Genomic DNA, 72,089 nt, shown 5'->3' on the forward strand with positions numbered 1-72,089 from the left:
TTCTAAAAAGCCATTGCTCCAAAGTTTTACTATACGCTGTTAGCAAATATTTATTGTCAGCATGGCGCACACGCAACTTTTATATCAGCAATGGATTTTAAGAATGTTTAAATGAGATTTTTAGACGGGCCCGGGAAGTGTTTTTCTTATTTGGTATTATGATTTTAAAATGAAACTGTATTTTATATTTTTATGACAATATTTATTGTGTATTGCTTTGATGATCGGTTGATCGAATAGAGCTTGTGTTTGACTGACTGATAACACATGGAGCCTCACCGCCATTGATGGCGGTGAGGGCTGCCATGCGCCATGCTGGCGGTGGGTGGCGGGGTGGATGCTGCTCCACTTTCACTGCCATGTCAGTCCAGACATCGCCACGCCTATAATGAGGCATTCATAGGCGTGGTGGTGTATGGAGAGGCGGCGATGGTGGCAGTGCAACATCCAGGGAGTCCGTTCCCTCCCGGAGCCGTGCGACGGAGGAGGTAAGTGCTGTCTGAGAGGGAAGGGGGAGGGGTGTGTGTCTGTGCGAGTGCATGGGGGAAGGCGTGAGTGTATATGTGGGGGGAATGTGTGTCTGAGTGTAAGTATGCCTGTGTGCATGTAGGAGAATGGGTGCATGAGGATGTGGGAGGTTGGGGTTTGGGGAGGACCTGTATGTAGGGGTGGGGATGGGGGATGGTGAGGGTCGAACTGGGGGGCCTACATGGGGTTTTGGGGTGGAGGGTTGGGGGGTCAGTTTTGGGGTTCTGGGGTGGGGCGGATCTAAGGGCTTGGGGGGTGGGCTTGTGTAGTGGCAAGGAGGGGCCTGATCTGTGACAAACAGGTGACAGGAATGAGTATTCCTGTCACCCTTATGCTTTCCGCCAGGGATTACCTGGCGGGGTGTCCTGCCAGGAAATCCCTGGTGGAAATGGGATCATAATCCCACCGCCAGTCCGGTCTCCTCCACCGGGTCGAATGTGCCTACAGTCGGCCCGACAGTCGATTCTGGCCTGGCGGTGGGTGGTAGTGAACTAGCTGGTTTGCAGCCAGTTCACTGCTATTTTCAGAATATGGCAGTCTGGACCGCCATGACGTTGGCGGTAACAACCGCCACCACCAGCGTGACGGTCCAGACCGCCATGTTCATAATGACCGCCTAGGTGTTTAGGTAAATTGAAGGACATGGCTACCACCTCCCCTTGTAATCCCTCGCTCAAAAAGATCTGGAGCTGTTTTTGTGTCATGCTTTTATCATTGTTCATTAGTCACCATTTACTATCTGTCCTCTAGTTCTGTAGCACACCTCAAGAATAGGTAAATATTGTCATAAGGGAATAGCACCTACAATTTATCAACTCTAGCCAACATAATCACTGTAAATGTCAAAGAGATTATGAAAATGACATGTTCTTGTGTTCTTCCTGTGGCCATTCTGAGCACATCAGAAGCACCAGAATGGTCTCAAGCTTGTACATCGGTAGATTTAGGCTTATTTTCTTTATTTATCAGTAGTTTGTATAGCACACACAAGACCCAATGGGTGGCCGTACACTTTATATAATAGCAGCCGCACACAAGTAAGAAATGATACAATCAAAAATATAATAATATGTAGTAATATAATACCATAAAAACATACAACAACATAAGAAGTTACAAAAGGTGTCTAACGTATGAAGGAAGGATAGCATACCTGAAGGCAAAACATAGGGCTTTATTTAAGTTTGGCTGATGAAGTACTCCATTAAAACATGGAGGCCTCCTCTCCACCAAGTGCCATTTAGTATATTGCTCTTGTAATACATCCTTCATGTTTGTTAAGGAGTGTGCCATCCGCCAAACTCTAAACAAGGCCCATAGTTTGATATACTTGCCCATCAGGGACTTACAGGGATGATAACTTTTTTTTTCTCACAAACATGACTTCGAAACAGCTCTTTTTTAAAGCATCCTAAGACTGGGGTTTCCTCCTGCTTGGCGGGATGGAATTCCAAACCCTCGGTGCCTTTGCTGAGAGGGATTGTTTCAGGTTTTTTGTTTGCTAATCCGAGACATTTTAAGGAGCAAGTTATCCTAGTGATTTGGTCATGATTAGAGGTACAAATGGCTGTATTCTAAATTGATCTTAAACTTTTGAATCATACAGTGATGAGGTTAAGCAATTCTGACTGCTTTATGCCTAGCAAAGGGAGGCATGGAAAAAGAGAAAGCGTGTTACTTTTGCAAGGCTGCTGTGCAGTACCAGCTAGAGACAGATGCACACCTTTAGAGGTTAACATACTTTCTACACCATCGCAGTCATTAAAGACAATGTATTCTACCGCATGGGACCTAATGAATAAGTGGTAGGTTATTAGTGCTTTGCAAATTAAGGTTAGTTCCATTCATTAGTCTGCCCCACCATGGATGAGCATTCTTTTTTTTAAGTAAATTCACCGAAAACAGACAGTTTACAATTTATGCTTGTAATGATTGCTACGTGGTCCATTAAGACCACCTCTAAGTGAGCTTAATTTGCACCAGACAAATGTGCGTGTCTCCGTATTTTTCAACATACTTTATGATGCATCCAGCACAGCTGTGCCCGACTGATTAAATCCTCGCAAAATTTAAATAGGAAACCCATTATGTCGACAGTATTATATCCATTCATCATACACACATTTCAAGTTAACTCTCTGCGCTTTGTGCTGCAGTGTTCTCGGTGATTCATTAATTCTGCCGGGCCACGTGGCTCCACACAGACTGCTCGATTCTTCCCTCATCTTGCCCTTGTTTCACGCCTTTGCTTCTTTGTTGTATCATGTTGTCTTTTTTCACCACAGTCTAAATCAGTAAAATTCTGCCGTCCTAATTTAATTTGCTCGTAGTGTAATTTAGACAAGCAATTTCCCCGGCAAGCTACATCACAGGGAAATAACCACGGGAGCACAATTTTGCAGGTTACTTGCTTGCCCCCTGCTTGACGTCATCTATCAGAAACATGTACAGTGGCTAGATGCAAGTGAATTGTATTGCTATAAAGACGATGATGGCGGTAATCTCATGTATGACAAGCACTCTGCGTCGAGAACATATGGATGTTTATCAACAGCGATTTTCATTGTTCTTCGGCATTCTCCCGACTCCTCTTCTCATATGAGTAAGTATGTACAATTTACAGCAGCACAAATAATATTGTATTAATACACACGATGTTTCTGTGCCGTGCAGTTGATCGTGTACAACTTGATTTTCATGGATGTGTCGTTTGTTGATTGTGAAACCATTTTGGGAACATAGCTATCAACATTATTTACATTTTTGAGAAAGGCCCCGATCCTGGTCAGCAGCATGAGTTGCTGGGAGAAGGATGGGGACAGGTGCAGCTCTGCGTCTGCGCTTCAGGGGATTCAGAACAGCATATTTTATTGTTGTCGCCCCCACCCCCCCCCCCACCAACCCCTCCCCTGGTGGAGTAAAACAGAATTGTGAGTACAATTGAGAGCAAAGGGTGGTGGGTTTTCTTTTCAAGTTACACTGCCTAATGTCCCCTTAAACCACATCTCCTCCCTGCAGCACCGACAAGAAAGACAGGTTAAGGGGGGTCTACTTGTAATTACTGCTGTTTCCATGAAAAAATGTTTTGTTATGGGCGCATGGGCAACTACTTTCCATGTTCCCATAATTTCAATAAACATTTTAAATGCAATTGACAACGAATAAAAGAAGCTAATTTGTGTAGCAAGTCAGTAAGGTCCCATAAATGTGAGTTATTCAGATCCGAGTATTGTGCTGGTTTTTATAGCATGGTTTAGCGCTATAAAAAGGCGCTGCTATTAATTATACATACGTGCACACCAGCCCTTGCTACGGATGCCAGAGCACTTTGCTAGCAAAAACCAACAAGGAGATATATGGAACGCTAAAATTAATCTCAGGCTCTGACATTAGTGCTTTTTTCACCCACCATGCCACTCTAGCCAGAGGCCCACCTTCTGAAAACCAGCACTGGCCCTTCTCCTCATGGGAACAGTCTATCTTAAACTGCTAGATGAGGCTCTCTTCAGAAGGAAACACAAGCAACAGCAGGTTGGTTTTTGGATATTTGGCCTGTCATTAGAGTGAAGCTTGTTTCCAGTGGCACAGTGAGCACAGGGCCAATGTCAGGGCATGCCTGTCAGACGTAGGGCATCAATTGCAATAAACAAGAATGTGCTTATGGAAGGCTTGGTGTCACTTGTGTTCGTTTGAGGCCAAATTCAAGTCCATTGTTTATTCCCCACCATTCCACTTTAGACAGAGTCCTACCTTATGCAAATCTCCCTCCATTTCTTTATTTTTGAGTCACATTGCCAAGCAATACATAGAGATACTTGTAGCATCTCACATTTTTACGTTATTATGAAGAAGACATAAAACCAAGTACATACAATAATATGTCAATAAAATGCAGAGGCCGCATCTTATGAAATGGAAATGCTTAATCAATGACTTATGGGTCATTCATACACAGTCTTGGGGTTCGTAACTTGCAGCAAAAATAATATGATATACAATCTGAATAAAGTATAGTTTTGTGTCTTTTGCAAACAGCCTACAAATTACTATTAGTGCAGAACAGTTGACAAAAGTGTCATGCATCTAGTATAAATATTAATGTACAATCTCCCAATTCAGTTTTTACCTCTATCCCAAGTCTACTTGGTTTTATGTCTAAGCGCATTTTGCTTATATGCCAGTTTCCTCAATTGCATTATCGATCTCTTCTTTGTAAGCCATGAAGAGTTGATAGCTCACCCCTGGTTACTCCATCACTGGGCTATTAACGATTTGGACACCGAGGAACAAAACAAATACAATAAATGCATGCATAACAGGGGGCATCTTCCTGCCCCCCCACACACATATGGACAACCCATCGCTGTTACCCAGTCCCCAGAGAGCAGTTTAATGATTGAGATGGAACTAAGCTCTCCAAAACTGAGACTCAAAAACAAGTTCTCAGTCCTGTATATGTCTCAGGTTATTCTGATTACTGATTTATGGCTTAATGCAGGAAGCAGTTGAGACTCTTCTAGTAAGATGTCCTGACCACCATTTCTCCACATGTACTCATAATATTATAATGCCCCTTCAAATGCCCAGTGTTTAGCAATTTCAAGTTTTTTTAAAAGAAACCATCATTTTCCAGATGCCAGGCATTCTCAGTCCCGACCCATAGTCTCCCCCAATCTTTACAGACTGAGCTCCAGAAATTTCAAACTTACATTTAAAGTGGTCCATCATGTTGGAAATAAAACTCCTGTTATAACTTTGAAAGTAACTTGAATTTTACTTCCTTAACTTTTTGCGGAAACAAACAATGCTGTTTCTAAGCCCATTGAGCAACGTAATCTTGAGTGATTCCCCTCTGCTTTTTTCTGGGTCATTCCATTGGGTGCTACAGAATACATTTTCCAGATTTCCTAAAAATGTATTGTACCAGTCATAAATCAACTGCAGTCTTGAACTTTATTTTTTAAGAGTTTTGAGGGCTACAAAATCTAAAAAGAAAAGTCTTTAAATCATAAATCTCAACCATGTGTACTAATTTTGACCTCATTACGACCCTGGCGGCTGGCGGTAAGCTAGCGGTAACACCGGCAACAGGCTGGCGGTGTTCCGTCAGCTATTATGACTGTGGCGCAATAGCCACAGCCATACCGCCGGCCCCTCCACTATACGGTGTAAGCACCGCTGCCCTGGGGATTATGAGTCCACGACCGCCAGCCTGGCCATGGTGGTAAACACCGCCTTGGAAAGGCTGGTGGTAAGGAGGACTTGGGGTCCCCCTGGGGGCCCCTGCACTGCCTATGCACTTGGCATGGGCAGTGCAGGGGCTCCCAGGCATAGCCCCGTCGCACATTTCTCTGCCCGAATTTCGGGCAGTGAAATGTGCGACAGGTGCTACTGCACCCGCTGCACATCAGCATTGCCGCCGGCTCTATTACGAGCTGGCAGCAATGTTGATGTGAGTTTTCAGCTGGGCCAGCGGACGGTAACACTGTTACCATCCGCTGGCCCAGAGGAAAAGTCATAATAGGGAGCCAGAAATACCACCGGCACTGGTGGTATTCTGGCTACCGCAGCCTCAGCGGTCTTTTTAAAAGACCGCTGAGGTTGTAATTAGGACCGTAATATTCAGATTCCAGCATAGCACAGCCCTTATCTTCCAGTCTTTCATAGATCTGTTTAATGTCTTCTGCTACTCTGGAGGACAGAGGGAATGTGCACTAGGCAAATTGGTAAAATCAAAGAACAAAGTGCATAATTTGTTTACCAAAGGAAACACTGGATAGCTTGGAATTAAAAATGAGAAATCAAATAAGGAGCAACATTTTGATAATGGTATCCTCCAAACAACAGACAAAGGGAATATACTCCATGTCTCCAACTGTTATTTAATCTTCTCAGCTAACACAATATAATTCTATAGCTACTCCTGTCATATGTTAGATGAAACTCAAAACCCAAGTATTTAATGGGCTGAGCAGTTTCTCCAATCCCAAAGGATGGGGTATAATACTACTGTCAACCCGAATTAAGAGCATAGCTGTCTTGAAAGCGTTAGTACAATATCACAACCAAGATATTGCTTAAATAGGGCAAATGCAACTGCTAGAATGACCTCAGAATTAGGGAAACAGGGATCTAATTCGAGGACTACATCATCTTCAGAAAGTCACATTTTAAACATGTCCAAGAGACCATGATATCCACATCGTATATTGACAATCCCTCATCATCACTGGATAAGGCTCAATAAAAAAATAAACATAAGTGATGCCAGGAGTAACCCTTCCTGGGTGCCCTCACACATTATGAATTAGACAAATATTAGACCTATTAACATTAAGCTGACCATTCGCTCCCTCATAGATCCCTCCAATAAATCTAATGAGGAAGTAATAGAAGTCAAGTGTATCTAAGACAAACCATAACACCTCCCAGTTTGCCAGATCGAACGGTATCTCTTCAACAGCTTGGAGGACCTTATCATGCACTGCTGAATCAAGAGATTCTATCAAGTATTGTATGACTGCAATTAAGAATGTTTACAAGCAAATCCTTACCTTATCAGGCCCGACCAACTGGCAAGACAATTTACATACATTTTCAAAAACAGTTGGTTATCCCCATTTAGGAGAATCATCAGGCGATAGATTATTCAAGACATTATCTTTCTAAAAAACAAATCTATCATAATAATAGAGTTGTTCCCTCTATTTAACTGTAGGGAATAGAGGTTTGATATAAAATAAAAATCTGTTTACCTTCTGTAATTTTTGTAGAGTCTCCCTATGGTGCTCTTGACAGTTTTTAAACACATCCCCAATGGCTCGGATCTCATCATTGCCTGAGGGGTCCCGGGGCCTCTCACACTAGAAATAGTGATAGATGCCAATATCTTTTTGCTCTTCCACATACAAAGCTTTCAATGTTTTACTACCTTCAAAGTATCTGTATTTATAAATCTGTTGCTAGGTGCAATAGATACACAATATCAAAGGTTCTCAAGTCACGTTTCTTACTCTGCTTTCAGCTCATGAAAGTGGGCCTTAGTCTTTGACTTAAATGCAGATTTTGTCTAGCTTTTTGGCAGCTTTGCTTTTGTGGCATAAACTGTGCTTCCGGCATGCTTATGGCAGCAGGAGAAATGTCAATTTAATTTTTTCTCAATTAAATTTCACACATAAGTAACTACTGTAGTTCGAAGAAAACTGTGAACAAACGTTATACTTTTATTAATGATATTTCTTGCAAAGGCAATATTAAGGAATAAATGTTTCTATTGAAAAACAACATTGGTAACTCAGTAGAAGATGCCCTTTGCATTGCATTCGAACAATCATATAGAAAATATGTAATCAGTATAGTAATGCTCACCCACAACCTCCTCCGTGTTAGATGATTGCACAAAAGGTTCAAAAAGCAACATGAAGATTATGCAGTGGTCGTAGGTAACCGCTATTCATCAAGCTTAGAATGGAAAGAAGGCTCTTTTATTATTCGTACACTTTGAATTGTAGCGCGTCATCCTGTTTGCAGTAAAAGAAAAAAACAACGCAAGAAGAGGGAGGGCGACACTGGAGGAAAACCTACAGTTCCGTGCTTTAAAAAATGTTTATTGTTCTAACACTGCACAATACATGAAAGCTGAATACTAGATTGTCACGGAAGTATATTTTATACAACATATTACGTTAATGCAAATCCTAAAGGGAGGAAAAGATCTGTTGTTTCTAACTACCACTTTTACATCAGAAATTATTCTGAAATACATTTGAGTAGCAACGAAGCCAAATAAGCCTTTTTAGTGTCAGTTAGCTGTATAGCATGTGGTGGAAGTTGTGTTTTATCTGATGGCTAACAGAACCTCCTCCCGAGTTCCACGTAATCTCCAACAGTTCTTGTAATACTTTAGAAATCTGGAACCCCAGTGCCCATATACCTCTCCAAGGAAGTATTTAACCAGAATTACAATACATGTGCCCAGACAAAAATGAAAGATATAATTCATAATATACACAAATATCTTTTTACTCACAGACCTAATTTCATTATGTTCTGCAATGCTGAAATGTTCAATGATAGGAAATTATTGTGATTATACATCGCCTGAGGTGTACTTGCTACATACAAACCAGTTCCTACAATAAGAGAATATTGAGATCTAAATCAATGATAACATCTGGAGAATTTAAAAAAGTATTTTTCAGCAGGGTTCTATGTGGGTTCCAGCCAGTATAAGACTTCTGTATGTGTTTCTAGAGATGAAAACTGATGTCTATGCAAGAAAGCCCTTTTATGAGGGAAAACCATGCAGCCTTGTGAATGCTCGTTAATACAGCGAGGCTCAAAAAAGTGCTTTTACTGAAGCTGATTAGCAACCCTCAATTCAAGCCTGAATTCTCAAAGTGATCATTGGACAATGGAAAACTGCCATTATTCCCCTCTCACCCATTAGTGTTTTTTTGCTAGCTTATAATAGAGGAAGAACGGGTGTCTGTCGTGAGTCACAAGAGCTCTACTGACAGAAAAAGGGTTATTTATCATATCTCTTAGCCGTTTATGAAGTCTCAGGTGCTCATTCCGAGTTTGGAGGTAACTGAACCACCACGCCGATGGCGGTCTTGTGACTGCCGGCAGGGTGGCAGCGCACACCGCTAAATAACGAGTAACGTGGTGAATCCAACGCAATACAGACAACTCACCGCCAGCCCCGCCACCGCTGACGAGCCACATCTGCCAGCGGAAGACAACTTCAGGCAAGAGGCAGCCAACGTCCCGCCCTCCATATTCCGAGTACCCACTCTGCCAGGATATCCGGTGGGGCCATCCTGCTATGAAAAAGTTGGCTGAAACAGAAAGTATAAAAGGAAACACCCACCTCCAGCACAGAGATTACGACACGGCAGCCATTGCAAATGAATTGCTAGTCTTCCCAGCGTTGTATCTCGCCATACACCTTCAAGACCACCAATGACGACGAAGACAACAACCGTAAGTATACCTAGCACAAAGGGGAGGGAAGTGGCAGTGATACACTCCCACACAGAACACACATACCCCACACTCACAGTGAAGGCCACACACACACACAACGTACCTCAATGCCAAATAACCAATACACACACAAAGCCAAGCAGATACGTGCCAAACATACAGCACAAAGCACAACACCACCAACACACCCCATAACCACACAACGACAACTACCCCACAAACATCCAAACTATGGCATAGACCGGCACGTTGTGCAACACCACTCATACCCACACACCATAAACTCCTTGTAGCAATGACACACAATCAAAAGCTTTGAACACACATCCTAACAATCATACAGGTGACACAACACATACAACCAACAATCAAGAAATTACACACATCCAGTACTAGACACACGGATGCACACAACACCCTATACAAACACACAAGCAAGCAGACACATACATCACAACATTCCCGTGGCCAAAACCATCTACCAAGCGCATGCAACAACATAGCCACAATCCACACATAGACACCACACAGCTATGTATACAGATGTCACACCACAATGTTGAAGGAAACCAGGAGAAGCATCTCATCTTGCCAACCACAGCAATGTGGGCAGTTGTATTGTAACAATAAACTATATACAAAGGTGCCAATGGCAAGTTCAAATGTCCAATTTTGCAGGACACATTGTCCATCATGAAAGGCCCAACCTGACTCCTGACTGAAGCTAGGACTCTATTTCATAGGGGCAGCAATGTGACAGGCAGGCACCTCAGGGGTGTTGGGGTGGTGGGGGAGGCTTGGAAGTGGAAGGGGCACGTTTTGTCTGGGGCTTGGGAGGGGTGACCTTGACACTGGGAGTGGTGGATTTTTTGCTGGGTGGAGGAGCAGGGGAAACACCAGAGGGGTGACCCAAGGAATGGGAGGTGGAAGGGCCTGAGACGGGCAGGGGGACACGCTGTGTACGGGGAAGACAGGGTGGGATAGGAGTAGGGAAGATGTCAAGGGTGGCAAGGAAAACTTTCTTAGGTACACAGGGCAGTCACATGATTGAGGGAGAGGAGGGGAGGTAGAGGAAGTGCTCGCCTGACATGTCTGTGTGCTGTACGTGAATGCTGGTGTGTGCAGTCTCTGGATGTGTGTGGTGGCTGAATGTTGCGTGGGCGAGTGGGTATGTATGCATTTCTTGGGAGGGGGGCAGAGAAGCAGGGAGAGGGAATGGGTGATGTGTGAGTGAATGTTGACTTGGTGTGTGCAAGTGAGGTGGATGTGCTGCAGGTGGTAGATACAGTAGTCATGGTAAGTGCGGATGTGGTATGTGGAGTGTGCGACTGTGAGTCTGCTGTCATAGTGATTGTGGGGATGACAGGAATGACAGCAGGACCAGTTTAAGATGATGTTGTGTTGGCAGGTATGAGTGGAGATGTGACTGTACAGGAGGAGGTGGTGGGAGAAGTGTGTGTTGTGTGTGTGCATGTCTATGTGAACGTCTGTGATGCCCATGTCTGTCTCTGTGCACCTTTTCTGTTGTACTGGGTGTATGCGTGTGTGTTGGTGTGCCAAGGACGGATGTAGGGAGAGGGCTTGTGGATTGGGAACAGGTAGTTGGAGGGGGGACGGAAGATGAAGGGACACTGGCTGCTGTCAATGAGGAGGCCAGAGCCTGAAACAATCTCTGGAGGCCAGACAAGGCACCTTAAATGCCTTCCACGAAAGCATTGTTCTGCTGCATCTTGGATGCCAGTCGCTGGATGGCATTCACAATCGTCTGCCTCACAGAGATGGACCTCAGGAGGTCAATAGCCTCCTCATTGAGGGCAGCAGGGCTCACTGGGGCAGGGGCAGAGGTGCCTGTGACGAAGGAGACACCCATCCTCCTGGGTAAACGGGCAAGGGCAACTGGGTGGGGTGCTACAGGGAGGGTGGTGCTGGAAAGGGGGGCGGCAGACAACGATGGTGTTGGTGTGGTACCAGAAGGGTCCTCCATTGTCAGGGAGCCACCATTGGAGGAGGATTCTGAGTCAGATGTTGTGGTAGCTCCAGTCTCCTCCGAGGTCCTCCCCTCACCCTCTGTCCCACTGGTCCCTTTGGCTTCACTGCTGGTCGCCTCCTGGATTCAGTGGGCTGCAGCATACCCACTTGCTGGTGCCCTTCCTCCCTTGCCAGATGATGCAAATGCGCACAGAGACAGAGGTGGAGAGAGAAAAGGAGGGAGGCAGAAACAGAAAGGGAGGAAAATATTAGAACCCACACATCCACTTCACATACAAACAATGCAGATAACAGTCCCTGCCTGCCAAACATTGGACATTATAGCAGTCTGTAACAAAAATACTCATGCAAGCTATTTCCAAACCCATTACAACCCTGCAGACCAAACCCATGCATGGAGACACCTACATGCCCATCATTGCCAAAATGACTACTCCTAGAATCAAGCCCTGGACTATAACCAGTCACATGTCATCCACTTCATGATGATATAAATCTAAGCAGAGAGGGACTCGGACACTAACTAACTGACAGGAATGTGAGGAGTACATGTGGTACAGAGGATCCATTGATGTAGGAAGTGATGCAATTGCAACCCTCACATAACATGCCTGTCATTACCCATATACAGTGCCATCATGACCACCTCAAACTACTACAGTACACGCAGAGATGGAGGATGCAGCCATTGACATGATAGCAGACTAGAGAGACCCATACCTACAGCTGAACATGTGTCACTGTACCACCACTACTCATCCTACATGGCTCAACATAGCATCCATCACACACTCCTACCTGATGGGTGTGGCAACCAGGACTTTACATTCCCTATATCACATCTGACTACATTCATTCCAAGTCCAAGGAGGGTGACAGTGCATAACCGTGCATTAGTGACCTGACAGTCAACACTTACCCTCTTGCGGATGCTTTGCTGCCTTCAAGCACCCATCCAAATCAGGGCATGTCAGCATGCAGGACATTAGGGGGTCAGGGTCCGACGTGCACCCCTCTCACGTTGGGATGCCATGTCCAGCTGGGCCTCTGCAGTCTTCTGGGCCCAGCGACGCAGATCCTCTCACTGCTTACTGCAGTGGGTGTTCTGACGGCAATGGACCCACAGGGTCTTCCTTGGCGATAGCTCACCACAACCCTTTCTTCTGGTAGGTGCTGCCCTTATTGGGAAACAATGAGAAAAGGGGGGACATGACGGAAATAATAACAATCCAGCAGTGAGCGTAGGCGGCACACAACGAACACTGCTCATGCACACTGGCAATGTCCCACACATATCATATGTATGCTACACACCTGGTCCGATATGACATGTGAATGAGCACACACATACATCATCAAACAACACACAACTTGTGGAACCATGGACGTTGTACTGAGCTGTTGTCCTGGAGCGCCGTACAACCACCCATTCAGGGTTAGAACCCCTTCCACCACTTTTTCCAGCTCCTCTGTTGAGAAGGCTGGGGCCCTTTCCCCTGCAGCGTGTGCCATCATTGCTCCAAGAGACAGTAAAAAGCAGCACACAATATGGAGGTCTGTATCAGCCGAATGGCAGGAGTCAAGTGAGCTGTCTCACACAAAATGGGGGTTACAACCACAGCGATGATGACCGTCACCACCGGCGGTGATCATAAGTGGTTCCAGTCTTCCATTGACATCAATGTTAACCAATGAGGAGTTGCACGGCGGTTCTGACCGCACTCCACCATGACGACTTCCGCCAGCGGAACAAGGTCACTTCCAGCTGTCCAATGCATGCTGGACACGCAGATGCCATTTTAGTTTGTGACATTACTGTCCTGAGTTTACATCTTCACTACCTGCCTGTCAATACTAATACATACTTCAGGTCTGACATGGTGAATATGGACACATGTAGTGTGTGTCTTGTGAAATATACAGACTTGACACAACAATTGTCAGCATCTTTGACCAGTAAGGCAATACACTGGAAAGGTGTAGGTGTTCATGTCCTGTATACGTCCATCCACACAGTAATCATGTGCCATCGTCTAGTTAGGTATGGACGGTAAAGTAATGTGTATTGACACATTACAGGCAACTTGCATGAGTATTGCATAATGACTGCCATGTGTCATACTGTATAGCCTACATTGTAACAGACATCCTGATTGTTGTTTGTATCCCCGCACAGATTTGGCCAGAATAGAGTGAGGAAGAATGCACCAATTTTCCAGCTACTCATTGATCTGGAAACCATGGAAGAGCGCCACATCATCCTGACCTATCAACTGAACCGTTTGTGCATCAGGGAACTGGTCGCCCAGTTGAAGGCAGACCTCCTGCTGGGTTTGAGGAATCCCCATGCCATCCCTCCAACAGTCCATGTGTTGTCAGTTCTGCATTTCCAGGCGAGTGGATTATTTCTGAGAATAGTGGGACTGGCTGCAAGCTTTTCGCAGCCCCAGTTCTGTATGGTGTTGCAGGATGTGCTGGATGCCCTACTCAAGCATGTGCACAAGTACATTAGGTTCTCAATACCTCCAGATTTTCCCATTGTGAAAGCAGCCTTCTACAACATCTCAAATGTCCCATGTGTAATTGGGGCCATTGATGGGACTCACATTCCCCTGGTACCTCCAAGGATCAATTAACAGGTTTAAAGGATCAGGAAGGGTACATATTTACTCAATGTACAAGTGGTGTGTCTTGCAGACCAATACATAACACATGTGAACGCTAAATTCCCTGGATCAGTACATGACTCCTACAATCCTGAGGAACAGCAGTGTCCCTGCAATAATGTCCCAGCTACAGGGAGAAAGGGCCTGGCTCATAGGTATGTGTACTGCTCTCCATGTCAGACGTCTATACCCCTCATGACCCAGTCAGCACTCCGCCTAGCAATGTTACCCATGGCCATGTTTCGTTTCCCACACAGGTGACTCCAGATACCCCAACCTGCACTGGCTCCTGACACCTGTGAGATATCCAGTTACATTAGGGGAGAACAGGTACAATGAGGCACATGGCAGGACGAGGCATGTGATTGAACGTACTTTCGGTCTCTTGAAAGCCAGATTTCGTTTTCTCCATGTGTCTGGTGGTGCACTACAGCACAATCCAGGGAAAGTCTGCAAGATTATTGTTGCATGCTGCATGCTCCAAAATCTGGCCCTCAGAAGGCACACCCCACTGTTGGAGGAGGGGGACGTTAATGCAGGAGCTCTGTTTGTGGCCAGTGACTCTGATGCTGAGGGGGAGGCAGACAAAGATGAGGCACATGACAACAGGACTGACATGATTTGTCACTACTTTCCTTGATGTACAGGTATGTCTGCATTACAAATCATCTGTGCATGATAGATGTATTGTTGAAGGCAGTCTGTAGGCAGTATTTGCATGCATCAATGTATGTGTGGGGACTGGAGCATTACATATTGGTTGACGACTTTGAAGAGAAGGTGACTCACCAAGATAGGTAGTGGAAATGCAAAGCTGCTAACTTCATTTTCGGTAAGATGGTGCTATTGCGGTACAGCCTTAAAGTTGTTGTGAAGGTTTAGGGTTCTCTGACTGTGGCCAGCTTGGTACAAGATTGCAATGTAGATTGTGTCCAATCAGCTAAAATCCCGTGGTTTACCTATGTTCAAAATTCCTTTCGGACTTTAGGGTTAGAGAATATGTTTACTAATCCAGGGTCTTTACCTACTAATGCCAAGGAAGTGCTTAAATTACAAAATATAGAGTATGCCGCAAATTGCAGATATCAAGAGTCAGCAAAATTGAAAACGATCCAATCCTACGTTCAAATTTCTACCTCCACAGCGCTAGAACCATATTTAACTTGGTTTTTGAGCTCCGTATCATATTCTCACCTTGTTTTACTCAGATTAAATTTGATACATTTTAGATTGGCCTTTCCAAAGAAATGTACTTGGCATAATAAACTCCCAAACTGCTCCTGTGACAACTGTGCAAAGCAAAGCACGTGTCACTTTTTCTTATTCTGTCCCCTTTACTCTGCACCCAGGCAAATTTTTATTTTGCCAATTTTACGCAAATTGCAAACTATGGGCCTAATTCTGAGTCTGACGGGCGGCGGAGGCCGCCCGCCAGACTTCCCCCCTCCGAAATACCGCTCCGCGGTCGAAAGACCGCGGAGGGTATTCCGAGTTTTCCCCTGGGCTGGCGGGCGGTCTTCGCAAGACCGCCCGCCAGCCCAGGGGAAAACTCCCTTCCCACGATGACGCCGGCTCGTAATAGAGCCGGCGGAGTGGGAAGGTGCGACGGGTGCAGTTGCACCCGTCGCGTATTTCAGTGTCTGCTTTGCAGACACTGAAATACTTTTAGGGGCCCTCTTACGGGGGCCCCTGCCGTGCCCATGCCATAGGCATGGGCACGGCAGGGGCCCCCAGGGGCCCCGTGACTCCCCCTCCCGCCATCCGGTTCCCGGCGGGAGAACCGCCAGGAACTGGATGGCGGGAGGGGGAGTCGGAATCCTCCATGGCTGCGGAGCGCGCTCCGCAGCCATGGAGGATTCCTACGAGCGGCGGAAAGTCAGCGGGAGACCGCTGGCTTTCCGCGTCTGACCGCGGCTAAACCGCCGCGGTCAGAATGCTCGTAGGAGCACCGCCAGCCTGTCGGCGGTGCTCCCGTGGTCGGTGGCCCTGGCGGCCACCGACCGCCAGGGTCGGAATGACCCGCTATATCTTATCAGGAGGCACGGATTAATATTCAAAAACTCTCCTCAATACAATTGTGCCATCCCGTTTTAAGCCTCATTAAATCGGCTATGGCCATTAGGAAGCAATATGAATTGATTGAAGTAGACATACATTAGTATAACTTGGCAATGTATGATTTTATGTTGATGCTGGGCTTTTATCTTTGTATTGCACATGTTTGTATTTTATAGGGTTGTAGGGTTGACTGATTATGGCTATGTATAGAATTTTGTGATCAAGTTGATTGAGGATGTTTTTTGTACTTGCTTTTAATATTCGTACTGTATTTTAACTATTTCAATTCTTTGTCTGAAATGCATTGTACTTTTATGGCACTTGCCGAATAAAGATTCTTTGACTGACTGACTACCTAATTGGGGTTATGTTTGGGGGACCTCTCACTCTTTTCCTGCTGCGCAGGCATATCATGCTTTGACATCTGCTGGGTGTCAGGTACCTGTTCATGACTATTCAGGAAGTTGTACAATTGAGGATGTGACCTATGTATCATCCTTCCTGTACCACACGTGTGTGAATGCCAATGCAGTCCCTCATTTATGGTGCAACATAGCTCCTGGGACATTCATCCTGCATTTGTGCTCAACTGCTATTGATGTGTGACTGTAGTTTACATTCCTACCAACTTGTACCTCATTCCATTTATTTATCCCTCTTCAGGTGACATGTCTGTTTGCAGTCTGCTTGCTGTATTAGCCTGTCTTTTGTAGACCTGTGTATTATGTTTTTGTTCTTCAACATATTTGGCAATACTAAAAATAAAGAGACATTCACCATGACTTGTGGTTATAGGTGTTTATTTAGTCTAGCATTTCACAGTCCAGAGGAGTAGGGTAGTGGTCTAGGTGATGGTCAGATTGAGTGGTCCAGCTGTTATAGGCCCTGTGACCATTAGCCTTGGAATTATGTGACCTTGGTGTTGGACAGCCAACATGGTGTTACAGTGGCACACCAGGGTGACATGTCAGAAGAGAGATCACTTCCTGGTGGGGGGATTGGTCTTGGCTTCCGGTCCAGCAGGACGTCTGGATGGATGACCTCTTTTACGGGGGTTCCTGAGCTGCAGGGATAGGGGTGCTGTTGTCCTGTGGGTCCCCCTGCTGTGCCTCCATTCCAGTAGCAGGTGCTCATGTTGAGGGCAGTGGTTTTGACTGACTACTGAATGGGGCCTGCTGTTGGGTGGAGAATGTCCGCAGGACGCTGTTGAGTTCCTTGAACTTCCCTTTTATGGAGGCCATGGTGGCATTGTGTGCCTCCCACTGCTGCCTGGCCTGCTGGTGGTATTCCTCCTGCAGCCTCTGTGTGTCCTGCAAGGTGGTGAGTATCTGGCCCAACTGGTCCTGGGTTTGCTGGTAGGCTCCCAGAACCCTGGAGTCAGCCGCCTGGCGAATCTTGTCCTGGAACTGCCTTGTCCCTTGTCCCAAGATTGTCCTCCCACTGGCCCTTGCCCCCTGTGCCTGTGCCCCTGGTGCAGTGTTCCCCCCTCCGACTGACATCAGGAGAGTCATTGTCTTGGGTTTGCACCAATGACTTCTTGTAGGAAAGTAACCATCTTGCCTGGCATGTTACTCCCATATTTCACTGTATATGTGTTGTTTTAGTCTATAGTGGTTATTACAATCCTGGCGGATGATGATAAAGCGGCGGTAAGACCGCCAACAGGCCGTTGGAATTTTTTTTGCTATTACGACCGTGGTGGAAACCGCCAACAAAGACAGCCACTTTAACACTCCGACCGCCACGGCGGTACAAACAAACAACGCGGCGGTCACTGCCGACAGACAGGCGGAGGACAATGTACCGCCCACACTATTATGACAGGCCAATCCGCCACCTTTTCCAGGGCGGATTCACCGTGGATAAAAACACGGCGGAAACAGGAATTCCGAAGGGAAAACGCTCACCTCTACAAACCCCACGAGGAACGAGGATACCATGGACCCGGAACTTCAAATTCTACCTGCGATAGTCTTCCTGCTCCTCTACCAGGAGCACGAACGCCGGCCTCAAAAACCACGGTGAGTACTGCACCTACGACACAGGGGAGGGGAGAGGGAAAAAACAGGGACACACACACGCAACACCCCCACCCCCACCTTCACCCACTAAACACACACACTAATACATATTTAAACCTGATAGTTACACCCCTCAACCCCCCTGGAAGAATGCAAAGACAAAAGAAAATGAGTGTAACCATTGTAATATATTAAAAGCAAGTAGGTAGAAATATATATATACACCATGTACAAAATATATACCAAGCATAGTAGTCCAGGTAGTGCTCTAATAAAGTCTGTGGAACACTGGGACCACAAGGTATGGGCGAGGCCCACACAAGATCCCCGACCATGACGGAGAGAACACTGCAGGGGCATCAGAGAGCAACTAAACATGCACCTCAGGGGGAGGGAAAAGGGGGTCACCTCAGCCGCTTGAGTGCACGACGCCAAATCCACGAGGGAGCCAAATGCCCACTGTTCCATCCTGGGGAGTGCAAAGCCACAGTCTCTCAAGTCTCTACAGTGGGTGGTTTGCCCACTGTTCAATCCTGGGGAGTGCAAAGCAACAGTCTCTCAAGTCTCTACAGTGGGTGGTTTGCCCACTGTTCAATCCTGGGGAGTGCAAAGCCATAGTCTCTCAAGTCTCTACAGTGGGTGGTTTGCCCACTGTTCAATCCTGGGGAGTGCAAAGCCACAGTCTCACAAGTCTCTACAGTGGGTGGTTTGCCCACTGTTCAATCCTGGGGAGTGCAAAGCCACAGTCTCACAAGTCTCTACAGTGGGTGGTTTGCCCACTGTTCAATCCTGGGAAGTGCAAAGCCACAGTCTCTCAAGTGGATGACAGTCTTCACTGGTTCTGGATGGGGCATGGTGCCCAGAGTGCTTCACCCTGCTAAGGACAGAGGTAGTGGATGGATCTCTCCACTGGTTCTGGGGGGGGAGGCATGGTGCCCAGAGTGCTTCATCCTGCTAAGGACAGAGGTAGTGGATGGATCTCTCCACTGGTTCTGAAGGGGGCATGGTACCCAGAGTGCTTCATCCTGCTAAGGACAGGGGTAGTGGATGGATCGCTCCACTGGTTCTAGAGGGGACATGGTGCCCAGAGTGCTTCATCCTGCTAAGGACAGAGGTAGTGGATGGATCTCTCCACTGGTTCTGGAGGGGGTATGGTGCCCAGAGTGCTTCATCCTGCTAAGGAAAGAGGTAGTATATGGATCTCTCCACTGGTTCTGGAGGGGGCCTTGTGCCCAGAGTGCATAATTCATCCCGTGACGGACTCAGTTGCGTCAGTGCCCTTGCCGCTCATGGGCCAGCAGTGCTTGAGACAGCGGTGCCCTGTTCAGCGGTGTTTGAGATGGCGGTGCCCTGTTCAGCGGTGTTTGAGATGGCGGTGCCCTGTGCAGCGGTGCTTGAGACGGCGGTGCCCTGTTCAGCGGTGCTTGAGATGGAGGTACCCTGTGCAGCGGTGCTTGAGACTGCGGTGCCCTGTTCAGCGGTGCTTGAGATGGCGGTGCCCTGTTCAGCGGTGCTTGAGGCGGCAGTCTCCATTGCAGGGACTCAGCTGCTAGTGGACATTCATGGCCCAGCGGGGCTTTTGCTGGCGGTCCTTCATGGCCCAGCGGGTCTTTTGCTGGTGGTCCTTCATGGCCCAGCGGGGCTTTTGCTGGCGGTCCTTCATGGCCCAGCGGGGCTTTTGCTGGCGGTCCTTCATGGCCCAGCGGGGCTTGTGCTGGTGGTGGCCTCCTGGGCAGGTGGGCTGGTGCTGGCGGGCCCCTTCTGGGCAGGTGGGCTTGTGCTGGCGGTCCTGTCCTGGGAAGCTGTGCTTGGGCTGTCGGTCCTGTCCTGGGCAGGTGGGCTGGTGCTGGTGGGCCCCTCCTGGGCAGGTGGGCTTGTGCTGGCGGTCCTGTCCTGGGCAGCTGGTCTTGTGCTGGCGGTCCTATCCTGGGCAGGTGGGCTTGTGCTGGTGGGCCCCTCCTGAACAGGTGGGCTTGTGCTGGCGGTACTGTCCTGGGCAGGCAGGCTTGTGCTGGCGGTCCTGTCCTGGGCAGCTAGGCTTGTTCTGGAGGGCCTGTCCTGGGCAGCTGGGCTGGTGCTGGAGGTGGCCTCCTGGGCAGCGGGGATGATGGCGGACTTCTCCGCCGTGCTGCTCTTCTCAGACTTGCTGGGTTTCTTGTGGCCCTTCCCCACATTGGAAGGTGTCACAGCTGATGCCACACTCCCACCGGGGCCCCTGGGAGCGGCTTTGGTGGCTGGAGTCTTCCCCCTCTTACGCCGGGCACTGGCCAACTTCTGATGCTTCACAGGTGGGGGACTGTCTGTGCTGTGGCTCCGTGCCACACTGGCTGCCCTGGTGGCTGGTGTACTCCAGATTCCGGTGACTACAGGCACCACTGGTCCCGGAGATGTTGTGGCTGAGGTGCTAGTTCGGGACCTAGGAGATGGACGGGGTGGGGGAGGTGTGGGAAAGAGGTGAAGGTTGGACAGGAAACGTTTTTGGGACACACTGGAACGGGTAGCTGAAGGGGGTTTGGGAGTGGAGGAAGAGGAGGTGGTTGTAGGAGGTGTTCGTTTGCTGACTTTGGGTGAAGGTGCATAGGCTGGAGGCTGTCGTGAGGTGGATGGCTGTTGGGTGGGTGTGTGCCTGCGTTTGTGTATCTTGGGAGGGGGCGTCACAGACACACTGGGAGAGGACACAGGGGACGTGTGAATGGTAGTGGGGGTGGTGACTGCACGTGAGCGGGGTGTGGTGGTGGGTGTGCTGGAGAGGGCCGTAGTGGCTGTAGAGTTAGTGTATGCAGGTGTGAGTGTAGACGAGACTGGGAGGGAGGACGTAGACGAGGAGGAGTGGGACACAGTGGAGGCAGGGGATGTTGGTGTGTCTGCATGTGTGTGATGCTTGCGTGAGTGCCTGTGGGATGTGTGCTGCTTATGTTTGCCTGAGCTTCCCTTGTGTGTTGACGTGTGTGCATGCTGGTCTGTAGGTGTGCTTGGGATAGGCTGAGGTACAGGGGATTGGGTCTGGGTGGAGGAAGTTGGAGGGGGGAGGTTAGAGACAGGGACAATGGCTGCCATCAGTGCTGAGTCTGAAAAGCTCGCTAAAGGGCCGCCTGACCAGAATGAATGCCCTCCAGGAATGCATTTGTCTGTTGTAACTGCCTTTCTACACCCTGAATGGCATTCAAAATGGTAGACTGCCCAACAGTGAGGGACCTGAGGAGGTCAATGGCCTCCTCACTGAAGGCAGCAGGGGTGACTGGAGCAGGGTCTGAGGTGCCTGGGGCGAAGGTGATGCACACCCTCCTGGGTGAGCGGGCACGGGGCGAAGGCTGAGGGTCTGCTGGGAGGGTGGTGCTGGAAGGGGGGGTGGTGGCTGTACCTGTAGATGGGGGTGGCACAGATGTTGCCGCCACCACAAGGGAGCTCCCATCAGAGGACGAGTCCGTGCCACTGGTGTCAGCTCCTGTCCCTGCCGCGGAGCTCCCCTCACCCTCCGTCCCACTGGTGAAGTCCGAGTCTGTAGTGTGGCCCTCCATGGCCATGTGTGGTGCAGCCCCCTGGAGCTCCGGTGCCACTGCTCCTCCGCCTGATGATGCTAATGCACACAAGAACAGAGAAACCACAAAAAGGGGGGGGCGACAGAAGAAAGACATGTTGAGTGCATGCATTACCGCTACCGTTGGCGGACACGACAGACACAGAAGCCCCCTGCACTACGCCACGCTCTTGGGCTCCACTGTTCAATTCCTGGGAAATGGCCTACAAGGCTATGGACGACATCTGCACACATAGATGACACAGGGGCATGACTAGGTGTACTTGGCACTCTACAGAGGTGGGGTGGGGTGCCACATGGCCTGCCTTGCGGAGGGACCTTGCCTACGGAACTGGCCCTTGCCTAGGGAAACCCACAGCCCACCTCTCCCACCCAGACACCTCCACTGCGCGCAAAGTCAGCAGAATGAAAGTGTACTCACCCCCTTGTGGCTGCTGTGATGCCCTCAAGCGCCCATCCAACTCTGGGTAGGCCACCGGCAGGATCCTGAACATCAGGGGGGGTCATGGTGCGACGGGCACCCCTTCAATGTTGGGAGGCCATCCCCAGCTGAGCCTCCGCCGTCTTCTTGCTCCAGCCACGAATGTCCTCCCATCTTTTCCGGCAGTGGGTGCTCCGTCTGTGGTAGACCCCCAGGGTCCAGACGTCCTTGGCGATGGCACGCCAAATATGTTTTTTTCTGGTGGGCGCTGACCTACATGAAATGTACAGGGGGAAGTGTAAGTAATTACCAACTGCACCGTCAAAGTGATTGGCCCCCATCCCTACCCTTGCCATGTGGCACATGCATTCACCGTCTTTCATGCACGCCACACTCTCCCCCCTTCCTTCTTACATCCACACCTCTCCACACAGGCATAGCCCATACAACATTCTCCCTGTGTACTTACCTGTTTGTCTGGAGGACCGTAGAGTAGCGTGTACTGGGGGAGGACCTCATTCACGAGTTTCTCCACCTCCTCCGATGTGAAGGCAGGGGCCCTTTCCCCAGATACTCGAGCCATTGTCTCTTCCAGACCAAGGTCACAGCACCACTTGCAGTGTAGGTCCTCTCCTGTCATAGATCAGGTATCGAGTGATTGAACAGATAGAAAATGGAGGTCACGTCCGCGGCGGTGCGTACCATCACCGCCGGCTCCTGGGACCCATAGGGTCCAATGTTACCCAATGCAGCATTGCGCCACGGTCTTCGACAGCAGGTACAACGCCAGCGCAGTTACCTCACATCCCATTGTCCCACTTTAGAGGTCAGGCAGCCGCCATTTCAGGGGCCCACATGGCTTCATTTTCAACTGCGCCACACATACCTAGGCCTAGACTCAACACACATACAGGCCACCTTTTGTGTATGAATGGTGTTCTGTGTAAACTCTGGGTACGTACCTCTGAGTTATTTGACTATGTGCTCAATGTTGTCCTTCATAGGCACCGTCCGCTGGGACATGTGAGGAGATGGCGGCATCCTCCGGTGTACAGACCGTTGGTGGACCTGTCGACAATGGAGGAGCGACATGTGATTATCACATACAGGCTTGACCGTGCCACAATCCAGGAACTGTGTACCCAGTTGGAGCCAGACCTGATGTCAGCAATCCGCCATCCCACAGGAATCCCCCCTCAAGTGCAGGTGCGGTCAGTGCTCCATTTCCTTGCAAGTGGGTCATTTCAAACAACAATTGCCAATACATCAGGGATGTCCCAGCCTATGTTTTCCAATGTAATGTCCAGAGTGTTGTCTGCCCTTCTGAAACACATGCAGAGCTACATCGTTTTTCCTCAGGTGTAGGATTTGCCTACAGTGAAAGGTGATTTCTATGCCCTGGGACAAATCCCCAACATCATAGGTGCCATTGATGGGACACATGTGGCTTTGGTTCCCCCCCACAGGAGTGAACAGGTGTACATAAACCGGAAGAGTTATCATTCAATGAATGTACAAATGGTATGTTTGGCAGACCAGTACATCTCCCATGTGAATGCCATGTTCCCTGGCTCAGTGCATGACGCCTACATCCTGCGGAATAGCAGCATCCCTTATGTGATGGGTCAATACCAGAGGTACCGTGTGTGGCTATTAGGTGAGCACCTGGAAGCAAGACAGTGGGAATGGTTGTCTGGGTCTGGGCATATCCCTACAGTTTAATGCGTGTCTAACAGTTGTCCCTCGCCATTTGCAGGTGACTCTGGTTACCCCAACCTGTCATGGCTACTGACCCCAGTGAGGAATCCCAGGACAAGGGCAGAAGAACGCTACAATGAGGCCCATGGGCGAACTAGGAGGGTGATCGAGCGGACCTTCGGCCTCCTGAAGGCCAGGTTCCGGTGCCTCCATATGACAGGTGGATCCATATTCTACTCACCAAAGAAGGTGTGCCAGATCATCGCGGCCTGCTGTATGCTTCACAACTTGGCTTTGCGACGACAGGTGCCTTTTCTGCAGGAGGATGGTCCAGATGGCAGTGTTGTTGCAGCTGTGGAGCCTGTGGACAGTGAAGACGAGGAAGCAGAGGAAGAAGGCATGAACAACAGGGACTCAGTGATCCAGCAATATTTCCAATGAGACACGGGTAAGAGTACAGACCTGCCTACTACATGTACTTTAACACTACTACCTCTCTACTGTCTGTCGTTTTCACGCAGTGTATGGTCACTGAGTTGTCACTTTCCCTTACGATTTCACAGATGTGGGTCCCACTGTGTGACATCTGCTTAGATTCCTCATGGACTAGAGCTGTGTGACATAGGTATGTTGACATTACAATTGAAAGAGCACTTTGTCACTGTAATTGCTAATACACTATTTCGAAATCACAGACAGACTCCAGATTCTTTTGTGCTTTAAGTGTGTTTATTTAAGTGCTCAATATTGGAGGGGGTAGTAAAATGGTCAGGGGTGATGGTGGAGGAATGTCCATGGCAGAGTCCAGTCTATTGGTCTCACAGGTGCATTGTCCAAAGGGGCATAGGAAGTGGAGCTGGGGCAGTTTATGTATGGACAGGGTGACAAAGTGGGACAGAAGGATGACAATCAGGGTGGTCTCATTTCTTGGTGGGGGTCTTGGCATCGTGCTCTGTCTTGTTCCTGGATCTCAAGGACCGTTTGTGGGGTGGTTCTCCCTCTGCAGGGGGTGGGATGCTGGTGTGGTGGTCCTGTGGCGGGGCGTCCTGTCCACTAACGCCGGTGGAGGTGGTGGGCAGTTCATCGTCCATGCTAGTGTCAGGGGCCCCTTGTAGTGCCACAGTGTCCCTCCTGGTGTTCACAAGTTCCTTCAGCACCCCTACGATGGTGCCCAGGGTGGAGCTGATGGTTCTGAGTTCCTCCCTGAAGCCCATATTCTGTTCCTCCTGCAGGCGCTGGGTCTCCTGAAACTTGGCCAGTACCGTTGCCATTGTCTCCTGGGAGTGGTGGTAGGCTCCCATGAGGGAGAAGAAGGCCTCGTGGAGAGTGGGTTCCCTCCACCCCCTGTCGCACAGCAGCCCTCCCAGTTCCCCTGTGTTCCTGGGCCTCCGTCCCCTGGACCGTGTGCCCACTGCCACTGCCCCCAGGTCCCTGTTGTTGTTGGGGTGGTGGGTTAGCCTGGGTTCCCTGTAGTGGTGGACACACAGCTGATTGACGTGTCCTGGGGACGGAGGTATGGGCCCGCTGGGTGGGTGCTGTGCTGGTGTTTCCAGAGGGGGGAAGGTCTGTGGTGGCCTGTGACTGGGTGAGGGGAACCGACTGTCCAGAGGTCCCCGATGGGTCAGACTGGTCATCTAGATCCGGTTGGACAGAGCTGCTGTCATCACTGTGGGCCTCTTCTGTTGGTGGTGTGGACATGTGTGGACCCTCCTGTCCGGCGACGTTGGGTAGGGGTCCTGCAGGGGTATAAAAGGATTGTTATTACATCTGTGTGTGCCATGGTGTGCAATGGGTGGGTGACCGTGTACCCCAGTGCTTGCATTCCTGTGTGGGACCTTGTGTGATGATGGTTTAGGGGGTTATATGGGTATGTGCAGTGGGCATGCTTTAGTGATGGGTGTCCATGCTTTGTTGTTGCATGCTGGGCTTGGTGTTGGGATGGGTGGTTTGTGATGTTGGGACATATGTGAGGAGTTGGAGTGCTGGGGGTGAGGGTGGGGATATGTGTTGGCATGCAGGTACGGTGGGGGATGTAATAGTAAAGATTTGTCTTACCAGAGTCCATTCCTCCACCTACTCCTGCGAGGCCCTCAGGATGCAGAATCGCCAAGACCTGCTCCTCCCATGTTGTTAGTTGTGGGTGAGGAGGTGGGGGTCCGCCGCCAGTCCGCTGAACCGCCAGGTGGTGTATTGAGACCACGGAACGCACCTTCCCTTGGAGGTCGTTCCAACTCTTCCTGATGTTCTCCCAATTTCTTGGGTGCTGTCCCACTGCATTGACCCTGTCCACTATTCTTCGCCATAGCTACATCTTCCTTGCAATTGAGGTGTGCTGCACCTCTGATCCGAATAGCTGTGGCTCTACCCGGACGATTTTCTCCACAATGACCCTGAGCTCCTCCGAGAACATGGGGTGTCTTTGCCGTGCAATGGGGTGGTGTAGGTTATGTGTGGGGTGGAGTGTGTGGTGATAAATGTGATAAGTGTGCTGATATGTAGTGGGGTGTTGTGTGAGGTGCGTGGAAGTTCTGTGGGGGATGATGTTGTGTGCCTGTGGATGCTGTTGTTCTTGCTGGTGCTGTCTCTCTCTGGCCTTCTTTCGGAATTTTTGGTAGTAGGGGTTTGTGGGTGATGTGGGTTTGTGTTTTATATTGTAATGGGTGTGTGGGAGTGGTGTGTGTATGTGTATCAGGTGTGTGTATTTTGAATTGTCCAATGTGGCAGTGTTTTCTAAATGTGTGTGTATTTTGAGCGCGGCGGTGTGTATGTACCGCCAATGGAATACCGCGGTTGAAAGACCGCCGCGTGGATTCGTGGGTCGTGATGGTGTGGGTGTATTTCTGTTGCCGTGACGGTGGAGGTTTTGTTATCGGCAGTTTATCACTGAACTTTGGTGTGGCGGACTTTGGTGGGTGTCTAGATTTTGGCGGATTCCGAACTGTGGGTCATAATAGCTATGGCGGTATTCCGCGACTGTGGCGGTGTGTTGGCGGTCTTCTGCACGGAGGTAAGCGGCTTTTACCGCCAATGTTGTAATGAGGGCCTATGTGTCACTGGGACCCTGCCAGGCAGGGCCTCAGCGCTCATAAGTATGTGCCCTGTATGTGTTCCCAGTGTGATGCCTAACTGTCTCAATGAGGCTCTGCTAACCAGAACCTCAGTGGTTATGCTCTCTCTGCTTTCCATATTTGTCACTAACAGGCTAGTGACTAAATTTACCAATTCAAATTGACATACTGGTACACCCATATAATTCACTAGTATATGGTACTGGGGTACCGAGGGTATTGGGTTTCCAGGAGATCCCTATGGGCTGCAGCATTTCTTTTGCCACCCATAGGGAGCTCTGACAATTCTTACACAGGCCTGCCAGTGCAGCCTGTGTGAAATAACATCCACGTTATTTCACAGCCATTTACAACTGCACTTAAGTAACTTATAAGTCACCTATATGTCTAACCTTCACCTGGTGAAGGTTGGGTGCAAAGTTACTTAATGTGTGGGCACCCTGGCACTAGCCAAGGTGCCCCCACATCGTTCAGGGCAAATTCCCTGGACTTTGTGAGTGCAGGGACACCATTACATGCGTGCACTATACATAGGTCACTACCTTCGTATAGCGTCACAATGGTAACTCCGAACATGGCCATGTAACATGTCTAAGATCATGGAATTGTCACCCCAATACCATTCTGGTGTTGGGGGGACAATTCCATGATCTCCCGGGTCTTTAGCACAGTACCCGGGTACTGCCAAACTGCCTTTCTGGGGTCTCCACTGCAGCTGCTGCTGCTGCCAACCCCTCAGACAGGTTTCTGCCCTCCTGGGGTCCAGGCAGCCCTGGCCCAGGAACGCAGAAAAAAGTACTTCCTCTGAGAAAGGGTGTAACACCCTCTCCCTTTGGAAATAGGTGTGAGGGCTGGGGAGGAGTAGCCTCCCCCAGCCTCTGGAAATGCTTTGATTGGCACAGATGGTGCCCATCTCTGCATAAGCCAGTCTACACCAGTTCAGGGATCCCCCAGCCCTGCTCTGGCGCAAAACTGGACAAAGGAAAGGGGAGTGACCACTCCCCTGACGTGCACCTCCCAGGGGTGGTGCCCAGAGCTCCTCCAGTGTGTCCCAGACCTCTGCCATCTTGGAAACAGAGGTGTTGGGGGCACACTGGACTGTTCTGAGTGGCCAGTGCCAGCAGATGATGTCAGAGGCTCCTTCTGATAGGCTCTTACCTCTCTTGGTAGACAATCCTCCTTCCTAGGTAGCCAAACCTCCTTTTCTGGCTATTTAAGGTCTCTGCTTTGGGGAATTCTTTAGATAACGAATGCAAGAGCTCATCAGAGTTCCTCTGCATCTCCCTTTTCAGGATCGACCGCTGACTGCTCAGGACGCCTGCAAAACCGCAACAAAGTAGCAAGACGACTACTAGCAACCTTGTATCGCCTCATCCTGCCAGCTTTCTCCACTGTTTCAAGGTGGTGCATGCTCTGGGGGTAGCCTGCCTTCACCCTGCACCAGAAGCTCTGAAGAAATCTCCCGTGGGTCGACGGAATCTTTCCCCTGCTAACGCAGGCACCAAAAGACTGCAACACTGGTCCTCTGGGTCCCCTCTCATCCTGACGAGCATGGTCCCTGGAGCTCAGCAACTCTGTCCACATGACTCCCACAGTCCAGTGACTCTTCAGTCCAAGTTTGGTGGAGGTAAGTCCTTGCCTCCCCACGCTAGACTGCATTGCTGGGTACCGTGTGATTTGCAGCTGCTCCGGCTCCTATGCACTCTTCCAGGATTTCCTTCATGCACAGCCAAGCCTGGGTCCCCGACACTCCTTCCTGCAGTGCACAACCTTCTGAGTTGTCCTCTGGCGTCATGGGACTCCCTTTTGTGACTTTGTGTGGACTCCGGTTCACTCTTCTTCCAAGTGCCTGTTCAGGTACTTCTGCGGGTGATGCTTGCTTTTGTGAGGGCTCCCTGAGTTGCTGGGCACCCCTTCTGTCTCCTCCTCCACGTGGCGACATTCTGGTCCCTCCTGGGCCACAGCAGCACCCAAAAACCTCTACCACAACCCTTGCAGCTAGCAAGGCTTGTTTGCGGTATTTCTGTATGGTAACACCTCTGCAAGCTTCAATCTGATGTGGGACATCCGTCTTCCAAAGGATAAGTCCCTAGCTCTCTTCTTTCTTGCAGAACTCAAAGCTTCTTCCATCCGTTGGCAGCTTTCTTGCACCCTCAGCTGGCATTTCCTGGGCTCCTGCCCACTCTCGACACTGTCGCGACTATTGGACTTGGTCCCCTTGTCTTACAGGTACTCAGGTCCGGAAATCCACTGTTGTTGCATTGCTGGTGTTTGTTATTCCTGCAGAATCCCCCTATCACGACTTCTGTGCTCTCTGGGGGTAGTAGGTGCACTTTCAGGGTCTTGTGTTGGGCTATTTTTCGAACCCTCTCTGTTTTCTTACAGTACCAGCGACCATCTACAAGCTCACATAGGTTTGGGGTCCATTCGTGGTTCGCGTTCCACTTTTGGAGTATATGGTTTGTGTCGCCCCTATACCTATGTGCTCCTATTGCAATCTACTGTAATTCTACACTGTTTGCATTACTTTTCTTGCTATTACTTACCTAATTTTGGTTTGTGTACATATATCTTGTGTATATAACTTATCCTCATACTGAGGGTACTCACTGAGATACTTTTGGCATATTGTCAAAAAAATAAAGTACCTTTTGTTTTTAGTAACTCTGTGTATTGTGTTTTCTTATGATATTGTGCATATGTCACCAGTGGTATTGCAGGAGCTTTACATGTCTCCTAGTTCAGCCTAAGCTGCTTTTCCATAGCTACCTTCTATCAGCCTAAGCTGCTAGAAACACCTCTTCTACACTAATAAGGGATAACTGGACCTGGCACAAGGTGTAAGTACCTCTGGTACCCACTACAAGCCAGGCCAGCCTCCTACACTCCTGTCCCTGTTGTGTGGGGCACACTGATGATTGATATGACCTTAGGATACAGGTATAGGAAGGTGGCCTCTGCTGTGCACTGGCTGCTACAGGGGAGGTGGTTTGGGTTGTGGGCAGGGTCAGGCTGGTGGTGGTGGACTGACCACTCATGCCTGATGGGCCAGGTTAATTGTCTGAATCCAGACTTGCATGTGGATCCTCCCCTATTGGTGCTGCATCCAGGCCTGGGTTTCTGTCACTGGGCTCCTCTGTTGTGTGTCAGTACTTGGGAGACCTGTGAGATGAGAGTTATTGTGTTAGATGATGTTATTTATGCGGTGACACACATGGTTGTATTCCCTCATTCACTGTATTTGCAGGGCAGTACTGGCAATGACAGTTTGCAGTCCACTGCCTGTGTTCCCATCAGTGGAAGGTTGCAGTGGTCCTAATTTGCAGTACAGTTTACATTTGTCTTGCTACTGTCATTGCCATGTACTGATGCGTATTCCTACCACATATTGGTGATGGGGGGTGACATGGTTAACGTGCAATTGCAAAGATGTGCTATGGACGTAGCAGTCAGGCAAGGTTAGCAAGTGTTGCTTTGTGGTAGTTGTGGTACTTTCTGCTGTGTGAGGCATATATGCACTAGGTTGGGCTGTGAAGTAATGGTGTCAGTGGGGTGATGTGACATGCAAGTGTGGGTATGGGGCCAATGATGGGATTGTGCACGCTTGGGTGGTTTGAGGGGGTGAGAAGGTGGTGGGGGTACATGCTGTGCACAGGGACATGGTGGTCAGTGAGTACAGTGGACTTACCAGTGTCCAGTACAGTAGAAATTCCAGTCAGGCCTTCGGGATGTAGTATGGCCAGGACCATCTCTTCCCACAGTGCCATTTCTGGGGGAGGTGGAGGTGATCCGCTACCAGTCCTCATGACAGTCACTTGGTGTCTGTAAGCCATGTCCCGTACCTTCCCCCTCAGGTCGTTCCACCTCTTCCTAATGTCCTCCCTTCTGCGTGGATGGTTCCCCACTGCATTCACCATGTTGACTATCCTCTGCCTTAAGTCATTCTTCCAGGTTATGGATGTCGGCTGGACCAGTGCTCCAAACAGTCTCGGCTCCACTTTGACAATTTCTTTGACCAGTATCCTGAGCTCCTCTTCAGTGAATCTTTTTTTTGTGGTGCCATGGTGGTTTTGTTGTGGGTGGGGGTGTGTGCTGTGTAGGGATTGTGGGTGTGCTGTGTGTAGTTGTGAATATGTGTAATGATATATGTCTGTGCTCTGTGGTGTTTGTGTGCAGTGGTGTGTTGTGTGTTGCATGCTTGGTATGATGGTGCCTGTAGTATCTAGGTGCAGTGCCTCCTTTCAGTGTGTCCTTCTCTTGCTCTATCTGGGTTTCAATTTGCAAAGGGTTCTGTGTATGTGTGGGGGTGTGCTTTGTAGTGCTGTGGGCAGTTGTGTGTATGTGTTTCATGTGTTGCTATTGGTGTTATCCTATCTGGTGCAGTGTTGCTGCAGTGGTGGCTACTTATCTCCCCGTGGCAGTTTGGACCGTCAATGGATTACCGCTGTGTAGGTTTCCGTGCTGCTGATTTGTGTATCGGAATTTGGCGGTCAGCATTTTCTCAGTGTGGCGGTGGTGGTGGTGGTGCAACCACCTCCTTCTTTCCGTCGTTTGGGCCAACAGTGTTGTTTTTCAGATCAAAATTTGGCGCTGTGTTGGTCACTCGTAATACGGCTGGCTTCACTCCACCATCGCTGGCGGTGTTTCGGCTGACTTTTTGTACTGCGGTTTTTGGGTATAACTGCCAAACTCGGAATGAGCACCTCAGTCTTTAGGAAGAAAGCTATTTATTTTTTGTGTGAAACTGGCCTTCGGCTTTTGCCTAGAAAAATTATCATTCCACTTCTATGGTTGTCAATTCTAATGCGGTTAATGATAAGGCCCAGAAAGTGTTGTTAGATCTAAAAGAGGGCGCATTATGTCTTGTTTTTTTTTTTCAATAGAAGAGCAAGTGCTTCTGATATGTAAGCTGAAGTGGGATGAAGCTCTTCTGATACACAAGCAGATGCCAAACTGTCTTATACTTATGACTGGACATAAAGCATGTAGCTGTTTCTCAAATAAAGGTAAATGCTTAACCCCTTCCCCGCCAGGGACGTAATGGTTACGTCCATGGCAGCGCCCGTGTGGCGCCATGGACGTAACCATTACGTCCTGGGACTGGCAGTCGGGGGAAGCGCTAGCGCTTCCCCCGAGGGCCGCCCCCCAACACCCCCAGGCCAGGGCTGAAAGGGGAATCCCTTCCCCTTTCACGCCCAAATGACGTCAGCGCGCGATCGCGCGCTGATTTCATGGAAAGGGGGAATGACGCGCTAGAAGCCATTTGCTTCCAGCGCGTCAAGGGAGAAGGTGAGTATTTCACCTTCCTGCGGGGTGGGGGTGCTCTGAGTGAGGCATCGAGGGAAAGGAAAGGGTTTTCCTTTCCCTCGATGTCTCTGAGCATTCCTGCTGCCCGATCGCGATGCGATCGGGCAGCAGGAATGCCCACTAGACACCAGGGATCTCGTTATGTGTGTGTGTGTGTGTGTTTATTGGTGTGGGGGAGCGACCCCTTGGGCAAGGGTCGCTCCCCTTTGGGGGCAAATGTATTTTACGTCGTTTCTGCCCCCCCTGGGGGCAGATTGGCCCTATTTTTAGGCCGATCTGCCCCCAAGGGGGGCAGAAAGCCACTAGACACCAGGGATTTCGTTATGTGTGTGTGTGTGTTTATTGGTGTGGGGGAGCGACCCCTTGGGCAAGGGTCGCTCCCCTTTGGGGGCAAATGTATTTTACGTCGTTTCTGCCCCCCCTGGGGGCAGATTGGCCCTATTTTTAGGCCGATCTGCCCCCAAGGGGGGCAGAAAGCCACTAGACACCAGGGATTTCGTTATGTGTGTGTGTGTGTGTTTATTGGTGTGGGGGAGCGACCCCTTGGGCAAGGGTCGCTCCCCTTTGGGGGCAAATGTATTTCACGTCGTTTCTGCCCCCCCTGGGGGCAGATTGGCCCTATTTTTAGGCCGATCTGCCCCCAAGGGGGGCAGAAAGCCACTAGACACCAGGGATTTTATTGTTGATTTTTATTTTTTGTGTTGGGGGGCGGCCCCTTGGGCAAGGGTCGCCCCCAGGGGCCCTCATGTATTTTTGGGCAGTTCTGCCCCCCTTGGGGGCAGAGAGGCCTATTTTTTTTAGGCCTTTCTGCCCCCAAGGGGGGCAGAATCCCAATGGCGCCAGAAATAGTATGTATGTATGTGTGCTTTGTGTTGGGGGGTGGCCCCTTGGGCAAGGGTCGCTCCCCCCAGGGGAGCAATGTATTTATTGTCGTTTCTGCCCCCCTTGGGGGCAGATTGGCCCTATTTTTAGGCCGATCTGACCCCAAGGGGGGCAGAAAGCCACTAGACACCAGGGATTTTATTGTTGGTTTTTATTTTTTGTGTTGGAGGGCGGCCCCTTGGGCAAGGGTCGCCCCCAGGGGCCCACATGTATTTTTGGGCAGTTCGGCCCCCCTTGGGGGCAGAGAGGCCTATTTTTTTTAGGCCTTTCTGCCCCCAAGGGGGGCAGAATCCCAATAGCGCCAGAAAGATATGTTTGTATGTGTGCTTTGTGTTGGGGGGTGGCCCCTTGGGCAAGGGTCGCTCCCCCCGGGGGCGCAATGTATTTATCGTCGTTTCTGCCCCCCTTGGGGGGCAGATTAGCCCTATTTTTACGCCGGGCAGAAAGCCACTAGACACCAGGGATTTTAGTGTTGGTTTTTATTTTTTGTGTTGGGGGGCGGCCCCTTGGGCAAGGGTCGCCCCCAGGGGCTCACATGTATTTTTGGGCAGTTCTGCCCCCCTTGCGGGCAGATATGCCTATTTTTTAGGCCTTTCTGTCCCCAAGGGGGGCAGAATCCCCATAGCGCCAGGGATACTATATGTGTGTGTGTGCTTTGTGTGGGGGTGTGGCCCCTTGGGCAAGGGTCGCCCCCCCCAAAGGGTGCAATGTAATCTGGGCGATTTCTGCCCCCTCCCCTTGGGGGTAGATTGGCCTATTTTTTTTTAGGCCCATCTTCCCCCAAGCAGAGAAGACTAGACACAAGGGAAAATGAAAAAATGGTTAGTGGCGGAGTGTTTGTCAACTGGCGAAGTATTTGCTTTTATGATAATAACAGTTTTTCTCCTTTTTGTTCTAGTTCAAAGCTTTTGTTGACTTTGCTGTGGCTTGTTGCAGTTTTGGCAGTAGTTGTCCTGCGGTTTGCGTAGTTGCATGTTTTAGGTAAGTAAATAAATTTACTCCAAGTGAGTATTGTTGCAATGCATGAATGACACGTTTGTAGGTGGTGTACTGAATGCAGGATTGTGTGTGAAATTGTCCTTAGAGTTATGCACAATGATTATTGTGTTGTCTTATGTCTAATTTGCTTTTTTTTTTCTCTTTTTAGTGGGATATCGTTGGTGATTGCTGTGGCTGTGCAGAGTAGTTGCTGGTGAGTCAAGCTTTTTCAGGCAAGTGAGCAGTATAGTTTTTGAGTTTATAATTCTTAGTGATAAACCTATACTTTGTTACTTATCTTACACAGTGCTGGTTGTTGGTGGTGTATTTGTCCAGTTAATTTTTGTAGGAAGGATCATGGCCAGCCGTAGGATGACTGCTCAGCAGGTTGTTAGTGTGCTTTTTGAGTCATCTTCTGACCATGAATATGAGACTGACTCTGCATCTGAGGCAGAGGAGGAAGTGCAGGATTCTGGAAGTGAATTTTCTGTCAGAGATGAATCATCTGATGATGAAGCCACTCTCAGTGCTGATGAAGGGCCTGTTTTAGAGGAGGACAGTGATGTGCCAATGGTGCAGGAGCCAGCGGCTGAAAGGCTTCCCATTGGAAGACCTGACGCATGGGTTGCACCAAACATGGAGCAGCCACAGTTGCCTGCGTTTACTGGTCTTCCAGGGTGTCGAGTTAATACGGAAAACTTTTTGCCCGTCAACTTTTTTGAGTTGTTTATGGACGATATATTTTTGGAAGAGATTGTTGAGCAGACTAATTTGTATGCAGAGCAGTTTTTGAGGGACAACGCTGCCAGACTTAGGCCACACTCTAGAGCTAGCCGGTGGATTCCCTCAAATCTGGAAGAGTTGAAAAAGTTCTTGGGTTTAACTTTTTTGATGGGGCTGATAAGGAAGCCGTCGCTGTCTTCATATTGGTCTACTAGTCCCTTGATGGCAACTGCTATATTTCCTGCCATCATGAGTCGTAACCGGTATGAGCTTCTTCTTCGGATGTTGCATTTTGTAGATAATGCTTTAGCCTTGCCACAAGATCATCCTGATTCTGACCGTCTTTTTAAGATTAGACCTGTCCTTGATCATTTGGTAGATCGGTTTTCAGAGATCTATGTTCCAGGGAAAGAAATATCTGTAGATGAGTCTTTGGTCCTGTTCAAGGGTCGTTTGGTTTTTAGGCAGTACATTCCTAGCAAGAGGGCACGGTATGGAATTAAATTGTATATGCTGTCAGAAAGTAGTACAGGATATGTTTATAATTTCCGGGTCTACACTGGTAGGGATTCCAATATTGATCCCCCTGGTTGTCCTCCGACTTTTGGAGTTAGTGAGAAAATTGTGTGGGAACTTGGTAGACGACTGTTTAACAAAGGTCACCATTTATATGTAGACACTGGAGTTCGGTTGTTCAAGGAGTTGTTCAAAGTGGACACTGTTGCTTGTGGCACAATCCGCTCTAATCGGAAAGGCTATCCAAAAGAGCTTGTCTGTAAAAAACTTGAGAAGGGACAGTGCAGTGCCTTGCGGAATGATGAGCTGCTAGCTCTGAAATTTGTAGACAAGAGGGATGTATACATGCTAAGCACCATCCATGATGAGAGTACTTCACCTGTGGCTGTTTGGGGTCAGGTTGCCGAAGTGCGCAAACCTGTGTGCATCTTAGACTATAATAAGCACATGGGTGGTGTTGATAGAGTAGATCAGAGGTTAGAACCTTACACTGCTGCTCGTAAGTCTTATGTGTGGTATAAGAAATTAGCGCTTCACTTGTTCCACTTGGCAACTTTTAATGCTTTTGTTGTGTTTAAGGATAGTTCTCCAGAGTCAAGGATGACATTTGTGAAATTTCAGGAGTCTATCATAGCTAGCCTTGTTGTGCTGGAACAGGCAAGAGTTCCTAGAGAAGCAGTGGTGGAGGATGTGGCTAGATTGAAAGATCGTCACTTTGCTGAGCACATTCCTCCCACGGCCAAAAAAAACTTTCCTGCTAAGAGATGTAGAGTCTGTGCTCGAAGAGGTATCAGGAAGGAGACTAGGATGTACTGCCCTGATTGTCCTTCAAAGCCTGGGCTGTGTGTGGGTGGCTGTTTCAGGAGCTACCACACACAGAAGAATTATTGGGAAATTCCGTGAGCGTAAACTGGTGTTTTATATTTTTATATGTTCGGTTTCACGGTTGGCATTAGTCATGTATTCAGTTAGAGCTTTTGTGTTTGTAGTTTTGTACTAATTTATGATTAGTGGTTTCTTTGTTGTTTAAAAACAAAAAAAAGGGGATGGCATGTGTAGAGTGGTGCTTGGCTGGCGGCGTGGGTGGGGTGGCGCTTGGCTGGCGGTGTGTGTGGGGTGGCGCTTGGCTGGCGGTGTGTGTGGGGTGGCGCTTGGATGGCGGTGTGTGTGGGGTGGCGCTGGGCTGGTGGTGTGTGTGGGGTGGCGCTTGGCTGGTGGTGTGGGTGGGGTGGCGCTTGGCTGGCAGTGCCGGCCAAACGCCAGTCCACACACTCATCAGCTGGTGTGATTGCTGTATCAGGCATGTGGGCGTATGAAAGTGATGGGCCCTTGACTGGCGCTGTCTGTGGATGCGAGTCTTGTAATGTGCTGGGCCCGTGGCTGGCGGCGTGAATGGTCTAGTGCATGTCATGTATGAAAGGTGTGTGAATGGACTGTAAAGCGGTTGGTGCCTTGTCGTGGCTTTACAGCTCACGAGCTGTGAGTCATTGGTTCAGTTTTTTGGCCTTTCAGTTATTACCAGTGCATTTCACTTTTGTGAAATCTCTTGTTAATAAAATTTGATCTACTGAACCATCACTCACCCTCGTGCCAAATCCAACCAGTATGTGTGGTACAAATGACAAAACCTGCTCCGCTGTAATCAGGCGTCGCAGCACACTTGAGACACGCTAGGTGCCTCGGGTGGGACCCCGATGATGAAGCATGCCACCAACTTGGTTGGTGGGTGAGGGGTCTTCTTCACATAACCTAAGTGTGTTTCTTTTCACAATTTTAGTGTTTGGCACATCACGGACGTATGTGCACACATCAAAGTGATATATTCCAAAAATACCTGTGTTTGGGGGGGAGGGCCCACCTATGTTTTTGGTCCTGGGTGCGGCCGTTATGTAGGGAAACCTACAAAACCCAGAAACTTTTTAAAACTAGGCACCCCAAGGAGTCTAGGGAGGTGTGGCTTGTGTGGCTCCCCCAACATTTTCTTACCCAGACTCCTCTGTAAACCTCAAAATTTGCATAAAAAAGCATATTTTCCTGATTTTTCTTAGTAGGATCACCGCTCCAGCACAAAATTCCTACTCCCCAGTTTTCCCCTCAGTCTCCCAAGTAAAATGACACCTCACTTATGTGGGTCCCCAAAGCAGAGTCCGTCTAAAGATGTATAAAAGAATATGCCCTTATAAACTTGCTGTGCTATCCCTTCTATCCCTTCAGGTTTTGGGCCTTATTCTGTTGCAGGCACCTGGCCCACCCACACAAGTGAGGTATCATTTTTATCGGGAGACTTGGGGGAACGCTGGGTGGAAGGAAATTTGTGGCTCCTATCAGATTCCAGAACTTTCTGCCACAGAAATGTGAGGAACATGTGTTTTTTTAGCCACATTTTGAGCTTTGCTAAGGATTCTGGGTAACAGAACCTGGTCCGAGCCCCGCAAGTCACCCCTCCTTGGATTCCCCTAGGTCTCTAGTTTTCAGAAATGCACAGGTTTGGTAGGTTTCCCTAGGTGCCGGGTGAGCTACAGGCCAAAATCCACAGGTAGGCACTGTTTTCTCCCAAAATTTTGGATGTGTCCACGTTGCACTTTGGGGTGTTTCCTGTCGCAGGCGCTAGGCCTACCCACGCAAGTGAGGTATCATTTTTATCGGGAGACTTGGGGGAACACTGGGTGGAAGGAGATTTGTAGCTCCTCTCAGATTCCAGAACTTTCTGCCACAGAAATGTGAGGAACATGTGTTTTTTTAGCCAAATTTTGAGGTTTGCAAAGGATTCTGGGTAACAGAACCTGGTCCGAGCCCCGCAAGTCACCCCTCCTTGGATTCCCCTAGGTCTCTAGTTTTCAGAATTGCACAGGTTTGGTAGGTTTCCCTAGGTGCCGGCTGAGCTAAAGGCCAAAATCTACAGGTAGGCACTTCGCAAAAAACACCTCTGTTTTTTTCCAAAATTTAGGATGTGTCCACGTTGCGCTTTGGGGTGTTTCCTGTCGCCGGCGCTAGGCCTACCCACGCAAGTGAGGTATCATTTTTATCGGGAGACTTGGGGGAACGCTGGGTGGAAGGAAATTTGTAGCTCCTCTCAGATTCCAGAACTTTCTGCCACAGAAATGTGAGGAACATGTGTTTTTTTAGCCAAATTTTGAGGTTTGCAAAGGATTCTGGGTAACAGAACCCAGTCCGAGCCCCCCAAGTCACCCCTCCTTGGATTCCCCTAGGTCTCTAGTTTTCAGAAATGCACAGGTTTGGTAGGTTTCCCTAGGTGCCGGCTGAGCTAGAGGCCAAAATCTACAGGTAGGCACTTCGCAAAAAACACCTCTGTTTTTTTCCAAAATTTAGGATGTGTCCACGTTGCGCTTTGGGGTGTTTCCTGTCGCCGGCGCTAGGCCTACCCACGCAAGTGAGGTATCATTTTTATCGGGAGACTTGGGGTAACACTGGGTGGAAGGAAACTTGTAGCTCCTCTCAGATTCCAGAACTTTCTGCCACAGAAATGTGAGGAACATGTGTTTTTTTAGCCAAATTTTGAGGTTTGCAAAGGATTCTGGGTAACAGAACCTGGTCCGAGCCCCGCAAGTCACCCCTCCTTGGATTCCCCTAGGTCTCTAGTTTTCAGAATTGCACAGGTTTGGTAGGTTTCCCTAGGTGCCGGCTGAGCTAGAGGCCAAAATCTACAGGTAGGCACTTCGCAAAAAACACCTCTGTTTTTTCCCAAAATTTAGGATGTGTCCACGTTGCGCTTTGGGGTGTTTCCTGTCGCCGGCGCTAGGCCTACTCACGCAAGTGAGGTATCATTTTTATCGGGAGACTTGGGGGAACGCTGGGTGGAAGGAAATTTGTAGCTCCTCTCAGATTCCAGAACTTTCTGGCACAGAAATGTGAGGAACATGTGTTTTTTTAGCCAAATTTTGAGGTTTGCAAAGGATTCTGGGTAACAGAACCTGGTCCGAGCCCCGCAAGTCACCCCTCCTTGGATTCCCCTAGGTCTCTAGTTTTCAGAAATGTATAGGTTTGGTAGGTTTCCCTAGGTGCCGGCTGAGCTAGAGGCCAAAATCTACAGGTAGGCACTTCGCAAAAAACACCTTTGTTTTTTTCCAAAATTTAGGATGTGTCCATGTTGCGCTTTGGGGTGTTTCCTGTCGCTGGCGCTAGGCCTACCCACGCAAGTGAGGTATCATTTTTATCGGGAGACTTGGGGGAACGCTGGGTGGAAGGAAATTTGTAGCTCCTCTCAGATTCCAGAACTTTCTGCCACAGAAATGTGAGGAACATGTGTTTTTTTAGCCAAATTTTGAGGTTTGCAAAGGATTCTGGGTAACAGAACCTGGTCCGAGCCCCGCAAGTCACCCCTCCTTGGATTCCCCTAGGTCTCTAGTTTTCAGAAATGCACAGGTTTGGTAGGTTTCCCTAGGTGCCGGCTGAGCTAGAGGCCACAATTTACAGGTAGGCACTTCGCAAAAAACACCTCTGTTTTTTTCCAAAATTTAGGATGTGTCCACGTTGCGCTTTGGGGTGTTTCCTGTCGCCGGCGCTAGGCCTACCCACGCAAGTGAGGTATCATTTTTATCGGGAGACTTGGGGGAACGCTGGGTGGAAGGAAATTTGTAGCTCCTCTCAGATTCCAGAACTTTCTGCCACAGAAATGTGAGGAACATGTGTTTTTTTAGCCAAATTTTGAGGTTTGCAAAGGATTCTGGGTAACAGAACCTGGTCCGAGCCCCGCAAGTCACCCCTCCTTGGATTCCCCTAGGTCTCTAGTTTTCAGAAATGCATAGGTTTGGTAGGTTTCCCTAGGTGCCGGCTGAGCTAGAGGCCAAAATCTACAGGTAGGCACTTCCCAAAAAACACCTTTGTTTTTTTCCAAAATTTAGGATGTGTCCATGTTGCGCTTTGGGGTGTTTCCTGTCGCCGGCGCTAGGCCTACCCACGCAAGTGAGGTATCATTTTTATCGGGAGACTTGGGGGAACGCTGGGTGGATTGAAATTTGTAGCTCCTCTCAGATTCCAGAACTTTCTGCCACAGAAATGTGAGGAACATGTGTTTTTTTAGCCAAATTTTGAGGTTTGCAAAGGATTCTGGGTAACAGAACCTGGTCCGAGCCCCGCAAGTCACCCCTCCTTGGATTCCCCTAGGTCTCTAGTTTTCAGAAATGCACAGGTTTGGTAGGTTTCCCTAGGTGCCGGCTGAGCTAGAGGCCAAAATTTACAGGTAGGCACTTCGCAAAAAACACCTCTGTTTTTTCCAAAATTTAGGATGTGTCCACGTTGCGCTTTGGGGTGTTTCCTGTCGCCGGCGCTAGGCCTACCCACGCAAGTGAGGTATCATTTTTATCGGGAGACTTGGGGGAACGCTGGGTGGAAGGAAATTTGTAGCTCCTCTCAGATTCCAGAACTTTCTGCCACAGAAATGTGAGGAACATGTGTTTTTTTAGCCAAATTTTGAGGTTTGCAAAGGATTCTGGGTAACAGAACCTGGTCCGAGCCTCGCAAGTCACCCCTCCTTGGATTCCCCTAGGTCTCTAGTTTTCAGAATTGCACAGGTTTCGTAGGTTTCCCTAAGTGCCGGCTGAGCTAGAGGCCAAAATCTACAGGTAGGCACTTCGCAAAAAACACCTCTGTTTTTTTCCAAAATTTAGGATGTGTCCACGTTGCGCTTTGGGGTGTTTCCTGTCGCCGGCGCTAGGCCTATCCACGCAAGTGAGGTATCATTTTTATCGGGAGACTTGGGGGAACGCTGGGTGGAAGGAAATTTGTAGCTCCTCCCAGATTCCAGAACTTTCTGCCACAGAAATGTGAGGAACATGTGTTTTTTTAGCCAAATTTTGAGGTTTGCAAAGGATTCTGGGTAACAGAACCTGGTCCGAGCCCCGCAAGTCACCCCTCCTTGGATTCCCCTAGGTCTCTAGTTTTCAGACATGCACAGGTTTGGTAGGTTTCCCTAGGTGCCGGCTGAGCTAGAGGCCAAAATCTACAGGTAGGCACTTCGCAAAAAACACCTCTGTTTTTTTCCAAAATTTAGGATGTGTCCACGTTGCACTTTGGGGTGTTTCCTGTCGCCGGCGCTAGGCCTACCCACGCAAGTGAGGTATCATTTTTATCGGGAAACTTGGAGGAACGCTGGGTGGAAGGAAATTTGTAGCTCCTCTCAGATTTAAGAACTTTCTGCCACAGAAATGTGAGGAACATGTGTTTTTTTAGCCAAATTTTGAGGTTTGCAAAGGATTTTGGGTAACAGAACCTGGTCCGAGCCCCGCAAGTCACCCCTCCTTCGATTCCCCTAGGTCTCTAGTTTTCAGAAATGCACAGGTTTGGTAGGTTTCCCTAGGTGCCGGCTGAGCTAGAGGCCAAAATTTACAGGTAGGCACTTCGCAAAAAACGCCTCTGTTTTTTTCCAAAATTTAGGATGTGTCCACGTTGCGCTTTGGGGTGTTTCCTGTCGCCGGCGCTAGGCCTACCCACGCAAGTGAGGTATCATTTTTATCGGGAGACTTGGGGGAACGCTGGGTGGAAGGAAATTTGTAGCTCCTCTCAGATTCCAGAACTTTCTGCCACAGAAATGTGAGGAACATGTGTTTTTTTAGCCAAATTTTGAGGTTTGCAAAGGATTCTGGGTAACAGAACCTGGTCCGAGCCCCGCAAGTCACCCCTCCTTGGATTCCCCTAGGTCTCTAGTTTTCAGAAATGCACAGGTTTGGTAGGTTTCCCTAGGTGCCGGCTGAGCTAGAGGCCAAAATTTACAGGTAGGCACTTCGCAAAAAACACCTCTGTTTTTTTCCAAAATTTAGGATGTGTCCACGTTGCGCTTTGGGGTGTTTCCTGTCGCCGGCGCTAGGCCTACCCACGCAAGTGAGGTATCATTTTTATCGGGAGACTTGGGGGAACGCTGGGTGGAAGGAAATTTGTAGCTCCTCTCAGATTCCAGAACTTTCTGCCACAGAAATGTGAGGAACATGTGTTTTTTTAGCCAAATTTTGAGGTTTGCAAAGGATTCTGGGTAACAGAACCTGGTCCGAGCCTCGCAAGTCACCCCTCCTTGGATTCCCCTAGGTCTCTAGTTTTCAGAATTGCACAGGTTTGGTAGGTTTCCCTAAGTGCCGGCTGAGCTAGAGGCCAAAATCTACAGGTAGGCACTTCGCAAAAAACACCTCTGTTTTTTTCCAAAATTTAGGATGTGTCCACGTTGCGCTTTGGGGTGTTTCCTGTCGCCGGCGCTAGGCCTACCCACGCAAGTGAGGTATCATTTTTATCGGGAGACTTGGGGGAACGCTGGGTGGAAGGAAATTTGTAGCTCCTCTCAGATTCCAGAACTTTCTGCCACAGAAATGTGAGGAACATGTGTTTTTTTAGCCAAATTTTGAGGTTTGCAAAGGATTCTGGGTAACAGAACCTGGTCCGAGCCCCGCAAGTCACCCCTCCTTGGATTCCCCTAGGTCTCTAGTTTTCAGAAATGCATAGGTTTGGTAGGTTTCCCTAGGTGCCGGCTGAGCTAGAGGCCAAAATCTACAGGTAGGCACTTCGCAAAAAACACCTTTGTTTTTTTCCAAAATTTAGGATGTGTCCATGTTGCGCTTTGGGGTGTTTCCTGTCGCCGGCGCTAGGCCTACCCACGCAAGTGAGGTATCATTTTTATCGGGAGACTTGGGGGAACGCTGGGTGGAAGGAAATTTGTAGCTCCTCTCAGATTCCAGAACTTTCTGCCACAGAAATGTGAGGAACATGTGTTTTTTTAGCCAAATTTTGAGGTTTGCAAAGGATTCCGGGTAACAGAACCTGGTCCGAGCCCCGCAAGTCACCCCTCCTTGGATTCCCCTAGGTCTCTAGTTTTCAGAAATGCACAGGTTTGGTAGGTTTCCCTAGGTGCCGGCTGAGCTAGAGGCCAAAATTTACAGGTAGGCACTTCGCAAAAAACGCCTCTGTTTTTTTCCAAAATTTAGGATGTGTCCACGTTGCGCTTTGGGGTGTTTCCTGTCGCCGGCGCTAGGCCTACCCACGCAAGTGAGGTATCATTTTTATCGGGAGACTTGGGGGAACGCTGGGTGGAAGGAAATTTGTAGCTCCTCTCAGATTCCAGAACTTTCTGCCACAGAAATGTGAGGAACATGTGTTTTTTTAGCCAAATTTTGAGGTTTGCAAAGGATTCTGGGTAACAGAACCTGGTCCGAGCCCCGCAAGTCACCCCTCCTTGGATTCCCCTAGGTCTCTAGTTTTCAGAAATGCATAGGTTTGGTAGGGTTCCCTAGGTGCCGGCTGAGCTAGAGGCCAAAATCTACAGGTAGGCACTTCGCTAAAAAACACCTTTGTTTTTTTCCAAAATTTAGGATGTGTCCATGTTGCGCTTTGGGGTGTTTCCTGTCGCCGGCGCTAGGCCTACCCACGCAAGTGAGGTATCATTTTTATCGGGAGACTTGGGGGAACGCTGGGTGGAAGGAAATTTGTAGCTCCTCTCAGATTCCAGAACTTTCTGCCACAGAAATGTGAGGAACATGTGTTTTTTTAGCCAAATTTTGAGGTTTGCAAAGGATTCTGGGTAACAGAACCTGGTCCGAGCCCCGCAAGTCACCCCTCCTTGGATTCCCCTAGGTCTCTAGTTTTCAGAAATGCACAGGTTTGGTAGGTTTCCCTAGGTGCCGGCTGAGCTAGAGGCCAAAATTTACAGGTAGGCACTTCGCAAAAAACACCTCTGTTTTTTTCCAAAATTTAGGATGTGTCCACGTTGCGCTTTGGGGTGTTTCCTGTCGCCGGCGCTAGGCCTACCCACGCAAGTGACGTATCATTTTTATCGGGAGACTTGGGGGAACGCTGGGTGGAAGGAAATTTGTAGCTCCTCTCAGATTCCAGAACTTTCTGCCACAGAAATGTGAGGAACATGTGTTTTTTTAGCCAAATTTTGAGGTTTGCAAAGGATTCTGGGTAACAGAACCTGGTCCGAGCCTCGCAAGTCACCCCTCCTTGGATTCCCCTAGGTCTCTAGTTTTCAGAATTGCACAGGTTTGGTAGGTTTCCCTAAGTGCCGGCTGAGCTAGAGGCCAAAATCTACAGGTAGGCACTTCGCAAAAAACACCTCTGTTTTTTTCCAAAATTTAGGATGTGTCCACGTTGCGCTTTGGGGTGTTTCCTGTCGCCGGCGCTAGGCCTACCCACGCAAGTGCCGTATCATTTTTATCGGGAGACTTGGGGGAACGCTGGGTGGAAGGAAATTTGTAGCTCCTCTCAGATTCCAGAACTTTCTGCCACAGAAATGTGAGGAACATGTGTTTTTTTAGCCAAATTTTGAGGTTTGCAAAGGATTCTGGGTAACAGAACCTGGTCCGAGCCCCGCAAGTCACCCCTCCTTGGATTCCCCTAGGTCTCTAGTTTTCAGAAATGCATAGGTTTGGTAGGTTTCCCTAGGTGCCGGCTGAGCTAGAGGCCAAAATCTACAGGTAGGCACTTCCCAAAAAACACCTTTGTTTTTTTCCAAAATTTAGGATGTGTCCATGTTGCGCTTTGGGGTGTTTCCTGTCGCCGGCGCTAGGCCTACCCACGCAAGTGAGGTATCATTTTTATCGGGAGACTTGGGGGAACGCTGGGTGGAAGGAAATTTGTAGCTCCTCTCAGATTCCAGAACTTTCTGCCACAGAAATGTGAGGAACATGTGTTTTTTTAGCCAAATTTTGAGGTTTGCAAAGGATTCTGGGTAACAGAACCTGGTCCGAGCCCCGCAAGTCACCCCTCCTTGGATTCCCCTAGGTCTCTAGTTTTCAGAAATGCACAGGTTTGGTAGGTTTCCCTAGGTGCCGGCTGAGCTAGAGGCCAAAATTTACAGGTAGGCACTTCGCAAAAAACACCTCTGTTTTTTCCAAAATTTAGGATGTGTCCACGTTGCGCTTTGGGGTGTTTCCTGTCGCCGGCGCTAGGCCTACCCACGCAAGTGAGGTATCATTTTTATCGGGAGACTTGGGGGAACGCTGGGTGGAAGGAAATTTGTAGCTCCTCTCAGATTCCAGAACTTTCTGCCACAGAAATGTGAGGAACATGTGTTTTTTTAGCCAAATTTTGAGGTTTGCAAAGGATTCTGGGTAACAGAACCTGGTCCGAGCCTCGCAAGTCACCCCTCCTTGGATTCCCCTAGGTCTCTAGTTTTCAGAATTGCACAGGTTTCGTAGGTTTCCCTAAGTGCCGGCTGAGCTAGAGGCCAAAATCTACAGGTAGGCACTTCGCAAAAAACACCTCTGTTTTTTTCCAAAATTTAGGATGTGTCCACGTTGCGCTTTGGGGTGTTTCCTGTCGCCGGCGCTAGGCCTATCCACGCAAGTGAGGTATCATTTTTATCGGGAGACTTGGGGGAACGCTGGGTGGAAGGAAATTTGTAGCTCCTCCCAGATTCCAGAACTTTCTGCCACAGAAATGTGAGGAACATGTGTTTTTTTAGCCAAATTTTGAGGTTTGCAAAGGATTCTGGGTAACAGAACCTGGTCCGAGCCCCGCAAGTCACCCCTCCTTGGATTCCCCTAGGTCTCTAGTTTTCAGACATGCACAGGTTTGGTAGGTTTCCCTAGGTGCCGGCTGAGCTAGAGGCCAAAATCTACAGGTAGGCACTTCGCAAAAAACACCTCTGTTTTTTTCCAAAATTTAGGATGTGTCCACGTTGCACTTTGGGGTGTTTCCTGTCGCCGGCGCTAGGCCTACCCACGCAAGTGAGGTATCATTTTTATCGGGAAACTTGGAGGAACGCTGGGTGGAAGGAAATTTGTAGCTCCTCTCAGATTTAAGAACTTTCTGCCACAGAAATGTGAGGAACATGTGTTTTTTTAGCCAAATTTTGAGGTTTGCAAAGGATTTTGGGTAACAGAACCTGGTCCGAGCCCCGCAAGTCACCCCTCCTTCGATTCCCCTAGGTCTCTAGTTTTCAGAAATGCACAGGTTTGGTAGGTTTCCCTAGGTGCCGGCTGAGCTACAGGCCAAAATCTACAGGTAGGCACTTCGCAAAAAACATCTGTTTTTTTCCAAAATTTAGGATGTGTCCACGTTGCGCTTTGGGGGGTTTCCTGTCGCCGGCGCTAGGCCTACCCACGCAAGTGAGGTATCATTTTTATCGGGAGACTTGGGGGAACGCTGGGTGGAAGGAAATTTGTAGCTCCTCTCAGATTCCAGAACTTTCTGCCACAGAAATGTGAGGAACATGTGTTTTTTTAGCCAAATTTTGAGGTTTGCAAAGGATTCTGGGTAACAGAACCTGGTCCGAGCCCCGCAAGTCACCCCTCCTTGGATTCCCCTAGGTCTCTAGTTTTCAGAAATGCACAGGTTTGGTAGGTTTCCCTAGGTGCCGGCTGAGCTAGAGGCCAAAATTTACAGGTAGGCACTTCGCAAAAAACACCTCTGTTTTTTTCCAAAATTTAGGATGTGTCCACGTTGCGCTTTGGGGTGTTTCCTGTCGCCGGCGCTAGGCCTACCCACGCAAGTGAGGTATCATTTTTATCGGGAGACTTGGGGGAACGCTGGGTGGAAGGAAATTTGTAGCTCCTCTCAGATTCCAGAACTTTCTGCCACAGAAATGTGAGGAACATGTGTTTTTTTAGCCAAATTTTGAGGTTTGCAAAGGATTCTGGGTAACAGAACCTGGTCCGAGCCTCGCAAGTCACCCCTCCTTGGATTCCCCTAGGTCTCTAGTTTTCAGAATTGCACAGGTTTGGTAGGTTTCCCTAAGTGCCGGCTGAGCTAGAGGCCAAAATCTACAGGTAGGCACTTCGCAAAAAACACCTCTGTTTTTTTCCAAAATTTAGGATGTGTCCACGTTGCGCTTTGGGGTGTTTCCTGTCGCCGGCGCTAGGCCTACCCACGCAAGTGAGGTATCATTTTTATCGGGAGACTTGGGGGAACGCTGGGTGGAAGGAAATTTGTAGCTGCTCTCAGATTCCAGAACTTTCTGCCACAGAAATGTGAGGAACATGTGTTTTTTTAGCCAAATTTTGAGGTTTGCAAAGGATTCTGGGTAACAGAACCTGGTCCGAGCCCCGCAAGTCACCCCTCCTTGGATTCCCCTAGGTCTCTAGTTTTCAGAAATGCACAGGTTTGGTAGGTTTCCCTAGGTGCCGGCTGAGCTAGAGGCCAAAATTTACAGGTAGGCACTTCGCAAAAAACACCTCTGTTTTTTTCCAAAATTTAGGATGTGTCCACGTTGCGCTTTGGGGTGTTTCCTGTCGCCGGCGCTAGGCCTACCCACGCAAGTGACGTATCATTTTTATCGGGAGACTTGGGGGAACGCTGGGTGGAAGGAAATTTGTAGCTCCTCTCAGATTCCAGAACTTTCTGCCACAGAAATGTGAGGAACATGTGTTTTTTTAGCCAAATTTTGAGGTTTGCAAAGGATTCTGGGTAACAGAACCTGGTCCGAGCCTCGCAAGTCACCCCTCCTTGGATTCCCCTAGGTCTCTAGTTTTCAGAATTGCACAGGTTTGGTAGGTTTCCCTAAGTGCCGGCTGAGCTAGAGGCCAAAATCTACAGGTAGGCACTTCGCAAAAAACACCTCTGTTTTTTTCCAAAATTTAGGATGTGTCCACGTTGCGCTTTGGGGTGTTTCCTGTCGCCGGCGCTAGGCCTACCCACGCAAGTGAGGTATCATTTTTATCGGGAGACTTGGGGGAACGCTGGGTGGAAGGAAATTTGTAGCTCCTCTCAGATTCCAGAACTTTCTGCCACAGAAATGTGAGGAACATGTGTTTTTTTAGCCAGATTTTGAGGTTTGCAAAGGATTCTGGGTAATAGAACCTGGTCCGAGCCCCGCAAGTCACCCCTCCTTGGATTCCCCTAGGTCTCTAGTTTTCAGAAATGCATAGGTTTGGTAGGGTTCCCTAGGTGCCGGCTGAGCTAGAGGCCAAAATCTACAGGTAGGCACTTCGCTAAAAAACACCTTTGTTTTTTTCCAAAATTTAGGATGTGTCCATGTTGCGCTTTGGGGTGTTTCCTGTCGCCGGCGCTAGGCCTACCCACGCAAGTGAGGTATCATTTTTATCGGGAGACTTGGGGGAACGCTGGGTGGAAGGAAATTTGTAGCTCCTCTCAGATTCCAGAACTTTCTGCCACAGAAATGTGAGGAACATGTGTTTTTTTAGCCAAATTTTGAGGTTTGCAAAGGATTCTGGGTAACAGAACCTGGTCCGAGCCCCGCAAGTCACCCCTCCTTGGATTCCCCTAGGTCTCTAGTTTTCAGAAATGCACAGGTTTGGTAGGTTTCCCTAGGTGCCGGCTGAGCTAGAGGCCAAAATTTACAGGTAGGCACTTCGCAAAAAACACCTCTGTTTTTTTCCAAAATTTAGGATGTGTCCACGTTGCGCTTTGGGGTGTTTCCTGTCGCCGGCGCTAGGCCTACCCACGCAAGTGACGTATCATTTTTATCGGGAGACTTGGGGGAACGCTGGGTGGAAGGAAATTTGTAGCTCCTCTCAGATTCCAGAACTTTCTGCCACAGAAATGTGAGGAACATGTGTTTTTTTAGAAAAATTTTGAGGTTTGCAAAGGATTCTGGGTAACAGAACCTGGTCCGAGCCTCGCAAGTCACCCCTCCTTGGATTCCCCTAGGTCTCTAGTTTTCAGAATTGCACAGGTTTGGTAGGTTTCCCTAAGTGCCGGCTGAGCTAGAGGCCAAAATCTACAGGTAGGCACTTCGCAAAAAACACCTCTGTTTTTTTCCAAAATTTAGGATGTGTCCACGTTGCGCTTTGGGGTGTTTCCTGTCGCCGGCGCTAGGCCTACCCACGCAAGTGAGGTATCATTTTTATCGGGAGACTTGGGGGAACGCTGGGTGGAAGGAAATTTGTAGCTCCTCTCAGATTCCAGAACTTTCTGCCACAGAAATGTGAGGAACATGTGTTTTTTTAGCCAAATTTTGAGGTTTGCAAAGGATTCTGGGTAACAGAACCTGGTCCGAGCCCCGCAAGTCACCCCTCCTTGGATTCCCCTAGGTCTCTAGTTTTCAGAAATGCACAGGTTTGGTAGGTTTCCCTAGGTGCCGGCTGAGCTAGAGGCCAAAATCTACAGGTAGGCACTTCGCAAAAAACACCTCTGTTTTTTTCCAAAATTTAGGATGTGTCCACGTTGCGCTTTGGGGTGTTTCCTGTCGCCGGCGCTAGGCCTACCCACGCAAGTGAGGTATCATTTTTATCGGGAAACTTGGAGGAACGCTGGGTGGAAGGAAATTTGTAGCTCCTCTCAGATTTAAGAACTTTCTGCCACAGAAATGTGAGGAACATGTGTTTTTTTAGCCAAAATTTGAGGTTTGCAAAGGATTTTGGGTAACAGAACCTGGTCCGAGCCCCGCAAGTCACCCCTCCTTCGATTCCCCTAGGTCTCTAGTTTTCAGAAATGCACAGGTTTGGTAGGTTTCCCTAGGTGCCGGCTGAGCTACAGGCCAAAATCTACAGGTAGGCACTTCGCAAAAAACATCTGTTTTTTTCCAAAATTTAGGATGTGTCCACGTTGCGCTTTGGGGGGTTTCCTGTCGCCGGCGCTAGGCCTACCCACGCAAGTGAGGTATCATTTTTATCGGGAGACTTGGGGGAACGCTGGGTGGAAGGAAATTTGTAGCTCCTCTCAGATTCCAGAACTTTCTGCCACAGAAATGTGAGGAACATGTGTTTTTTTAGCCAAATTTTGAGGTTTGCAAAGGATTCTGGGTAACAGAACCTGGTCCGAGCCCCGCAAGTCACCCCTCCTTGGATTCCCCTAGGTCTCTAGTTTTCAGAAATGCACAGGTTTGGTAGGTTTCCCTAGGTGCCGGCTGAGCTAGAGGCCAAAATTTACAGGTAGGCACTTCGCAAAAAACACCTCTGTTTTTTTCCAAAATTTAGGATGTGTCCACGTTGCGCTTTGGGGTGTTTCCTGTCGCCGGCGCTAGGCCTACCCACGCAAGTGAGGTATCATTTTTATCGGGAGACTTGGGGGAACGCTGGGTGGAAGGAAATTTGTAGCTCCTCTCAGATTCCAGAACTTTCTGCCACAGAAATGTGAGGAACATGTGTTTTTTTAGCCAAATTTTGAGGTTTGCAAAGGATTCCGGGTAACAGAACCTGGTCCGAGCCCCGCAAGTCACCCCTCCTTGGATTCCCCTAGGTCTCTAGTTTTCAGAAATGCACAGGTTTGGTATGTTTCCCTAGGTGCCGGCTGAGCTAGAGGCCAAAATTTACAGGTAGGCACTTCGCAAAAAACACCTCTGTTTTTTTCCAAAATTTAGGATGTGTCCACGTTGCGCTTTGGGGTGTTTCCTGTCGCCGGCGCTAGGCCTACCCACGCAAGTGAGGTATCATTTTTATCGGGAGACTTGGGGGAACGCTGGGTGGAAGGAAATTTGTAGCTCCTCTCAGATTCCAGAACTTTCTGCCACAGAAATGTGAGGAACATGTGTTTTTTTAGCCAAATTTTGAGGTTTGCAAAGGATTCTGGGTAACAGAACCTGGTCCGAGCCCCGCAAGTCACCCCTCCTTGGATTCCCCTAGGTCTCTAGTTTTCAGAAATGCATAGGTTTGGTAGGGTTCCCTAGGTGCCGGCTGAGCTAGAGGCCAAAATCTACAGGTAGGCACTTCGCAAAAAACACCTTTGTTTTTTTCCAAAATTTAGGATGTGTCCATGTTGCGCTTTGGGGTGTTTCCTGTCGCCGGCGCTAGGCCTACCCACGCAAGTGAGGTATCATTTTTATCGGGAGACTTGGGGGAACGCTGGGTGGAAGGAAATTTGTAGCTCCTCTCAGATTCCAGAACTTTCTGCCACAGAAATGTGCGGAACATGTGTTTTTTTAGCCAAATTTTGAGGTTTGCAAAGGATTCTGGGTAACAGAACCTGGTCCGAGCCCCGCAAGTCACCCCTCCTTGGATTCCCCTAGGTCTCTAGTTTTCAGAAATGCACAGGTTTGGTAGGTTTCCCTAGGTGCCGGCTGAGCTAGAGGCCAAAATTTACAGGTAGGCACTTCGCAAAAAACACCTCTGTTTTTTTCCAAAATTTAGGATGTGTCCACGTTGCGCTTTGGGGTGTTTCCTGTCGCCGGCGCTAGGCCTACCCACGCAAGTGAGGTATCATTTTTATCGGGAGACTTGGGGGAACGCTGGGTGGAAGGAAATTTGTAGCTCCTCTCAGATTCCAGAACTTTCTGCCACAGAAATGTGAGGAACATGTGTTTTTTTAGCCAAATTTTGAGGTTTGCAAAGGATTCTGGGTAACAGAACCTGGTCCGAGCCTCGCAAGTCACCCCTCCTTGGATTCCCCTAGGTCTCTAGTTTTCAGAATTGCACAGGTTTGGTAGATTTCCCTAAGTGCCGGCTGAGCTAGAGGCCAAAATCTACAGGTAGGCACTTCGCAAAAAACACCTCTGTTTTTTTCCAAAATTTAGGATGTGTCCACGTTGCGCTTTGGGGTGTTTCCTGTCGCCGGCGCTAGGCCTACCCACGCAAGTGAGGTATCATTTTTATCGGGAGACTTGGGGGAACGCTGGGTGGAAGGAAATTTGTAGCTCCTCTCAGATTCCAGAACTTTCTGCCACAGAAATGTGAGGAACATGTGTTTTTTTAGCCAAATTTTGAGGTTTGCAAAGGATTCTGGGTAACAGAACCTGGTCCGAGCCCCGCAAGTCACCCCTCCTTGGATTCCCCTAGGTCTCTAGTTTTCAGAAATGCACAGGTTTGGTAGGTTTCCCTAGGTGCCGGCTGAGCTAGAGGCCAAAATCTACAGGTAGGCACTTCGCAAAAAACACCTCTGTTTTTTTCCAAAATTTAGGATGTGTCCACGTTGCGCTTTGGGGTGTTTCCTGTCGCCGGCGCTAGGCCTACCCACGCAAGTGAGGTATCATTTTTATCGGGAAACTTGGAGGAACGCTGGGTGGAAGGAAATTTGTAGCTCCTCTCAGATTTAAGAACTTTCTGCCACAGAAATGTGAGGAACATGTGTTTTTTTAGCCAAATTTTGAGGTTTGCAAAGGATTTTGGGTAACAGAACCTGGTCCGAGCCCCGCAAGTCACCCCTCCTTCGATTCCCCTAGGTCTCTAGTTTTCAGAAATGCACAGGTTTGGTAGTTTTCCCTAGGTGCCGGCTGAGCTACAGGCCAAAATCTACAGGTAGGCACTTCGCAAAAAACATCTGTTTTTTTCCAAAATTTAGGATGTGTCCACATTGCGCTTTGGGGGGTTTCCTGTCGCCGGCGCTAGGCCTACCCACGCAAGTGAGGTATCATTTTTATCGGGAGACTTGGGGGAACGCTGGGTGGAAGGAAATTTGTAGCTCCTCTCAGATTCCAGAACTTTCTGCCACAGAAATGTGAGGAACATGTGTTTTTTTAGCCAAATTTTGAGGTTTGCAAAGGATTCTGGGTAACAGAACCTGGTCCGAGCCCCGCAAGTCACCCCTCCTTGGATTCCCCTAGGTCTCTAGTTTTCAGAAATGCACAGGTTTGGTAGGTTTCCCTAGGTGCCGGCTGAGCTAGAGGCCAAAATTTACAGGTAGGCACTTCGCAAAAACACCTCTGTTTTTTTCCAAAATTTAGGATGTGTCCACGTTGCGCTTTGGGGTGTTTCCTGTCGCCGGCGCTAGGCCTACCCACGCAAGTGAGGTATCATTTTTATCGGGAGACTTGGGGGAACGCTGGGTGGAAGGAAATTTGTAGCTCCTCTCAGATTCCAGAACTTTCTGCCACAGAAATGTGAGGAACATGTGTTTTTTTAGCCAAATTTTGAGGTTTGCAAAGGATTCTGGGTAACAGAACCTGGTCCGAGCCCCGCAAGTCACCCCTCCTTGGATTCCCCTAGGTCTCTAGTTTTCAGAAATGCATAGGTTTGGTAGGGTTCCCTAGGTGCCGGCTGAGCTAGAGGCCAAAATCTACAGGTAGGCACTTCGCAAAAAACACCTTTGTTTTTTTCCAAAATTTAGGATGTGTCCATGTTGCGCTTTGGGGTGTTTCCTGTCGCCGGCGCTAGGCCTACCCACGCAAGTGAGGTATCATTTTTATCGGGAGACTTGGGGGAACGCTGGGTGGAAGGAAATTTGTAGCTCCTCTCAGATTCCAGAACTTTCTGCCACAGAAATGTGCGGAACATGTGTTTTTTTAGCCAAATTTTGAGGTTTGCAAAGGATTCTGGGTAACAGAACCTGGTCCGAGCCCCGCAAGTCACCCCTCCTTGGATTCCCCTAGGTCTCTAGTTTTCAGAAATGCACAGGTTTGGTAGGTTTCCCTAGGTGCCGGCTGAGCTAGAGGCCAAAATTTACAGGTAGGCACTTCGCAAAAAACACCTCTGTTTTTTTCCAAAATTTAGGATGTGTCCACGTTGCGCTTTGGGGTGTTTCCTGTCGCCGGCGCTAGGCCTACCCACGCAAGTGAGGTATCATTTTTATCGGGAGACTTGGGGGAACGCTGGGTGGAAGGAAATTTGTAGCTCCTCTCAGATTCCAGAACTTTCTGCCACAGAAATGTGAGGAACATGTGTTTTTTTAGCCAAATTTTGAGGTTTGCAAAGGATTCTGGGTAACAGAACCTGGTCCGAGCCTCGCAAGTCACCCCTCCTTGGATTCCCCTAGGTCTCTAGTTTTCAGAATTGCACAGGTTTGGTAGATTTCCCTAAGTGCCGGCTGAGCTAGAGGCCAAAATCTACAGGTAGGCACTTCGCAAAAAACACCTCTGTTTTTTTCCAAAATTTAGGATGTGTCCACGTTGCGCTTTGGGGTGTTTCCTGTCGCCGGCGCTAGGCCTACCCACGCAAGTGAGGTATCATTTTTATCGGGAGACTTGGGGGAACGCTGGGTGGAAGGAAATTTGTAGCTCCTCTCAGATTCCAGAACTTTCTGCCACAGAAATGTGAGGAACATGTGTTTTTTTAGCCAAATTTTGAGGTTTGCAAAGGATTCTGGGTAACAGAACCTGGTCCGAGCCCCGCAAGTCACCCCTCCTTGGATTCCCCTAGGTCTCTAGTTTTCAGAAATGCACAGGTTTGGTAGGTTTCCCTAGGTGCCGGCTGAGCTAGAGGCCAAAATCTACAGGTAGGCACTTCGCAAAAAACACCTCTGTTTTTTTCCAAAATTTAGGATGTGTCCACGTTGCGCTTTGGGGTGTTTCCTGTCGCCGGCGCTAGGCCTACCCACGCAAGTGAGGTATCATTTTTATCGGGAAACTTGGAGGAACGCTGGGTGGAAGGAAATTTGTAGCTCCTCTCAGATTTAAGAACTTTCTGCCACAGAAATGTGAGGAACATGTGTTTTTTTAGCCAAATTTTGAGGTTTGCAAAGGATTTTGGGTAACAGAACCTGGTCCGAGCCCCGCAAGTCACCCCTCCTTCGATTCCCCTAGGTCTCTAGTTTTCAGAAATGCACAGGTTTGGTAGTTTTCCCTAGGTGCCGGCTGAGCTACAGGCCAAAATCTACAGGTAGGCACTTCGCAAAAAACATCTGTTTTTTTCCAAAATTTAGGATGTGTCCACATTGCGCTTTGGGGGGTTTCCTGTCGCCGGCGCTAGGCCTACCCACGCAAGTGAGGTATCATTTTTATCGGGAGACTTGGGGGAACGCTGGGTGGAAGGAAATTTGTAGCTCCTCTCAGATTCCAGAACTTTCTGCCACAGAAATGTGAGGAACATGTGTTTTTTTAGCCAAATTTTGAGGTTTGCAAAGGATTCTGGGTAACAGAACCTGGTCCGAGCCCCGCAAGTCACCCCTCCTTGGATTCCCCTAGGTCTCTAGTTTTCAGAAATGCACAGGTTTGGTAGGTTTCCCTAGGTGCCGGCTGAGCTAGAGGCCAAAATTTACAGGTAGGCACTTCGCAAAAACACCTCTGTTTTTTTCCAAAATTTAGGATGTGTCCACGTTGCGCTTTGGGGTGTTTCCTGTCGCCGGCGCTAGGCCTACCCACGCAAGTGAGGTATCATTTTTATCGGGAGACTTGGGGGAACGCTGGGTGGAAGGAAATTTGTAGCTCCTCTCAGATTCCAGAACTTTCTGCCACAGAAATGTGAGGAACATGTGTTTTTTTAGCCAAATTCTGAGGTTTGCAAAGGATTCTGGGTAACAGAACCTGGTCCGAGCCTCGCAAGTCACCCCTCCTTGGAATCCCCTAGGTCTCTAGTTTTCAGAATTGCACAGGTTTTGTAGGTTTCCCTAAGTGCCGGCTGAGCTAGAGGCCAAAATCTACAGGTAGGCACTACGCAAAAAACACCTCTGTTTTTTTCCAAAATTTAGGATGTGTCCACGTTGCGCTTTGGGGTGTTTCCTGTCGCCGGCGCTAGGCCTACCCACGCAAGTGAGGTATCATTTTTATCGGGAGACTTGGGGGAACGCTGGGTGGAAGGAAATTCGTAGCTCCTCTCAGATTCCAGAACTTTCTGCCACAGAAATGTGAGGAACATGTGTTTTTTTAGCCAAATTTTGAGGTTTGCAAAGGATTCTGGGTAACAGAACCTGGTCCGAGCCCTGCAAGTCACCCCTCCTTGGATTCCCCTAGGTCTCTAGTTTTCAGAAATGCACAGGTTTGGTAGGTTTCCCTAGGTGCCGGCTGAGCTAGAGGCCAAAATCTACAGGTAGGCACTTCGCAAAAAACACCTCTGTTTTTTTCCAAAATTTAGGATGTGTCCACGTTGCGCTTTGGGGTGTTTCCTGTCGCCGGCGCTAGGCCTACCCACGCAAGTGAGGTACCATTTCTATCGGGAGACTTGGAGGAACGCTGGGTGGAAGGAAATTTGTAGCTCCTCTCAGATTCCAGAACTTTCTGCCACAGAAATGTGAGGAACATGTGTTTTTTTAGCCAAATTTTGAGGTTTGCAAAGGATTTTGGGTAACTGAACCTGGTCCGAGCCCCGCAAGTCACCCCTCCTTCGATTCCCCTAGGTCTCTAGTTTTCAGAAATGCACAGGTTTGGTAGGTTTCCCTAGGTGCCGGCTGAGCTACAGGCCAAAATCTACAGGTAGGCACTTCGCAAAAAACATCTGTTTTTTTCCAAAATTTAGGATGTGTCCACGTTGCGCTTTGGGGTGTTTCCTGTCGCCGGCGCTAGGCCTACCCACGCAAGTGAGGTATCATTTTTATCAGGAGACTTGGGGGAACGCTGGGTGGAAGGAAATTTGTAGCTCCTCTCAGATTCCAGAACTTTCTGCCACAGAAATGTGAGGAACATGTGTTTTTTTAGCCAAATTTTGAGGTTTGCAAAGGATTCTGGGTAACAGAACCTGGTCCGAGCCCCGCAAGTCACCCCTCCTTGGATTCCCCTAGGTCTCTAGTTTTCAGAAATGCACAGGTTTGGTAGGTTTCCCTAGGTGCCGGCTGAGCTACAGGCCAAAATCTACAGGTAGGCACTTCGCAAAAAACACCTCTGTTTTTTTCCAAAATTTAGGATGTGTCCACGTTGCGCTTTGGGGTGTTTCCTGTCGCCGGCGCTAGGCCTACCCACGCAAGTGAGGTATCATTTCTATCGGGAGACTTGGGGGAACGCTGGGTGGAAGGAAATTTGTAGCTCCTCTCAGATTCCAGAACTTTCTGCCACAGAAATGTGCGGAACATGTGTTTTTTTAGCCAAATTTTGAGGTTTGCAAAGGATTCTGGGTAACAGAACCTGGTCCGAGCCCCGCAAGTCACCCCTCCTTGGATTCCCCTAGGTCTCTAGTTTTCAGAAATGCACAGGTTTGGTAGGTTTCCCTAGGTGCCGGCTGAGCTAGAGGCCAAAATTTACAGGTAGGCACTTCGCAAAAAACACCTCTGTTTTTTTCCAAAATTTAGGATGTGTCCACGTTGCGCTTTGGGGTGTTTCCTGTCGCCGGCGCTAGGCCTACCCACGCAAGTGAGGTATCATTTTTATCGGGAGACTTGGGGGAACGCTGGGTGGAAGGAAATTTGTAGCTCCTCTCAGATTCCAGAACTTTCTGCCACAGAAATGTGAGGAACATGTGTTTTTTTAGCCAAATTTTGAGGTTTGCAAAGGATTCTGGGTAACAGAACCTGGTCCGAGCCTCGCAAGTCACCCCTCCTTGGATTCCCCTAGGTCTCTAGTTTTCAGAATTGCACAGGTTTGGTAGATTTCCCTAAGTGCCGGCTGAGCTAGAGGCCAAAATCTACAGGTAGGCACTTCGCAAAAAACACCTCTGTTTTTTTCCAAAATTTAGGATGTGTCCACGTTGCGCTTTGGGGTGTTTCCTGTCGCCGGCGCTAGGCCTACCCACGCAAGTGAGGTATCATTTTTATCGGGAGACTTGGGGGAACGCTGGGTGGAAGGAAATTTGTAGCTCCTCTCAGATTCCAGAACTTTCTGCCACAGAAATGTGAGGAACATGTGTTTTTTTAGCCAAATTTTGAGGTTTGCAAAGGATTCTGGGTAACAGAACCTGGTCCGAGCCCCGCAAGTCACCCCTCCTTGGATTCCCCTAGGTCTCTAGTTTTCAGAAATGCACAGGTTTGGTAGGTTTCCCTAGGTGCCGGCTGAGCTAGAGGCCAAAATCTACAGGTAGGCACTTCGCAAAAAACACCTCTGTTTTTTTCCAAAATTTAGGATGTGTCCACGTTGCGCTTTGGGGTGTTTCCTGTCGCCGGCGCTAGGCCTACCCACGCAAGTGAGGTATCATTTTTATCGGGAAACTTGGAGGAACGCTGGGTGGAAGGAAATTTGTAGCTCCTCTCAGATTTAAGAACTTTCTGCCACAGAAATGTGAGGAACATGTGTTTTTTTAGCCAAATTTTGAGGTTTGCAAAGGATTTTGGGTAACAGAACCTGGTCCGAGCCCCGCAAGTCACCCCTCCTTGGATTCCCCTAGGTCTCTAGTTTTCAGAAATGCACAGGTTTGGTAGGTTTCCCTAGGTGCCGGCTGAGCTAGAGGCCAAAATCTACAGGTAGGCACTTCGCAAAAAACATCTGTTTTTTTCCAAAATTTAGGATGTGTCCACATTGCGCTTTGGGGGGTTTCCTGTCGCCGGCGCTAGGCCTACCCACGCAAGTGAGGTATCATTTTTATCGGGAGACTTGGGGGAACGCTGGGTGGAAGGAAATTTGTAGCTCCTCTCAGATTCCAGAACTTTCTGCCACAGAAATGTGAGGAACATGTGTTTTTTTAGCCAAATTCTGAGGTTTGCAAAGGATTCTGGGTAACAGAACCTGGTCCGAGCCTCGCAAGTCACCCCTCCTTGGAATCCCCTAGGTCTCTAGTTTTCAGAATTGCACAGGTTTTGTAGGTTTCCCTAAGTGCCGGCTGAGCTAGAGGCCAAAATCTACAGGTAGGCACTACGCAAAAAACACCTCTGTTTTTTTCCAAAATTTAGGATGTGTCCACGTTGCGCTTTGGGGTGTTTCCTGTCGCCGGCGCTAGGCCTACCCACGCAAGTGAGGTATCATTTTTATCGGGAGACTTGGGGGAACGCTGGGTGGAAGGAAATTTGTAGCTCCTCTCAGATTCCAGAACTTTCTGCCACAGAAATGTGAGGAACATGTGTTTTTTTAGCCAAATTCTGAGGTTTGCAAAGGATTCTGGGTAACAGAACCTGGTCCGAGCCTCGCAAGTCACCCCTCCTTGGAATCCCCTAGGTCTCTAGTTTTCAGAATTGCACAGGTTTTGTAGGTTTCCCTAAGTGCCGGCTGAGCTAGAGGCCAAAATCTACAGGTAGGCACTACGCAAAAAACACCTCTGTTTTTTTCCAAAATTTAGGATGTGTCCACGTTGCGCTTTGGGGTGTTTCCTGTCGCCGGCGCTAGGCCTACCCACGCAAGTGAGGTATCATTTTTATCGGGAGACTTGGGGGAACGCTGGGTGGAAGGAAATTCGTAGCTCCTCTCAGATTCCAGAACTTTCTGCCACAGAAATGTGAGGAACATGTGTTTTTTTAGCCAAATTTTGAGGTTTGCAAAGGATTCTGGGTAACAGAACCTGGTCCGAGCCCTGCAAGTCACCCCTCCTTGGATTCCCCTAGGTCTCTAGTTTTCAGAAATGCACAGGTTTGGTAGGTTTCCCTAGGTGCCGGCTGAGCTAGAGGCCAAAATCTACAGGTAGGCACTTCGCAAAAAACACCTCTGTTTTTTTCCAAAATTTAGGATGTGTCCACGTTGCGCTTTGGGGTGTTTCCTGTCGCCGGCGCTAGGCCTACCCACGCAAGTGAGGTACCATTTCTATCGGGAGACTTGGAGGAACGCTGGGTGGAAGGAAATTTGTAGCTCCTCTCAGATTCCAGAACTTTCTGCCACAGAAATGTGAGGAACATGTGTTTTTTTAGCCAAATTTTGAGGTTTGCAAAGGATTTTGGGTAACTGAACCTGGTCCGAGCCCCGCAAGTCACCCCTCCTTCGATTCCCCTAGGTCTCTAGTTTTCAGAAATGCACAGGTTTGGTAGGTTTCCCTAGGTGCCGGCTGAGCTACAGGCCAAAATCTACAGGTAGGCACTTCGCAAAAAACATCTGTTTTTTTCCAAAATTTAGGATGTGTCCACGTTGCGCTTTGGGGTGTTTCCTGTCGCCGGCGCTAGGCCTACCCACGCAAGTGAGGTATCATTTTTATCAGGAGACTTGGGGGAACGCTGGGTGGAAGGAAATTTGTAGCTCCTCTCAGATTCCAGAACTTTCTGCCACAGAAATGTGAGGAACATGTGTTTTTTTAGCCAAATTTTGAGGTTTGCAAAGGATTCTGGGTAACAGAACCTGGTCCGAGCCCCGCAAGTCACCCCTCCTTGGATTCCCCTAGGTCTCTAGTTTTCAGAAATGCACAGGTTTGGTAGGTTTCCCTAGGTGCCGGCTGAGCTACAGGCCAAAATCTACAGGTAGGCACTTCGCAAAAAACACCTCTGTTTTTTTCCAAAATTTAGGATGTGTCCACGTTGCGCTTTGGGGTGTTTCCTGTCGCCGGCGCTAGGCCTAGCCACGCAAGTGAGGTATCATTTCTATCGGGAGACTTGGGGGAACGCTGGGTGGAAGGAAATTTGTAGCTCCTCTCAGATTCCAGAACTTTCAGCCACAGAAATGTGAGGAACATGTGTTTTTTTAGCCAAATTTTGAGGTTTGCAAAGGATTCTGGGTAACAGAACCTGGTCCGAGCCCCGCAAGTCACCCCTCCTTGGATTCCCCTAGGTCTCTAGTTTTCAGAAATGCACAGGTTTGGTAGGTTTCCCTAGGTGCCGGCTGAGCTAGAGGCCAAAATCTACAAGTAGGCACTTCGCAAAAAACACCTCTGTTTTTTTCCAAAATTTAGGATGTGTCCACGTTGCGCTTTGGGGTGTTTCCTGTCGCCGGCGCTAGGCCTACCCACGCAAGTGAGGTATCATTTTTATCGGGAGACTTGGGGGAACGCTGGGTGGAAGGAAATTTGTAGCTCCTCTCAGATTCCAGAACTTTCTGCCACAGAAATGTGAGGAACATGTGTTTTTTTAGCCAAATTTTGAGGTTTGCAAAGGATTTGGGTAACAGAACCTGGTCCGAGCCCCGCAAGTCACCCCTCCTTGGATTCCCCTAGGTCTCTAGTTTTCAGAAATGCAGGGGTTTGGTAGGTTTCCCTAGGTGCTGGCTGAGCTAGAGGCCAAAATCTACAGGTAGGCACTTCGCAAAAAACACCTCTGTTTTTTTCCAAAATTTAGGATGTGTCCACGTTGCGCTTTGGGGTGTTTCCTGTCGCCGGCGCTAGGCCTACCCACACAAGTGAGGTATCATTTTTATCGGGAGACTTGGGTGAACATAGATTAGCAAAACAAGTGCTATTGCCCCTTGTCTTTCTCTACATTTTTTCCTTCCAAATATAGGAGAGTGTGTAAAAAAGACATCTGTTTGAGGAATTCCCTATAATTCACATGCTTGTATGGTCACCCCGGAATTCAGAGATGTGCAAATAACCACTGCTCCTCAACACCTTATCTTGTGCCCTTTTTGGAAATGCAAAGGTTTTCTTGATAGCAATTTTTTACTCTTTATATTTCAGCAAATGAATTGCTGTATACCCGGTATAGAATGAAAACGCACTGCAGGGTGCAGCTCATTTATTGGCTCTGGGTTCCTCGGGTTCTTGATGAACCTACAAGCCCTATATATCCGCGCAACCAGAGGAGTCCACCAGACGTAACGGTATATTGCTTTCCATAATCTGACATTGCAGGGAAAAGTTACAGAGTAAAACGTAGAGAAAAATTGATGTTTTTTTCACCTCAATTTCAATATTTTTCTTTTTCAGCGGTTATTTTCTGTAGGAAACCCTTGTAGGATCTACACAAATGACCCCTTGCTGAATTCAGAATTTTCTCTACTTTTCAGAAATGGTTAGGTTTCTGGGATCCAGCATTGGTTTCATGCCCATTCCTGTCACTGACTGGAAGGAGGCTGAAAGCACAAAAAATTGCAAAAATGGGGTATGCCCCAGTAAAATGCGAAAATTGTGTTGAAAAATTGGGTTTTCTGATTCAAGTCTGCCTGTTCCTGAAAGCTAGGAAGCTGCTGAGTTTAGCACTACAAACCCTTTGTTTATGCCATTTTCAGGGGGAAATCCACAAGCCTTCTTCTGCAGCCACTTTTTCCATTTTTTTAAAAAAAAACGAAATTTTCCCTGTATTTTGGCCAATTTCTTGGCCTCCTTCAAGGGAACCCACACAGTCTGGGTACCTCTAGAATCCCTAGGATGATGGAAAAAAAGGACGCAAATTTGGCTTGGTTAGCTTATGTGGACAAAAAGTTATGAGGGCCTAAACGCGAACTGCCCCAAATAGGCAAAAAAAGGCCTGGCACAGGAGGGGGAAAAGGCCTGGCAGCGAAGGGGTTAATAGTCCTTGAATGTGTAGAAATCTGAACGGTAGCTTTTTTCTCTACCAGTATACTTTACTATTTTGTATCATCAACACATGTTTAGGGAATGTTCAATGGAAACTGAAAGGGTTTTCTTGTTTAGATCATTGTTCACCATATTGAGAAAGCCTGTGAAAATCAAGAGCTTTTAGTCTTCATGGACATAATGTGGAAAAGCAGTATGAGTGTGCCACACATAATTCCAGTGGAAGAAAGAGTATACCTCACAAAACTTACTTCTCCGGCAATGTTGTTTTCTCCGGAAAATGTTCCTAACATTTCTGGTCTGGTGGAAGGATGTGGCATGAAACTGATCCATTGGAGCTTTGTGGGAACCCAAATATGCTTAACACAGAGAGTACATGATTTCTCAAACACCAATCTGTTTTATAAAATCCTTCCAGTACACATATGACAGGGCACGAATCATTTATAAAGTTAGACAAAACTGTCATGGTACTTGCAAAATTTGCATTGAAATTAAGAGAGATTTTTGGAACAAGATAGTGTCACTTAACTGTGCTCGTAGAGCCTTGCGCGATAAGGGACAGACCCACACAGGTTATGACACTTGGGAGAAAATTGTTACACAACTGGAAATTAAAAATGATGGACGCCCGCCGTGAATCGAGGGAATATGGGAGTAATATCCATAAGATATTAACTTTTGGAGTTTACTGTGAGACGGGGGGCAATGGGAGGCTGGGAGGGACGTCTGTTCACAGAAATGTGTTGGTGATGAGCACGTGAAAATGTCAACAAAATTGATTTTCCCTATTTGTTCGAATCCCCGTTTGTAACCAGTAGAAAATTGGACCAGATATACGAGACTCCACACTTGTAATGTGTTGTGAAAACTAAGCCACTGGGTAAGAGGTGAAACAGCTTAGACGTACCCAAAGCATTCAGGGGTGGCACATGATATTGCAATGTACCATGCAGCTATCTTTTGATTATATTGCTTGCTGTCCTTTGATAGATCTGCACTATGAATCAGCAAACAGATGCTCTGTTAGCCTATGGAATATGAAATATGGAATATGGTATGCATTGACCCACTTTTTGATACTTGGATTTGTGAATGACAATATGTGTTGGAAATAATAAAATAGATATATTTTAAAAAACTGTGCTCGTAGTAGGGCTGAGGTATCCACCTGGATGGAAATATGCCTATTATCCATTAAGACAATTTTGAATTACCTTAACTTTAAGAAATAATTTCTAATCGAAACGTAATGTTTTGTTGCAGGAAGCTGGTTCTGTATATACTATATCAAAATGAGATATATTGTGCACAGAGTCCAGGGGTTCCCCAAGAGGCTTGACCGAGGCAATAATAGATAATACTAATGCTCTATTTGTGGTAGTGTGGTCGAGCAGTTAGGCTTATCAGAGGGTAGTGATAAGCATTTGTTGTACACACACAAGCAATAAATGAGAACACACACCCAATGACTTAACTCCAGGCCAATAGGGTTTTAAATAGAAAAATATTATTTTCTTAATTTATTTTAGAACTACAATATTCAAATTGCAGGTAAGTACATTAAATATAAGGTACTTTACTTAGGTATAGTTAGGACTTGGAACCAAAACTATGATGTACACAGTTTTTCATAAAATGACAATAAGCTTTTTTAAAAGTGGACTCTGCGAAATTCAACAGTTCCTGGGGAAGATAAGTACAGTTAGGCTAATGTGGTAAGTAAAACACTTACAAGTCCCGTCTCCTGGGCATTGGGTAACCCACTGTTCGGGGTTCAAGTCAACCCCAAACACCCAGCAGCAGCAACACAGGGCCGGTCAGGTGCAGAGGTTGAAGAGGAGCCAAAATAACGTAGGCGCCTATGGACACAGGGGTGCTCTGGTTCCAATCTACTGGCAGGTAAGTACCTGCATCCTCGGGGAGCAGACCAGGGGGGTTTAGTAGAGCACTGAGGGGGTCCCAAGTAGGCACACAAAGCACACCCTCAGCGGCACAGAGGCGGCCGGGTGCAGTGAGCAAACAGGGCGTCAGGTTTGTAATAGGTTTCGATGGAGGGACCCGGGGGTCACTCAGACGTTGCAGGCAGGGCACAGGGGGGCTTCCCAGGCCAGCCACCGACTGGCAAGGGCGAGGGCCGCCTTTTGGTCACTGCCACATCAGTGGTCGGTTATTCACAGGCCTGGGGGCTGCGGGTGCAGTGCTTCTTCCAGGTGTCGGATTTCTTCATCCCGGGCAGTTGCGGTCAGGGAGGTCCTCATGATTCCCTCTGCAGGCGTCATCGTGGGGGTGTAGAGAGGTTAGCCCAGGGTGGACACGTTGTGAGAGCAAACTGGGGATCCTCTCTGGGTCGTTGGTTTCTCTGGACATGTGCCAGGGGCGTCGGGTGCAGAGTGGTGGGTACTCACGCTTCTGGAGTGAGATGAGAGTCCCTTTAAAGATGGTTTCTTCTTGCTTTGTTGGACAGATCCGCTGTCCATGAGAGTTTCTTGGTCTTTTGTAGTTGCAGGGCAGTCATCTGAGTTGGCAGAGGTCACTGGGTCTGCAAGATGCATCACTGGTTCAGGTTCTTTGAAGTTGGAGACAGGCCAGTAGGGCTGGAGCCAAAGCAGTTGTCGTCTTCCTTCTTCTCTGCAGGGTTTTTCAGCTAGGCAGTCCTTCTTCTTTGTAGGTCATCAGGAATCTGATTTCCTGGGTTCAGGGTCACCCCTAAATACTAAATGTAGGGGGGGTATTAGGGCTACTGTCCCTGATGGTGGCTACACCCTCCTTGTGCTTCCTCCCTTTGGGAAGGGGGGGCAGATCCCTATTCCTATTGGGCTAAATCCTCCAAAGCAAGATGGAGGATTTTCGAAGGAGGGGGTTACATCAGCTCTGGTCACCTTAGGGGTGGACCTGGCTGAGGGGGTGACTCCTCCTTGTTTGTCTTATAATCTCCCCAGACTTGCCACCAAAAGTGGGGGCTGTGTCTGGGGGGCAGGCATCCCCAGTAGCCGTAGTGCCCTGGAGCATTGTAACACAAAGCCTGAGCCTTTGAGGCTCAATGCTAGGTAGTACAGTTCCTGCAGGGGGGAGGTGTGAAGCACCTCCACCCAGTGCAGGCTTTGTTTCTGGCCTCAGAGAGCACAAAGGCTCTCACCCCAGGGGGCCAGACAATCGTCTGTCAGTGGTAGGCTGGCACAGACCAGTCAGTCCTGCACTGAAGGATTGGGTAAAATACAGGGGGCATCTCTAAGCTGCCCTCTGTGTGCATATGTTTAATAAATCCAACAATGGCCTCAGTGTGGGTTTATTATTCTGAAAAGTTTGATACCAAACTTCCCAGTGTTCAGTGTAGCCATTATGGAACTGTGGAGTTCATTTTGACAAACTCTCAGACCATATACTTAATATGGTCACACTGTACTTACAATGTCCAAGAATGGACTTAGACACTGTAGGGGCATACTGCTCATGCAGCTATCCCCCCACCTGTGATATAGTGCACCCTGCCTTAGGGCTTTAAGGCCTGCTAGAGGGGTGACTTACCTATGCCACAGGCAGTGTTTTGTGTGCATGGCATCCTGAGGGGTATGCCATGTCGACTTTACCTTTTTCTCCCTACCAACACACACAATCTGCAATTGTAGTGTGCATGTGTTGGGTGAGGGGTCCCTTAGGGTGTCACAACACATGTTATAGCCCTTAGGGACCTTCCCTGGTCACAGGGCCTTTGGTACCACTGGTACCTTTTACAAGGGACTTATCTGTGAGTCAGGGGTGTGCCAATTGTGGAAACAATGGTACATTTGTAGTGAAAGAACACTGGTGGTACTGGGGCCTGGTTAGCAGGGTCCCAGCACACTCTCAGTGAAGCCAGCATCAATATAAAGCAAAAAGTGAGAGGTAAGTGCAACAAGGAACCATTTTCCTACAATTGTTAATTTTACTCTGGCTGAAATAAAGTCAGGGTGGAGACAAACATTTGCCTATATTATCATGAGAACCACAAATTGTCTCCAAAATTAAAAATCGCTCTGCTATTCCTTATGGGTGTGTGCTTAAGAATCTTCCACATCCTGACACACTGACACACAGACTGTGGATTTTTGACATTCTTACCAGGAAAACAGATGTACAGTTCAACCAGCACTGACTAGTTCAACCGTATATTAGGTGATTATCACACTGCACACTGCAAATAGCAAATGGCATGCACAACATAACATTAATTTCATCTTAGTAAGGGAGCAAAATAGGTAGGACCTTCTTGTTCATACCATCCAAGAAGAGACCCAGCCTGGAATGAAGTACATTGAAGTGTCGAGCAATTGACTCAACACCACGTTGCACTGAGTTCACGGCCTTCTTTAACAACAAACTGAAGTTGGTCTTTGGCAAAATACCAACTCTTCATGAACGAGAACTCCACCCCACTTCCAAATTCTCTCTAACTTGCTCCTCCTCCCTCTTAACCATTGAGGATCTCTTCACTATCATTAAATCTCTGAACCCCTGAAGCCCACATACAATTACCAGGGCTTCATCCCAGCTCTATGTATTCAAATCCAATCATGGTCATCAAGTAAACTCTTCCCTGTTGCAAGGCCTCCTCCTCAACTCTTTGCATTCCAGACAAATACACCCATCCTAAAAATAACTACTATGAGCACTTTGTTTCAGTTGCAGACTTTTGGACTTGGCCCTTTCTGCAGGATCATCCTGAAATGTTTTGCCTTCACTCTCCTGTTTTCTGAACCAGATTTTGTTGGCTTTTAGCACTTCACCACTGCTAACCAGTGCTAAAGTGCTCGGGCTCACTCCTTAAAACACTGTGGAATTCACTTATACCCAATTGGCACATTTAAGTAACTTGTAAGTCTCTCCTACTGTGGTACTGCATGTACCCAGGATCTGTAAGTTAAACGCTACTAGTGGTCCTGCTTATTCTGCCACCCACTTAAATATCCCTTTAATTATGTTGCATGCCTGCCATTGCAGCCCCTGTGTTCAGTTTTAAACTGCCACTTCAACCGGGCAAAATGAGGCTCAATTAATTATTTGTAATACATATGTCTCCTCTAAGGTACGCCCTGTACAGCCCATAGGGCAGGGTGCAGTGTATTTATAAAGTAAGACATGTGTATTTAAGTTTTACATGTACTGGTTGTGAAACTTTAATTTGTTTTTCACTACTGCAATTCCTTCCTCTCCAATAGGATAACATTGGAGTTACCTCAGCACATTTAATAACCTGTAACTTCCAGAGGGGAACAGATAACCAGTTCATGTTTGAGGCCTTTGGAACTGCAATGAAAGAAGTTGGATTTTTGGTTACAATTTTGAAAATGCAATTTTTAGAAAGCTAACATTTTCCTGCCTTAGCTATTTAGGGCCTGTAGCCTGTCTATGGCTCTTGTGACTGGGTGCAGCTGACAGTTGTGCTTTGTGTATTCCTCCTGGACAGCCACACACAATAGAGAGCTTAGGTGTGCCTGGATGGGCCATCACTGGTATGATGGAAGGGTGGAGCTGGGCACAGCCCTACTTACACTTTAATAGGCTGTGTCCTGCCTCCACACAAAGGGCTACCTAACCCTGTAGTTAGTCTGGAGCCATGGCAGGAGAGGGAGGAAACCTGTGCATTTTAAAGAGGGCACCTAGTATAGATAGTGGATGTCAGAAACTAACTCTTCAGTACACCTCGGGACTTGTAGGGACTCTGCCATGAAGAAAGACCTTCGTGCTGATTAAAGGACTGCTGAAAGGACTGCTACTCTGCTGGACTGCTGCTCTGAAGGACTGCTGCCCTGCTGTGCTGATCTACTGCCTGCTGTTCACTTGCCTGGGTGAGAAGGAATGAACCTGCATCTGTTGAGCCCAAGTTACCAGAGTGATTCCAAGGGCTAATTAGCTGGCCTCCTGACTAGAGCCTCAGGCACAGAACACTCGAACAACCTAAACACAGCATCTGGTCTCTGCCATCTGTGAGCCCTACTATGCAGAGTGGTGCCACCTCAGTGTGCATCCTTGGTAGTGGGCCGTAAAGTGCTCCGCCAGTCCATCTGTCGGTCCAACAGAACCATTGCATATCATCTGATGTGCGGCACAACTGTGGACAGAACTGGTGCATAATCTCTCCTGCGATGATTCTCCCAGTGTGTAGACTCCACTTCGACCTTGCAGCTCGCATTGGAACTTTTACTGTGCAGCGCCTCCCTGACGCAGGCCCTCGCATTGCAAATCTCTTGTCGATGGCAGGCTTGACAGCGATGCAAGTTATCACTTTGCAGTCTCGCTGTGTAACATCCTCAGCTTGGCTGTGCAACACATTCTCAATGTCCGACTTTTACACCACAAGCCCTTGTCGATGGGATCTTCGATGATGATGCATGCACCTTGCCTCACTGCTTCACAGCTGCTTGGAAATGATGCATCACCTTAGCTGTGCACTGCATCCTCTGTGCAGCATCTCTCAATGCTCTGCAACCAGAATAATCTTGTTTAGTGGTCCTAACTGAGTCCCTATAACCACCTCACACTCCATTGCTGTTAGCCTGAACTTGTGACTTTGTCCCAGTCTAGCACACCCACATATCCACAGTTGGCACTTTGTGCTTTTTGTGTTGAATCCCTTTTGTGGTGTGTTTTAATTTTATTGCTGTTTGAAGTGTTGCAGAAATACTTTACACAGTTAAGCCAGATTGCTCTGTGCAAAGCTGCCAGACTGTGAGGAAGGGTTAAATTGAGAGTCTGCTTGTGACTTCACCCTGATAAGTAATACAGTTACTTCTTGAGCAGGGCTTTATTCCCCCCCTCCTACGAACTATATTTCTTACACAGACCAATCTCTAACCTACCCTGACTTAGCAAAACTATGGAATGCTTTATCTCCATACTGGTAACCATCTCCATCTATGAGAATAACTTACTGACTAGACACCAGGCAGGCTTCAAACATGGTTTCAGCACTGGACAGCTTCTGTCATGATACGCAATAGCATCCACTCCATCATCAACCTTTTGGTCATATTGAACCTGTAAACACAGTTTGGCAAAGTGCATCACCCACTGCTAAATTTACTTGGACAAAAAATGGGCCTCCATGACCAAGTTCTAAGCTAGCTCTACCCTGTATTTTCAATTGTATAAAGCTTTCAAAAGAGGAACAACTCCTCCTCCTGGATCTTTATGCTTTTGTGTGGTATTGATGGCTTTACCTAGTCTCTCTACTATTTAATTGCTCCCCAGCGTCCCTCTCTGCCATTCAAAAGGAGTTTGACATAGCTATACATCAGTATTCAGATGATAAACAGTTTTAAAAGAAGACATCATGTCTGAAAGTCATCCACATCATGAAGTCCTGCCACATAAAAGTGCAGCACTTGATGTCAATCAACTTCTTCCATTTAAACATGTAAAAGATAAGAGTTCTTATTCAACTCTCCTGGAAACAAAAGCAAATCTAACCTTACTAAACAAACCCTCTCTTAATAACACTCTCCTATCATCTCAGGCTGTAAAATCCCTGAGCTTCTTAAGTGGCAGTTCAATAAACTAGCTCAATCAACTAATTTCTTCCTTCACACCCTGAAAAAAATAAAGCTTCTAATAACCCCAAACCAACTAAAAACTGAGGTCTAAAGCCCAAACCACACCTGTCTTCACTATGACAATGCAGTTCTCGAAGGCCTCCCAAAGACTTCTCTCCACCCTACCAAAGAGGTCACAAGACTCAAGCTGTGAAGGAACTCCACTGACCCTTCATTTGAGTCCCCTCTTTCTCTTGTGGAAATCTTCACCATCTCTGGTGGGGGGAGAGGGTTTTGAAGCAGGAACTCTCTTCTGAAACTCCCAGCTTGAGCATTTCTCTAGCGCTAAAAGAATATGGAGCTGTGGCCAACTACTGGAGCTCCCTTCCTCAGTCCACCAGATCCAATCTGACTAACTCACCTTCAGGAAGCTTCTAAAACCAATTTCTTTCACATGTTCCTCATCTAACCCCTACAATTAAGTTTGTCAGTCACCTCCTCTACTCCTACTATGTCTAGTCTCTTCCTGTTGTACTCCCTAACACTCTTTCTTTGTGGTTATTCATTATTGTATTTCATATGTGGCATTTGCATGTTTGGCACTTCTATGCCATTCTGGTAAAATGGCTCTACTGAAAACTGTAAATAAATAAATAAAAAGTTATCAAAGGTGAACTTTTTTCATTTATGACCAGCTCCCATGAACTTTATTAGCTATGTGGTGAAGTATGTTTCTTTCTCTTACCAATGCTTTACTGGTAATAAAGCCTGCAGTGTTTTCTGCATCTGGCTCAGTGTATAAAAACAGTGTCAGTGAGCAATTGTCATGCTATAAAGTTCATGCTTCATATTTACTGCAGAAACTTTACTTCAGCAGATATTAAAAACATTACATTTTCCATACAACCACCACATGCATTTATGTGGGTCTTCAGGCCATCATGATCTGAAGGAAAGATGCAACTACTCAGTATGACATATTAATATTTCAGACATAGCAAATACTCTAAAGACATTACATGGTGTAGATGTTGTAACTCTAACAAGCTTTCCCTTTCCCACTCTTACAAAATGCACCTGACTGAACATGTTTGTTCATCGACAAATAGTTCCAACCAGAAGGAAGATCACTACATTAAAAAAGTGAGACCCCCACTGAATCACCAGCACTTAACTTTAAACCAAACAAGGATAAGTGGCTTATCAAGTACCACATTAAAAGACACCTGTGTCCACTATCACCCTTTCCAGATTGGTCTTTGGGGTTACCCTATAATTCCATAATGTTCAGTGGTAGTAATGCCTAGTCCACTGAAGCATTGCAAGAGGAGTGTGGCCTCCACATCTAGCTGTGTCACCATGCAACAGTCTTGGCTAGACAAAGCCTTGGGATTGCAATGAACACCCACCAAACCACCTATGAAGAGGAGGTAGCTCTCCTCTATGCAGCCACCCCCTACTACCGTAGCATCATCTGCCATGACTGCAGAGGAGGCAGAGGAAGTCTGCAGGTTTTCACACATATCATTGTTTTTAACAATGCACTAAGCCTCCTTAGTCAATAAAGCACAGGTGGTATCTTGGACACATTTTTAACAATACAACGTACAGTAAAAGTTTATATTATCTTTACCGATGTATTAATGATACCCAGTTTTGGTTTAAATTTAAATTCCTTAATAACCGAGCTGGGCTTATTGAAGTGAATATGCAAAGTTCCCTCACACTTGCATGCAGAGGAGCACACATGTGATGAGAAGTCCAGGTCAACTAAATGACCTTCCAGTATCAGCTTTGGATAATTATGTTAGGTTCCTCCCATCAAATATAAGATGTATTCTCACCAGAGTTCATTGATGTATCCTAAAGCCCTATAATAGTTCACTGAGTGATATAAATTGGCTAGGTTGATTCCTGTTAGAAATTGGGTCTCCAGTTGGTAGAGATATGCACCCTGTCCCAGTAGGGACCACAATCCTAGTCAGGGTACGTCACAACACAAACCAAATTATCCTGTGCTCACACTCTGGTAGCTTGGCACAGACTAGGCAGGCTTAACTTATGAGGCAATGTGTAACGTATTTGTGCAATAACTCATACAGGAACACAGTAAAACACCACAAAAAGTATTCCACACCAGTTTAGGAAAATAGATATGAATAAAGTAAGACAACAACAACAAAAATCCAATATGAACAACTCATAATATTGCTTTTTAAAGGTTTAGATGAGCCTCAATCCTTAAGATTCAGCGGTCGTATTCCTTTAACACACAGTACCTGGATACGTCAAAAATAACAATGCACAGGGGCCACAAAGGAGGAGATGTGTTGAAAAGTAAGGTGATGCGTCAGATTTTCTGGCACATTTTTTTCCATGGTGCAAGGTGATGGGTTGCTTCCCACTGTGATGTGGGGATATTTTGACACCCAGCAACAATGCATTGAAAATCCAGAACACATTGGTAGAAAGGAGCAGGCGGTGCATCGATC

The sequence above is a fragment of the Pleurodeles waltl genome, chromosome 12 (genome assembly GCF_031143425.1).
Source record: "Pleurodeles waltl isolate 20211129_DDA chromosome 12, aPleWal1.hap1.20221129, whole genome shotgun sequence".
Taxonomy (NCBI): domain Eukaryota; kingdom Metazoa; phylum Chordata; class Amphibia; order Caudata; family Salamandridae; genus Pleurodeles; species Pleurodeles waltl.